This window comes from Myotis yumanensis, unplaced genomic scaffold (assembly GCF_028538775.1).
Source record: "Myotis yumanensis isolate MYYU_CA2020_CCGP unplaced genomic scaffold, mMyoYum1.0.hap1 SCAF_5, whole genome shotgun sequence".
NCBI lineage: Eukaryota > Metazoa > Chordata > Mammalia > Chiroptera > Vespertilionidae > Myotis > Myotis yumanensis.
The window spans coordinates 60,564,795-60,628,762 of NW_027223756.1; the positions used below are offsets into that span (position 1 = coordinate 60,564,795).

The 63,968-nt window shown below is 39.2% G+C and overlaps 2 protein-coding genes and 1 pseudogene across 6 annotated transcripts; 2 read left to right on the forward strand and 1 right to left on the reverse strand.

Moving 5' to 3' along the window:
- Nucleotides 1-1,064: 1,064 nt before the first annotated feature.
- NPY5R (neuropeptide Y receptor Y5) lies at nt 1,065-9,081 on the reverse strand. Its single transcript, XM_070415368.1, has 2 exons — nt 9,014-9,081; nt 1,065-2,675 (listed from the first exon to the last, which is right to left on the reverse strand). The coding sequence occupies exon 2, from the start codon at nt 2,664-2,666 to the stop codon at nt 1,326-1,328; it is 1,341 nt and encodes a 446-aa protein (XP_070271469.1). The 5' UTR covers nt 2,667-2,675; nt 9,014-9,081; the 3' UTR covers nt 1,065-1,325.
- Nucleotides 8,290-38,439, forward strand: NPY1R (neuropeptide Y receptor Y1). Of its 5 annotated transcripts, XM_070415371.1 has the most exons (4): nt 8,337-8,365; nt 27,249-27,333; nt 35,304-36,153; nt 36,267-38,439. In XM_070415371.1, the coding sequence occupies exons 3-4, from the start codon at nt 35,455-35,457 to the stop codon at nt 36,723-36,725; spliced, it is 1,158 nt and encodes a 385-aa protein (XP_070271472.1). In that variant the 5' UTR covers nt 8,337-8,365; nt 27,249-27,333; nt 35,304-35,454; the 3' UTR covers nt 36,726-38,439. The 5 variants fall into 5 exon arrangements, with proteins under 5 accessions (XP_070271471.1, XP_070271472.1, XP_070271474.1 ...); XM_070415370.1 differs by lacking the exon at nt 27,249-27,333 and having other exon boundaries at nt 8,290-8,365; XM_070415373.1 differs by lacking the exons at nt 8,337-8,365; nt 27,249-27,333 and adding an exon at nt 8,699-8,783.
- A 9,394-nt stretch (nt 38,440-47,833) lies between these two features.
- LOC139011383 (GRB2-associated-binding protein 1 pseudogene) lies at nt 47,834-53,117 on the forward strand (annotated as a pseudogene).
- The last annotated feature ends 10,851 nt before the right edge of the window (nt 53,118-63,968 follow it).

Sequence of the window (63,968 nt, forward strand, 5' to 3'; positions counted from 1 at the left end):
CAATTATTTGCAAACTAAGTTTGTTTTGTTTTTTTCCCCTTAAGAACGGGAATCAAAGCAGGGAATGGTTATAGGAACTGAAGACAGCAATCTGAGCCATATGTGCAAATATTCAACTATTTTCAGGGAGTCACTTAAAAAAACACACCCACAAAACAGGCAAAAAAAATTCAATTGAAAAGCTTGACCTCAATTAGTAAGATAGTATATGAGACCACAGTATTGAATCAGCATAAATTATATTAATCAATCTATATCTTGCCCCGCAAAAAAAAATTAACTTTTTTTCCCTGTGGACACTAAGTATTCTTTAAAAGTATTCAATACTTGGAAGTACAGATACCATTTATACTTCACATTTTAGAATATAAAAGATGTATATGAAAACAATCTTCACTTGAAAGTGTTAATGCTGTGTGGTATAAGTCTAGAAAAAATTAAAATCCATTTCCATTTGGTAAATTAATTGTGTATTACTAGGACAATGGAGATAAGTTAACAATTTGAGTAATTATCAATAATAGGAGATAAACACATTCTTATAAGAGTTCTAAAACCGTCCCCAATGTCTGCAGTTGTGATCCTGACTTGGGCATACATCTGTCATTTATTTATGATTTGCTGGGCATACTAAACATTTTCTGTATATTCACAAACCAAACATTAAGAAGCCAATGAAATAGCCCTAGCCGATTTGGCTCAGTGGATAGAGTGTCGGCCTTCGGACTGAAGGGTCCCAGGTTCAATTGTGGTCAAGGCACATGCCAGGGCTGTGGGCTCGATCCTCAGGAGGGGCGGTGCAGGAGTCAGCTGACCAATGATTCTCTCTCATCATTGATGTTTCTCTCTCTTTTCCTCTCTGAAATCAATAAAAATGTTTTTTAAAAAAGAAGCCGATGAAATGGAAATGAAGATCAAGAGATAAAAGATATCCCTCACATTTTTAATTAAATGTTCCTCAGGAAAAATTTTTTTTTATAATTTGAAACAAAAAATACTGAGTTGGTAGATACAATTTTTATTTTAAACAAAAAAATACAATGCACTTGTTTATAAGGCAAAGGGAAAAGAAAGGTAATATAACTACTTTTTAAGATGAAATCACAGATTGGACTGACACTGACATTATACAACTAAATGAATTCATTGTACTGTAACACAAAATTATCTTTCATATATGTACTACGAACTGACATTCAAGTTCAGAACTCATACATAATTTAAATTCATAAATTAATAAAATTTGTTTATTATATACACAAAGTTATCATGAATGTATTTTAGATTATCCTAACATTTGTTCTTTCTTTGGGAAACAATGAGAATTATGACATATGAAGACAGTGTATAAGGGACAGCAACTCAGCTTTGATTCCATTATTAAGAAATCCATATAGAATCGGATTAAGACAACAGGACATCATGCCTAACAAATGACAAATGCAATACACCAACTTGAAATGCCTATTTGAAATAAGGTTATCATTAAAATCAGTTACCACATGGAAAAGGTGTAGTGGCATCCAACTAACAGCAAACACCAATATCAATATGGTCAGTCTGTAGAAAACACTTCGAGATCTCTTTTTTATTCTCATGATAGAACGATTTACTCTCAAGTCATGAGCATCTGAGTTTTCTTCAGGTTTCATCTCAAAGCAGGTGGGGACTCCTGGTATGGACTTATTAGATGAAAAGAGCTGACTTTTCACAGAGCCGAATTTTTCTGGAAGTGTGCTTGAGTGATTGTCTTGAGGAGATCTTGCTGGAACAGGTAACACACATACCTTCTTCTTGCTGTATCTTCTTCTGTGTTTTCTGATGAATGAATAACTCCATTTATGGCTGCTGGAGAGTTTCACCTGGGGTCCACTCTTTTTGGATGGATGAAGAGTTAAGTTGATCATCTCATTTTCTTCTAATTTGTTTTCTTTGTTGGACAATCCACAGCTTATACTCCTGCAGACACTGGTATGACTTATAGTTAGGCAAACTAAGGGCAGAATGTACTGTACTAGTAACAAGGAGATAGTAAAAGCAATTCTGTATGAATCAGATGGCCACGATTCAACACATAAATACTTGCTGCTCAGCAACGCTGAGCCAAAAGTTTCCTGAAGTTCCACAAGACTGTGAAACACTGGAAGGGGAGAACAAATCACAAAACCTAGTGTCCAGACAGTAGCTACCAGGAAGTAGCCATGGTTTGCTGTTAGATTATTAGATATAGGATGCTTTATCATATGATACCTGACAATGGCAATTGATATTAAAATTAAAGTTGAAACCAGAACTGACACACATTGAAGGAAAGGCATAATATGACACATGACTTTGCCAAACATCCACTGATCCAGCAAGACAGAGGTCAGTGTGAAAGGTGAGCAGAACAGCACAATCAAGATATCAGAGAAGGCCAGATTTCCTATGAGGAAGTTTACTGTAGTGTTCTGATTACGCTTTCTCATGAGAGCCATTAAAATAAGCAGATTCCCCATGAAACCAAGAAGACTTACAAGTGTATAGAGTCCAATCAGAAAATACTGAAAGTCATCTACACTGCTTTTATAGTCATCCCAGACGGGAAAATCGGAATTCCGAGGGGCAGCAGTATTGTTCTCTGTGGCAAGTGTCTGGTTATAATAATCCTGGAGCTCTAAATCCATAGTATAGTCCTGCTTGGAATAAAAAGACATTAGTTAGCAACTTGAAAAAAAATTACATGACTACTATAAATTAATCCACTGAGAGGGTAAGTACATTTTACAATTTGCTCCCATTATCTTATGAACCTCTTAAGAATGTTTAGTGAGGTCTTCAATTGGTTCCAAGTGCAGTGCAAATTTCAGCCAATAACAATTACAGTAAGTTTAAGTCTATAGTCACTTCTATGGGATATTAACTTGTGTTAAAATAACAAACTTGGTTTTTAAAATTAATGTAGGAAATAATGTAAGGCAAGGAAAAGGCAAATGTAGATAAGAACTTCAGATACTCAATTTGCAGCTCAGTAATATTCTTCTCCAATCAAGGTACCTAATACCTGGTGTAGTCATAAAATCTACCTTAAACATTCCTTCCTTTCCTACTTGAATCAAGACCAAACTTAAAGAGACCTATCCTAGAGTATTCCTTGGTCTACTCAATTGAATGTGATCTCCTCTTCCCAACCCACATAATGCTCTGTTTACAACTGTCTGATGCTACATGTCACAATCTGGTTTGCATTGCAATTATAATGCAAACCATCTACCTTATTTATTTTTAAGCAACAGAAAAGCAGAAACTGTCCCTTACCTAGGTATCTACCATAATACATGGCACAGTAACTTCACCACTGCAGATGTTAAATAAATATTTATGAGAAAATACAAAATTCAAATAAAAACCTAGCATCCTAAATATGGTCTAGTTCGTAAACTGTTAAAGCTTCTCGAGTGCAGAAACACTCTGTACCTACGTGTATACGGTAGACACTCAATAAATGTTTATCAAGTTGTACTGTTGACTATGTGAGCACAATGCTGGATGGCAAAAACATTCCATGATCAATTCTCAGTCCTTGAGATATGCCAGATTCTCATGAATTAACACAGCCACTGACCAGCAGTGCTGCTGGTGTTTTTAAAAACAAAATTTACCTGTTAGAAATTGAAAATAGATTTTATCTTTTTAAAAATATATATATATATTTTATTGATTTTTTACAGAGAGGCGGGGAGAGGGATAGAGAGTTAGAAACATCGATGAGACCGAAACATCGATCAGCTGCCTCCTGCACACTCTGTGCCCGCAACCAAGGTACATGCCCTTGACCGGAATCAAACCTGGGACCCTTCAGTCCGCAGACCCACGCTCTCTCCACTGAGCAAAACCAGTCAGGGCTAGATTTTATCTTTAAAGAGATTCGATAAGTTCATATTGTTTAAGGAAAATATTATATATTAAAGTCAAATGTAGCAGTTATACTAACATAACACCTCATAAGTTTTTTTATTTGAAAGGAAACTAAGATTATATTATTAATATCACAATGGTATTACTTATTTACTGTTGTATACTAGATTTGACAGTATTTCCTGATGAAGCACAAAACTGTATATAACTTTAAAATTAAAAGGAACACCTCCTCCACTTTAAAAAAGTAAGCACTCTTATTTAATAAAAATTTCCCACCCAAGACAGCAATAGTTCATTCTGAAGAATATACATTGTTATAGAGACCTTGATATATATGTGTCTTAGAAAGAAATATATATTTATCTACTTATTGCCAGATCTAAGTTGAATAATTATACTTAAAATTATAAAGAGACATAGATATTTAAATTAACAGTAAGCACTATTATCTTCAACTTATAGGTCTTGGTCCAATACATTTCCAAACAGGAAATACTATTGTGTACATACATTCATTATAAATAACTTTAACTTTAGTTTTACATACAGCAAGTTTCAAATAGGCACCATTGTGCTATGAGAAAGATTGAAACTAAGTTTTTCACATCTACTACCGATTCTATGTTGACTGGATTACTCTCTGGTAGCTAATTACATCCTTTTAAAGATAAATTAATTCAAAACCCCAGGATCTTACTCATTTATTCTTAGATCCTAGTCAGTAATTTACATTGATATTACCTCAAGTGAGAAAGTATAACTGGTATAAAAGTGGCTTGTAAGGCCTACTGAATCATCTTACTCATCACATTACTAGACTACGGCCTCCCTGCAGCTACCTGGATAGTAATGATGCTTAATAGAGGATGCTAAGTAAATATTTGTTACTAATCATTTCAGAATAGTTTCATTTCCCCAGCTTTAAAATATCAGAAATGAATCATCCTGGCAATATGGGCAAATTCAGGTTAGAGTATGACTCTGTGTGTGTGTGTGTGTGTGAGTGTGTGTGTGTGTGTGTGTGTGCACGTGTGTATGCATGGATATATATATATATATATATATATATGGAAAAGATCAAACTTAAGAGTGATATATATATATATATATATATATATATATATATATCACTGAAATTAGTCAAGTTTTCAGATGATCCCAAAATAAAATGAGAAGATACCTACATGGACAAATGTGATAGTTTAACACTTTAAAATTTTAAATTAGATATCTTGATTGATAAAGGCTATCACATAAGCAACATAAAACAAAATTAGCAAAACATATTTACAACATGTTTTTATTTAAATGAAAAAGAAGTACATCAGATTGTATAGTTTGTCCCTAAACCTTTTCTATTTTAAATATCCTATATAATAAAAGCCCAGCGACCCAACAGTGGAACAACTGGTCGACCAGTTGCTATGACACGCACTGACCACCAGGGGGCAGATGCTCAATGCAGGAGCTTCCCCCTGGTGGTCAGTGCGCCCCCACAGTGGGAGCTCCGCTCAGCTGACCGGGATGAGTGGTGCTCCCACAGCAAGCGATCCCCGCAGGTCACACCCCCCACCAGTGCATGAATCCCACGCACTGGACCTCTAGTATTCACATAAAATATTGAATTCATTAAATTATAAAATTACAGCTTTTTTTTTAGTAAGCAGAAGAAGGAAATGCCATCCTGAGGATTTAATGAACATAGGAAAAACTGAGGATAACAACACTTTTTTCCCTCCCTAAAAGACACTAATCTATATATAATTTAAAGAGGAGATCCCTTTCATTAATGAATAGGTAAGAAAGGTTAGTTGTTCCTTTCTTTAATCATTCAACTAGCATTAATTGAACAACTAATAAAAAAACAACTAATACAAGGTACTATTTGAGGAATATTCGATGAGGGATTAATTAAAGTTTACACAGTGAGTAATTGCAGATTGCAAGTGTCTGAGATATAAAGGGCCCTAAACAGATGATTGGTGAATGAATGAATGAATGAATGAGTGAGTGACACTCTCCTAACTGCCAGTGACCTACTGTTTTCACTACAGCATGGCCACTTGCACTGTTCCCAAATATAATGGATATTTACCTATAGATAGATTAATAAATGATCATTTTTTCTTATGTTTATATCTCTCCCAACATTCATTAACTCACTTTGTTTTGGTGTGATATGTAAACAATCTTCTCCTGCTCTTTCTCTAACCCCACTCCTCCTACACACAAACATACACACATAAAATACCTGATATGCTCTGCACTAAATGAGCATTCTGTGGTTTTTTGCTCCAATGAAGGACTTCTCACAACTAAGTAATGGATATTGCAAATGAGGGGATGCTAAGCAGTTTCTTTAAAAGTGCCTCATTACAGCCAGTGGGTATTTTAAGCATTAGGAAAATTGAAAATCTAAGGTAGAGGAACTGTTGGCAATAAGAATGGCACCAGGTGTAAGACGGGTGGGGTCAGATCTGACCTGGGTTCAGCAATCTGGGTACTTGAGTTCTGGCTAGGAAAGAATTCAGAGCCAAGACTCAAACTATAAGAGAACATTCCTTTAAAAAGTCACAGAGGTAGAAGAAGTGAGCTGTAGAAGAAAAGGACTCAGGAAACAAGTTCCAGAGGCAACAGGGGGCCCCTTGGAGCTTTGGGAGAGAGAAGGGTAAAGGTATAAGGGAAGAGGAGGGGGAAAGGTGAGGGCCTACACCCTGGAGGGGGAGTGATGGGTCCTCTGTCCTAATGGCTTTTAAGGGTGGAGATTTTAGGGGAGGTCCCAGGGGAGGGTCTCAATAGAATATTCATTAGCTTTCTAGGTGTGTCCTTTCAGGATCACTCTCCACTGACCGGCAGGTGCCAGGGCAAGGGGTCATTAATCAATGCACCTGCTTCTGAGGTCAGCCCTTGGGTCACTTGTCTGGTTTTGCTGCTTTTCTGAGCCTGGAGCTGAAACACAACTGAGGCCTAGATGTATTTGATGTGAGTCAGAACCTCATTGTCCTCGGGACTTAGTACTTAAGGGTTATTCTCTGGCCCCCTTGTTCACCCCTACGAGGGGGGGAGGGCGGGGGGTCCTAAACTGAATGACTAGCAACAAGCCAGGAGAGGAGTGGTCTGGAGAGGGACAGATGGACCAGCCATCATCTAGGGGAGGAAAGGTTACCCTGAGGAGGAGGTGCCTGTTTTCCCAGTTGCTATGTACCAGGGGCTTTCCGCCCCGGTGACTTTCTGTACCTGACCTCTGGTCCTTGTCCTCCGCATGTCTGTCTAACTGCCTACCACACAACCACTTTAAAATGAAAGAAGAAAAGCACAAAGAATTTCTTTCCTTAAACTTACCACTTCACTTCCTTTTTCCTGAAAAGTGCAACAAGCAAACTTATAATGGAAATGCCAGTCTGTAGAATAATTCTCCGGTTTCAACAAGTGTTAGAATGAATGTGTTACAGTTTCATACAACATAAATATTTTATGCAAAATAAAAGTAAGATTCCTAGAGAAAATGTGAAATGTAACCAAAGAGAAAATGTTTTCAAAATGAAATGTTATTTGAAAAGAAATCTGATATTGACTGTGGGAAATCACTATGGTGGCTAAATAATGTGTAAATAAAGAGATACTGTTCTTCTCTTTTACATCTAATTTTATCTCCCACCACCTGAATTACCAGGCTGAACATCAAACCTGAATCATATGAGTAAAACGTGAAAAAGATAAATTCTTTATCAAATTGTGGCAATTTTTAAAAAGCAGTGTCTTTGGAAAGACTTATTGTAATTTTTAAATAAAAAATTTGACCTATAGCTGTCAACAAGACAAATGAAATCTTCTGAGTAGACTTTAAGTATGTTAAGTAGATAGTTCTCAGAAAGAATAATAGGAGGAACTGCAGGGAGCTCAAAGGATATTAAGAGGCTTAGCTTGTACATTTAAATAATGCTTATTAGGATCATTTCCTGCCTAATAAAAATGCACATCTTTCTTCTCACAAAGGGTGCCATTCACACAAAAGGATAAAGTAAATGTAAATTTCCCCTCTAACAATGATAAAATATCGGCTCTGGCTTATTTTGCTGTGATCTTGAAACAATGGCGAGATTCCGGGTTCTCAAATCTTCCCACGATTTATTTTTAAAGCCAGAATCTGGCACACACACACACACACAAAAAAAAAACAAAAAAAACAAAAAAAACAAAAAAAACACAACAAAACTTGAATTGGAAGGATAAATTCGGCTCTGCTTGCTGCTCCACTGACAAACAGGCAGGCACGCGCCACCCTCTCCCCTCCATTCCAACAGCAGAGTTTCTCTTCCCTTGAGAAACCTAACATTTAAAATGCACTCGGGCTGCACCATCCTGCCTAAGAGTGCTCCAGGCTATTTCCCTGGTCTCAGGCAAAGTCTCCTGGCTTCGCTCCAACATGATGAATGGGTCCGTTTCTTTCCATGATAAACTAAAGGTCGGTACATTTGGGGATAAAAATGCCCTGTGTCTGTCATTCGAGGTGTATGCATGGATGTTATTGATGGCATTTGTCCTAGGAGGACCCCTTGCAAACCCGAGCGCAAACCTGGGGGCGCAGCTGCCTCCGGGTGGCGGGCCAGCTTCGGGAGGCGCGGCGGCCGGACGCCCCGAGCGGGGCGGGGTGGATGGCACCGCGGGCCTCGCCCGAGCCGGGCTCGGGCTGAACACCGGCCGGGGACACCGTTCCCACCACGGACGCTAGTGGGGCAGCGGCGGCACCCGGCTCGCCGCGCCGAGGGGAGGGCGAGAGCTTTGTCCTCCCCGATGCCCCCGCCCCTACTCCTTCCCGCCCGGCTCCCGCACGGATCCCACGCGCGCTCCTCCCGGGGTTGGCTCGTGCCTTCCCCACGCGGGTGAGTACCTGCCCCGCACGAAAGAATGCTGCCCCGTCCTGCCCCCCCTCCCCTTTCCCGCCCAGCAAGCACCTGCTCCGCCGCCTGGGGCTTCCCCACCCCGCCTTCTAAGGAGCCCAGACGTCGCCCTAGGACCCGGGATCGGGTGCGGCTCCCGGAGCCCCGCGGGACTCGCCCTTCCCCGCAGGCCACCCCCGCGGAAGGGGCAGCGGGAGAGGCTGAAGCCGTACCTCGGGGTGCCCCGGCCGCTGTGGGCGCCTCGCCTCCTGGGAACTCAGCAGACCGCGGTGGCTCCTGAGCGCGGGCGCGGCGGCAGCTGGAGGAGACCTGGAGGTGGCGGTGGGGAGGAAGGAGTGGGGAGCGCGGGGGGGGGGGGGTGGAATTAGAGGTGCCTCGGGAACACGTGACGGTTCCGGCGACCCCCAAGACCCTGCTCCAGGGCGCCTGCTCCACGCCGGCCTCTCCCGAAGCCAGGGCGGGGCATTCCACCCCCTACCTTGCTTGGGCCCACCCCCCCGGGAGAAGCTGCTGGCACCCCGGATGGCACCCCGTTACCCTGGCCTCTGGTTCCCCGCCGAGGACAAGTTAACTTGCTGAACAGGAAGATTTCTGCCCGTTCTGACCCAGGCCGATGAAGTGAACTCGGAAGAGTCTTGAGCTGATCTGGGGGTGCGATGGTGTCTCTAAGAGCTTAGGCTCCCCGAGCAAAAGCTGCAAGGCCCCAGGTTTTCTTTTTGTTTGGAAAAATAAAAAGAAGACCAAAACAGACCGTTGCTCTATCTTGCACCTTTTTGGAATGAGGAAGGGAAAAGTCCAGGTAGGGAGGCTGACCTGAATGAGTATGGCACACAAAGGAGTCAGGGTGCTGCGCCACCCAGAATTGGACAAGGAATAACCCCCAGTCCTCAGGAGTAGCCGTGTGGGTGTGGGCAAGCCTGGAGCTGGTGAGTGAGAGTGACCTGGAACCCACACTTTTCCAGATTGTACTCAGTGATCAAAAGATGACGAAGGGGTAAAAGGTGTTGCCATAAATTTAAAAAGACAAAGAAAAAAATAAAACTTGGCCTCCTGTTTCTCCTTAATGTGATTTCCATCCCCAATGTTTCAAATTTGTATTGTGCAGGTTTGCCTTATTTTTAGTCATGAGGCGTGTGTGTGTGTGTGTGTGTGTGTGTGTGAGAGAGAGAGCTGTCTTTGACTACAGCCTGCCCAAGAAAGGGTGTATTTATTGTATACTTTAAAACAGAAAACAATTAGTGACAGTCACAGCATTGTGTGTCTGCTGATGAGTGCATCCATGTGGATTGACACTGTAAACTGGAGAGGCCTGTATCCTTTGGGAGCAATGAGACTTGTAAACCTAATTTCTGGGGGCAGCAAACTTTGTTACCCAGAAAGCAGGCAAAAATTCTTCTGTTCTTTTTTTGGTGAATTTTAGCATACTCAGGTGATCTGTATAGGTTGTTGTATCAGATATATTTTAAATACTTCAAGTCAACCCAGTTCCATTCTTTTCCTTTTTGTTTCTGGAATACTAGTATATTTCCCCCCAAATGTTAACACAGTAGGCAGCCTGAGCAGGCCCAGGGGATTCTGCAGTGGGGGGGGGGGGGGGGGGGGGGGGGGGGGAGGGATGGAAGTGTTAAGGGTGATCAGTGAGAAAACAAAGCTTGGTTCTTAGACTTTCTTAACTCCAACATCTGAACAGTTAATGTACTACACATTGACACATAACTTTCCATCCTTCCATTCCTTCCTTGCACAGTTATAATACACTAGAGGCCCAGTGCACGAATTCATGCACCGGAGGGGTCTGGCCGGCCCAGCCCCAATCGGGCGGATTGAGGCTGGACCTGTTGGGAGGAGGAGACAGCCGGAGGTTGGCTGGCTGGGCCCCACCCCCGATTGTGGGGGCCATTAAGGGTCAGTGGCTGGGGGAGGGGCCTTGGTAGGTTGGCCAGCCAGCCCCACCCCTGATTGGTGTGTGTGTGTGTGGGGGGGGGCGATTGGGGATAGAGCTGGCTGGGGGGAGGGGCTGTGGGCCGATCAGGGTGGGAGAGGCCAATCAGGGGCAGGTCGGGTGGGGGGAGGGACTGAGGGAGGTTGGCCAGCCGGCCCCAACCCCAGATCGGGCTGGTTGGCTGGCCGCAGTAGGCATCATAGCGACCAGTCATTCCAGTCATTACAGCATTCCAGTTGTTACAGCGTTCTAGTTGATGGCTTTTTATATATATAGATATCCATTTCAAATACACATTGGCTTAAAAACAACTTTCAAAGGAACCCCATTGTGACTACTTTCTAAAAAACTTGTCTATTCTGTAAGCTTTTGTATATTAAAAATAAAGATAACTTTTATTTTTTCTTTTCCACAAATTTTCTTGTACTTTTAATGATATGAACCTTTAGGTTGAAGTAACTGTTTTTGCATGTCATTGAGATGAAGTTTGATTAACCCACCATTTTCCTTCTCATCACATACACATGCAAGTCTCAAAAGAGGAGTCAGAATTTCTTCTTTAACTACATTCGATTTACAAAGAGTAAACAAATTATTATTAAGCATCCTCTTGGGGGAAGAAGAAATTGTCAATTTAAAAATTCCAACAGTATGCTACAAAAAGTGGAAGATATGAAGATATATATTTTTTCATCTTCCAATGTTCCAGGAAGGACTCAAGACTGAGCATCATCATTCTTTGTAGAACATAATCCTTTGCTCCTGTTTTATGGAGTAACATTCAAGCAGAGAGCATGCTACCCGGAAACAGAAATAGTAATGTCCACTTCTCCAGTGTTTTTCCTATTCTCTAATTATAAAATGCTCATTTGGGAAATTAAGTTGGATTTTATGTGTGTTACAAAATTAAAGTGGCTGTTTCCCTGTAGTCATGGTTTTATATCAGTTATGAAAGGCAGCTTATCTATAAAGGTGAAAGTTAAAATCACTGGGGACTCCTAAGACAAATTATTGAATAATAAAACATTCTCCAGACAATGCCTGGATAACATTTCTCTGAGGAACATAACATGTCTGTTGTTTTTGTCAAAGTTATTGCTGCATTTTAATAACAGCTACCATTTGTGGAGGATGGTTACTAAGTGTTTTGTTATAATCTCAAATGATATATGATCTTATTAGTTACAGGATAGTAGGGGTAAATAAAGTAGAGAAAATAGTATGATTATATTTGATGTATTTTTTCCTGTGATAATCTTTTTATATTCATTAAGAGTAACATTTCCTTATCCACTGTTTCTATCATGGTAAAGTTAAATCCTTAATTCTTAAAAGATTTAGAAAGAGCCATTTCTGCATGTCACAAAAATATTTTATGATGCTCATTGCTTCACTGATATCTTTGGATTAGTAATACTTTGTCATATAATCAATATATAAATCTTAAAACAATGAACTAACATATAATTGTGAAGTAAATACAATATTTTTAAGGAACAAAAGCAATTTTTTAAAAAAAGATAAAGCAAACCCAAATTATTTGCATGCATAAAGTCATTTTCCCAGGTAATTCAATGATAGTTTTGAGGTCCTCAGGGAGCACTTTAAACATTTCATTGCTTTCTTCTAACAAGCACTGTGCTGCTTAAGCAAAACTTTATCTTTCCTTTTGATGCACTAATGATTGCATCATTAAATATAAAAGAGTGACTGATTTCCAGAGAGAATGTGCAGTTCTTTTTTTAAAGTAAGTTTTCCATGTCAAAAATATATACACAAATATGTGACACACACACATATTTTATTATATACTAGAGGCTTGGTGCATGAAATTCTTGCACTGGGGTGGGGAGGTTCTCTCAGCCCGGCCTGTGCCCTCTCGCAGTCTGGGACCCTTTGGGGGATGTCTGCCTGCCAGCTTAGGCCCGCTCCCCCTGGCAGTCACACATCCCTCTCGCAGTCCAGGACCCCTCACTCCTTACCGCCCACCTGCTTGCTGCTCCTTACCGCTTGGCTCGCTGCTCCTTAGTGCTGCCACGCAGGCAGGAGAGGCTCCCACCACTGCCACAGTGCTCACCAGCAGTGAGCCTGGCTTCTGGCTGAGCAGCATTCCCACTGTGGGAGCTCACTGACCACCAGGGAGCAGCTCCTGCATTGAGCATCTGCCCCCTGGTAGTCAGTGTGTCATAGCGACCAGTCGTTCCACTGTTAGGTCGATTTGCATATTAACCTTTATTATATAGGATTATATATATGTTATATTATGTTATATATATTTGTGATTATATATATAGTTATACAATCATATACATATTTGTATAAGGGACACTTGTCAGAACATCTGGATTGCAGCCAGGTGTTATTGCAAGTTAATGGTGTGGCTTTAGTCAAGAACCTGATGTTTTTAGATTTCACTTTCTTGGACTAAAAATGAAATGCTTTCACTAGCAGATCTGGAGCCTCCTTTGAGCAATGAATATCCATGACTTTATGCCATTAACAAGCATGCATTATAGGCATATGTGTGGAATATATTTTTCAATCTTCAGAAAAATTTAATAGTCATAGAATTGTTTGTCTCCCCTTCATATTCGGGAAAAGAAGAAGAAAGAAATACTCTTGTTTTCAATTAATACTAGCACATTCTTTTAAATACAGGTGTAACTATATGATATTTGGTTCCTTCCTTTAAAAGTTGTGGATATCTTACAGATCAACAAATCATTCTTTAGCTGGTTATATTATTTTTAAAATTTCAGCACAAAATATATAGAAAAAGAGAACATGGGTTCCTTTGGAAAAATAACATTCTATCATGTAAATCCACATTTAGACTGTATATTTTCTTTTGTGGATCAAAACTCCTAACAAAAAGTAGTATTGTTGGGAAGTATAGCCCCAATATTGTGGGTGTATTTTTTAAATAAAATTTTATATCTTAGCTAATTTTTCATCGTTAATTTTTTAAAAATCTAGTTGTAAATCTAATTATAGCTTTACTTTATTTAAGTGGAAATGAAAGAGAAAGTTTATTTATTTTTGTTTCGGTATGTTGTTTTAAAGTCTTTTTTAAAAATATATTTTATTGATTTTTACAGAGAAGAAGGGAGAGGGATAGAGAGTTAGAAACATCGATGAGAAACATCAGTCAGCTGCCTCGGGCACATCCCCAGTAGGTACATGCCCTTGACTGAAATCGAACCTGGGACCCTTCAGTCTGCAGGCCGACGCTCTATCCACTGAGCCAAACCAGTTAGGGCTTGAATAGTCTTTTTTTTTTTTTTTTTTTTTTTTTTTTTTTTCCAAATGTTTAAAGTTCTCTTTATTAAATTTAAAATAATATTTTTAAAACAGCATTCCCTTTGGGCTTATTGGCATATACAGAGGGATTATGGGAAGCCTTTCGCAATTGCTTTAGATTTCACTGGGATTAACATGCGTCCGGAGATATTGGCTCCTCATATCACTTAAGATATATGAAACCTTGATGATATTTTTAAAAGCTAATTTGTCAAGTCGTGTAAGTAGGTATTTTTCTTTTTTTTTTTTTTTTTTTTTTCCTCTTAAAGTATTACAAAGGGTATTACATAAGTATCCTTTTTCCCCCCCCCCGCCCTTGACAAACCACTACCCTCCCTTACCCCCCAGTGTCTTATGTCCATTAGTTATGCTTATATGCATGCATACAAGTCCTTCGGTTGATCTCTTACTGCCCTCCCTCCTGCCCCCCAACACTCTCTGGCCTTCCCACTGCAGTTTGACAATCAGTTTGAGGCAGCTCTGCCTCTGTATCTATTATTGTTCAAAAGTTTGTAATGGTCTTTATTATCCATGAATGAGTGAGATCATGTGGTATTTTTCCTTCATTGACTGGCTTGTTTCACTTAGCATAATGCCCTCCAGTTCCATCCATGATGTTGCAAATGGTAGGAGTTCCTTCTTTTTAACAGCAGCATAGTATTCCATCGTGTAGATGTACCACAGTTTTCTAATCCATTCATCTACTGATGGGCACTTAGGCTGTTTCCAGATCTTAGCTATGGTGAATTGTGCTGCTATGAACATCTGGGTGCATATATCCTTTCTGATAGGTGTTTCTGGTTTCTTGGGAAATATTCCTAGTAGTGGGATCACAGGGTCAAATGGGAGTTCCATTTCCAATTTTTTGAGGAACCTCCATACTGCCTTCCATAGTGGCTGCACCAGTCTGCATTCCCACCAGCAGTGCACAAGTGTTCCTTTTTCTCCACATCCTCTCCAGCACTTGTCGTTTGTTGATTTGTTGATGATGGCCATTCTGACAGGTGTGAGATGGTACCTCATTGTTGTTTTGATTTGCATCTCTCGGATGATTAGTGACTTTGAGCATGTTTTCATATGTCTCTTGGCTTTCTGAATGTCCTCTTTTGAAAGGTGTCTATTTAGGTCCTTTGCCCATTTTTTGATTGGATTGTTTATCTTCTTTTTGTTAAGTTGTATGAGTTCCCTATAAATTTTGGAGATTAAGCCCTTATCAGATATGACGTTGGCAAATATGTTTTCCCACGAGGTGGGTTTTCTTGTTGTTTTGTTGATGGTTTCTTTTGCTGTGCAGAAGCTTTTTATTTTGATGTAGTCCCATTTGTTCAGTTTCTCTTTAGTTTCAACTGCCCTAGGAGCTGTATCAGTGAAGAAATTGTTTTGGCATATGTCTGAGATTTTGTTGCCTTTGTATTCTTCTAGAATTTTTATGGTTTCCTGTCGTACATTTAAGTCCTTTATCCATTTTGAGTTTATTCTTGTGTATGGTGTAAGTTGGTGGTCTAGTTTCATTTTCTTGCATATGTCTGTCCAATTTTCCCAACACCATTTATTGAAGAGACTATCTTGGCTCCATTGTATGTTCATGCCTCCTTTGTCAAAAATTAATTGAGCATATTGGTTCGGGCTAATTTCTGGACTCTCTATTCTATTCCACTGATCTATATGTCTGTTCTTGTGCCAGTACCAGGCAGTTTTGAGAACAGTGGCTTTGTAATACAGCTTGATATCTGGCATTGAGATCCCACCTACTTTGTTCTTTCTCAGGATCGTTGCAGCTATTCGGGGTCTTTTTTTATTCCAGATGAATTTTTGGAGAGTTCGTTCTAGATCTTTGAAGAAGGCCATTGGTATTTTAATGGGAAGTGCGTTGAATGTATAGATTGCTTTGGGTAGTATGGACATTTTAATGATGTTGATTCTACCAATCCAAGAACATGGTATGTTCTTCCATCTGTTTATGTCTTCCTCTATCTCTTTTTTCAACGTCCTGTAGTTTTCTGAGTAGAGGTCTTTAACCTCTTTAGTTAAGTTTATTCCTAGGTATCTTAATTTTTTTGGTGCGATGGTAAATGGGATTGTTTTTCTGATCTCCCTTTCTGAAAGTTCACTGTTGGTGTATAGAAATGCCTCAGATTTCTTGGGGTTAATTTTGTATCCTGCTACATTGCCAAATTCATGTATTAAGTCTAGTAGCTTTTTGATGGAGTCTCTAGGGTTTTGTATGTATAATATCATGTCATCTGCAAATATGGACAGTTTTACTTCCTCTTTTCCAATTTGGATGCCTTTTATTCCTTCTTCTTGCCTAATTGCAATGGCTAATACTTCCAGTACTATGTTGAACAGGAGTGGTGAGAGTGGGCATCCCTGTCTTGTTCCTGTTCTTAGGGGAAATGGTGTTAGTTTTTGTCCATTGAGTATGATGTTGGCTGTGGGCCTGTCATATATGGCTTTTATTATGTTGAGGTATGATCCTTCTATTCCCACCTTTCTGAGAGTTTTTATCAAAAATGGGTGTTGGATTTTGTCGAATGCTTTTTCTGCATCAATTGATATGACCATGTGGTTTTTTTCTTTCAATTTGTTTATGTGATGTATCACATTTATTGATTTACGGATGTTGTACCATCCTTGCATCTCTGGGATGAATCCTACTTGGTCATGGTGTATGATCCTTCTGATGTACTGCTGGATCCGATTTGCTAAGATTTTGTTGAGGATTTTGGCATCTATGTTCATGAGGGATATTGGCCTGTAATTCTCTTTCATTGTGATGTCTTTACCTGGTTTTGGTATTAGGGTGATGCTGGCTTCATAGAATGAGCTTGGAAGCGTTCCTTCCTCTTGAATTTTTTGTAGTAGTCTGAGGAGGGTAGGTTTTAGTTCTTCCTTGAATGTTTGGTAGAACTCCCCTGTGAAGCCGTCTGGCCCTGGGCTTTTGTTTGCTGGAAGCTTTCTGATGACTGCTTCAATTTCTTCCATAGTTATTGGCCTATTGAGGTTTTTAGATTCTTCCTGATTGAGTTTTGGAATGTTGTATTTTTCTAGGAATTTGTCCATTTCCTCCAGGTTGTCCAGTTTGTTGGAGTAGAGTTGCTCGTAGTATTGTTTAACAATCATTTGTATTTCTGTGGGGTCTGTTGTTATTTCGCCTCTATCATTTCTGATTTGGTTTATTTGGGACCTCTCTCTTTGCTTCTTGGTGAGCCTGGCTAGGGGTTTGTCAATCTTGTTTATCCTTTCAAAGAACCAGCTCTTGGTTTCATTGATTTTCTGTATTGTTTTTTTGGTCTCTATTTCATTGATTTCTGCTCTAATCTTTATTATCTCCTTCCTTCTGCTCACTCTGGGGTTTTCTTGTTGCTCTCTTTCTAATTCTTTGAGTTGTAGAGTTAGATGATTGACTACCATTTTTTCTTGTTTTTTGAGATAGGCCTGTAGAGCTATAAACTTCCCTCTCAGGACTGCTTTCATTGTGTCCCAGAGGTTTTGGATTGTTGTGTTTTCATTGTCATTAGTGTCCAGGATGTTTTTAATTTCTTCTTTGATGTCATCGGTAACCCAATCAATATTTAATAACATGCTATTCAGCTTCCAAGTGTTTGAGTATTTTGGGTTGTTTTTATTGTAGTTTATTTCTAACATTATGCCATCGTGGTCTGCGAAGAAGCTTTTTATGATTTCAATCTTCTTGAATTTGTGGAGACTTTGCTTGTGACCCAATATGTGGTCTATTTTTGAATATGTCCCATGAGCACCTGAGAGGAATGTATATTCCGCAGCTGTGGGGTGAAGTGTTCTGAAGATGTCAATTAAGTCCATCTGATCTAGTGAGTCATTTAGGATTGCTGTTTCTTTGCTGAGTTTTTGTCTAGCGGATTTATCCAGTGATGTCAGTGGTGTATTAAAGTCCCCTACTATGATTGTATTGTTGTCGATCTCTCCCCTGATATCTTCCAGAAGTTTTCTTATGTATGTGGGTGCTCCTGCATTGGGTGCATATATGTTTACCAGGGTTATATCTTCTTGTTGTATTGATCCCTTTAGTATTATGAAGTGGCCTTCCTTATCTCTGGTTATGGCCTTCACTTTGAGATGTACTTTGTCAGATATAAGTATTGCTACCCCAGCTTTCTTTTCCTTTCCATTTGCGTGAAAGATATTTTTCCATCCCTTCACTTTCAGTCTGTGTGAGTCCCTTCTAATGAGGTGGGTCTCTTGTAGACAGCAGATGTATGGGTCATGTTTTTTTATCCATTCAGCCACTCGATGTCTTTTGGTTGGAGCATTTAGTCCATTTACATTTAAAGTTATTATTGAAAGGTATTTGTTTGTAGCCATTTCTTTTTGTGTGTGTGTGTGTGGCTGTTTTCTTTCTGAGCTTGATATTTCTTCTTTTTACACCAGTCCCTTTAGCATTTCTTGCATGGCTGGCTTGGTGGTGATAAACTCCCTTAGCCCTTTTTTGTCTGTGAAGCTTCTTATTTCCCCTTCAATTTTGAATGATAGCCTTGCTGGATAGAGTATTCTTGGATTCAGTCCTTTGCTTTGTATCACTTTGTAGATTTCCGTCCATTCTTTTCTGGCCTGATGTGTTTCTGTTGAGAAATCATTTGATAATCTAATGGGAGATCCCTTGTATGTTACTTTCCGTCTCTCTCTTGCAGCCTGTAAGATTCTCTCTTTATCCTGAACATTTGCCATGGTAATTATGATGTGTCTTGGTGTGTGTCTTTTCGGGTTCACCTTGTTTGGGACTCTCTGGGCTTGTGTGACTTTTTTCTTCCCCACCTCAGGGAAGTTTTCTGATATTATTTCTTCGAATAGGTTTTCTAATCCATGTTCATCTTTCTGTTGTTCTGGCACCCCTATTATTCGTATGTTGTTTTGTTTCATGTTGTCCCAAAGCTCCCTTAGGCTCTCCTCCTGTCTTTTAATTTTTTTCTCCATTTGCCGTACAGTTTGAGTGTGTTTTGCTTCCTTGTCTTCTAATTCACTAATTCGGTCCTCCGCTTCTCCCAGTCTACTGTTGATACTTTCAATGGAGTTTTTAATTGAAGCTATGTCACTCTTCATTTCTTCTTGGGACTTACTTAAGTTGTTGATTTTTTCATCTGTTTCTTCTAGCTTCTTGCATAAGTAGTTGAGTTTTTCATCTGTTTCTTCTTGCTTCTTGAACATGTGGTGCATGTACTCTAGGAACCTTATTCTGAATTCTTTTTCCGTCATGTTGCATATCTCTGTCTCACTTAGCTGCTTTTCTGGCGAGTCCTCCTTTTCTTTCCTTTGGGGGTTTCTTTGCCTACCCATGTTTGATCTCGCTGACATATGTAGATGTTGAGGTGTTCAGTGGCTGCTCCCTGGGTGGCAGGGGCTCCTTGGGTTGTGGTTGCTGCTCAGACGGTTGCGGTAGCAGCTGCTTTCCAGTTGGCAGCAGCTCCTCTGGTGGGTGTTGTTCACAGCTGTGTTGGCTCTTCTGGCTGGTGGGGGGAGGCTTCACGTACAGTTGCTGTTCCACAGACAGAGGGTGTGGTGATCAGGAGGCTGTGGTGATCAGGAGGCTGCGGTGATCAGGGGGCTGCTGTTGCTTGGATCTGCTGCGTTGATTTAAAGGCACAAAATACAACAGAGCAAGGCACAACGTACCAGGCACTGAACACAAGTATATTCACAATATTAATAACTCCAAATAAAGGTGACCACCCGAATTAAGAGAATTAGGGGATAAGGGAGAAAGAAGAGAAGAAGATAAAAGAGAGAACAGAAAAGAAAAATAAGAAAAAAACAAACAAAAAAGGAGTGCAAAAATAGAATTGGGAAAAAAGAGGGGGGAAAAAAAGAGAGCGAAAAAAGAGAATGAAGTAGAAGTGGGGAAGAGACTCCCCGTATGAGGAGCAAACTCCAATAGAACTGCCACTAATCTCAACAAATTCCAGCAACAGATCCCTGGAGATGAATGCAAACTACAAACCACCAATAATATCCAGAGGGGTAAGGGAAAACAGAAGCACAAAAATAACTGGGGTGGGGTGGGGGAGGGAAGGGAAAAACCAGCAGAAAAAAAAAAAGAAAAAGAAAAAGAAAAAGAAAAACAACCTCACAACCAGTCCTAAAAAAGAAGAAAAAACACAAAACAAAACAAACAAACAAATTAAAAAAAAAAAAAAAAAGCCCAATATATTCAACAATCAAGAAAACAATAGAAAGATAAGAGAGAAAAAAAAATGGTTGGAAAGTGAAGAAGGATAAAGAATAGGTGTATAAGGATTTAGAGCAGTAGATTGGAAATAGGATATATAAGTAGGGTGGAATTAGACAGGGGGTAAAAAGAGGGAATTGGGAAAGTCTGGAGCAGGAATAGGGTAAGAGAAACAGGACACCAAAAGGGGAAAAGTAAGGAAGAGGGTTTTAGCAAAGAGGTGGAATTGAGATAGGGTAAATTAATGCTAAAGGAATGATGCAAATAGAATGGAGAACACTAATCCCAAAAGAAAATAAAGAGAAAATAAAATGGCACTTTAAAAAATGGTAAAATGGTAGGAGTAATAATACTGGTTAAAAATAAAAATGTGGTAATTGAAAGGGTAAAATCAGGTGATGGAAAAAGAAGAAAAAGAGAAAAAAAAATTGGTTTCTTAGTAAAAAGGTGAAAAAATTAAAAAGAAAAAGAAAAAGAAAAAATTTGCAGTAGTGATGGTCTTTCGGTTCTTCTACTCTTCAGCCTGGTTCGCCTTAGTCCTGCCAGGTATTTAGGAGAGTGTTGAATTTGCCTGCATTACACTGTTCCTCCGTGTTGTAAATCACAGTCCTGATTTTAAAGCAGGCCGTATTTGTGATCCAGTCTGCCTTAATTTGTATTCCCCTAAGAGTCAGTTTGTGGCTCAGCCTCTGGGTGGCAGTGTTTTTGGGTTGGCCTCTGAGGCTATACAGCTTCTCTATCCTTTTTTAATCCTTACCCTGCTCTGTGTTGTTGGTGGGACTGAAAATCCCTCTATAGGCCAGACCCTGGTAACTCCCAGGGTCTAATCAGCTTGTTTTAGTCCTTTATCTCATACAGGGTGGAATCTGGGTGTGGCTGTGCTCCTTGCCTGGGGGGCTGGGGGGAGGAATTCCACCCTCTGGAGGAATGGCTGCCCCAGTCCTGGGCCCAGGGGGGTCTCAGCACTCAATTCGCTGCCACCTCCTCCGGCTCCCCCTCTTTCCTCAGCCTCTCCCCAGATTCCCCTCGTCTGCACCTTCACCCTCTCTTCAGCACAGGTGAGTGTCTGTATCCGAACTGTCCTATGAGCAGGGTTCAGTGAAAACAAAGAAACAGACAAACGCCGGCCGGCCGCGGAAACGCTCCTCTTACCGGTCTGGGAAACGCTCCTCTTACCAGCACTGCATGGTCTGGGAAACGCTCCTCTCTTATGGGCACTGCATGGTCTGATCAGTTCCTCAGGATGCCCCCTTTAGTCTCAGTTCTCCGCAATCACAAAATCCAAATCTCAAATCTCCTGGTGCCAGCAAACCCGCGGAACTCCTTACCCTGGTCAGGGTCTGTGTCTGTCCCAAGAGACGCGGCTGTCTGCCATGCGGTCTCCCTCCGACCCTCTGGGCTCAGGTCTGGCAAACTTTCCTGCCCAGATCCCTGGTTTTTAACCTTTCCAGGGGAGGTCTGCCCTTCCAGGCTGCACGCCGTCTCACCAGCTGAGTAAATTTGCCAATTCGGGGTGGGTGTTATTAGTTTCAGCTGCTTACTCCGTTTGCTCCGGGACAAGACCTGGGTCGCGTCTCTTGAATAGTCTTTTAAAAGAATATTTAGAGAACTGTTCAAAGCATAAGGCCAGAATCAAAAGTTGAGATGGTTCTCATCGATGTTTCTAACTCTCTATCTCTCTCCCTTCCTCTCTGTAAAAAATCAATAAAATATATTTTAAAAAAAAAGTTGAGATGGTTGAATAATATGCTCTTCAAAAGTGCATCTGTTTCCATGTTCTTACTCTTATTATTCTCACAGGTAATTCAGCTTTAAAAGTATATTATTCAGCAGGTAGAGACATTTTCTTTACTAGATATTTACATTTTCAAAGGCAGTATGATCCATTATTTGAGCTTAAACCTAATGGGGAAAGCAAAATCAACACATAAGAAAATCCAAAAATATAAGAAGAATCATCAAGAAAAATACAGTAGTAAGCTATATGTGTATAAAATGTATACATGTATACCAGTATTATGTGTATATATAAAAATAGCAATAATCCACCACAGCTAAAATGCCAAAGACATTTTTTAAATGTTTGAGATGAACAACTAGTCTTGACTTGTGATGATCATAATTTATGTAATCCTACCTTATTTCTTGTTTTTAAATCCTTCAACAACACTTTTTCAATATCTTATGATATGCCCAACATTATTCTAGGCTTTACATTTTAAAGGGTGAAAATAGGAGTCACTGCCTTCCAGGGACCACAGTGTAGTTGTAGGACCCTGTAAATAAATAATAAATTGCAATATAGTGTGATAGATGATGTGTTAGAAATATTCTTAGAGTGCTGTAGGAATAAAAATAAGACAAACTCGGCTTATGGGGGTTTTGAGGAGATGGCAAGATATAAAAGAGGGTTTCATAGTTAAGAAGACAGTTGAGCTACATTTTGAGGAATTGGTGAGAGTTAAACCAGCAGATGGAGGGGGTGTGCAAGTAAGAAGTGAGAAAACAGCTTGCACACGAGAGAGAGTGTAACATCCAGAGAAGTGCACATAGTTCAGTGTGACTGAAATGTGTGGGAAGTGGCAGAGGATGATACTGAAAATATTGGTGAAAAGGGACATTGAATTGCACTTGAAGGATCTGGAGAGCAACTAGATGATATAAGCTGGGGAAGGATATGACTGGATTGCTGTGAAAGTAGCTAGTGATAGGTCATTTAGTAGAGAAATAAGTAGAGCTTGATGGGTGTGAAAGAGCACAATTGAGAGGTATTTAAGGAGTGAAATGAATGGGAAGCTGCACCCAATTGAATCTGAGAGTGAGAGAGGGAAATGCTGGGGACAATTCTAAGATTGGGGCTTGTGGGATAGATATCGATGCAGTGACTACGATCCAGTCCACTAGCTGAGAAACACGTTTCAAAGGAAACGGGAGGAGATCTGTACTTTAGATTGAGATTTAGGGTTAGGAGCATACCAGCGTGTCATTGATGACAGAGGGTATGATTATAAATTAAGAATGGGGAAAAAAGGAGAAGATTAAGAATGAAATCTCCAGTAAATTTGGGCAATTCAGGTCAATCAAAGAAGGGACAAGTCCACAAAAGGCAATAACACACAGCTTTATTTAGGTGGCCTTGGATGGGGTTGCATGACAGGGAAAGTCTCTCCCGGCAAAAGACCTTCCAGAGACTACAGTGTGGGGCTACCACCCAGAAGGGGGATAGGACAAGGGAACTCATGGAGGAGAAGGGGAAAATAGAGAGGAGGCTTAGGAGTCTGGGTCAGCAAGGTGGGTCGATTTGGCTCAGAGAGCTCAAAGGGCAGCAGTAGGTTGGAATCTTTATGGCTACAGAGTTTGTCTTATCTCTGGGTATGGAAGTAGGCAGGCTAAACATATATATTTGTTTGGACTACGTTTAAAGCAATTAGATGTGTGAGAATTTGAGTTTGGTGCTGTCTGGCTTTGGGCTAATAATCCTAGCCTGCTGGAAGAAGCAAAGAATATGGGGACCATTTTAGGCTACTACACAGGTGCCATCTCTGACCCAATTATATAACAGGATCATAGGGAGAAAAACACCTAAGAGGTTGATGGAGATATCTGATCCTGGGGGAGAAAATTGAGGAACAGCCAGTAAGGAAAGAGAAAAGCCTATAGTGTAGAGTTAGTGATGTCAAAGGAAAAGAAGATTCCAGGAGGATAGGATGGTCAAGAGAGTGAAATGCAGCATAAAGAACAAGTGGAATAAGTCTCAATTGTGTCAATTGGCTTCAGCCATTGATGTCTGAGGCAGACACGGTTTCAGGTGGGCCACATTTGAGGGGCCAATGAGAGGACAATAAACATACCCTATTCTTGGAGAAGCTACCAGGCAAGAGAAGGCAGCCAGAGAAGCGATGACATGAGTAAGGGAATTACAATGGAAAAAAGTGAGCAATTTTGGTTTTGTTTTTATTTTAGTGTTAAGCCAAGAAAATAGAATCCTATATAATAAAAGGCTAATATGCAATTGTCCCCTCAACCAGGAGCTCAACCAAGAGGGAGGGGCTGCCAACCACCTGCAGCCCCTCCCCCCGGCTGGACCGGCCTGATTGGCCCCATCAGGGCTGGCCAGCCGGATCCCACCCATGCATGAATTCGTGCACCAGGCCTGTAGTTATTGAATAAACAGGTGGTGTAGTTATGTTACTGTTGTTCAACAAGCCTCCCCAAATCCCAAAAAACTAGTAGAATTAAAACAACATGGATTTTATGCTCATGGACTGAGAGGGAGAGCCCAGTGATGATGGTTTGTCTCTGTCCTATGATGTTTGGAGTGCCAGCTGGGAAAACTCTGTGGGTTAAAGTGACTCAAAGTCTGGGGCCTGAAACAGCTGTGCTGGAGGATCTGCTGCCCAATTGAGGGATGTAAAAGTTAGGGAGTAAATACCTATGGCTTACTAGTATACTCACTTTGGAAGGAAGGGAGGAGTCCATTGAGACTGAAGGTATGGGGTAGGAGGCTGGAAGAGAGTGGTGACAATTTGAAATATCTTGTAAGGGAGAAATTGGGAGTCACCCAAGCCCAAGAATTTCAAGGTAATATTTGAGGCTCAAGTCAGGGTTTGAAATTATAGTTGTAATAATCTGTGCAACTTCACCTACATGCTATGCTAGCAGCAAGTAGTAGCTAAGTAGTCTCCTGGGTTGAGAAGAGTCAAATTAAGCCAGTGCCCATTCTTGGATATTTATCCTCTTCCTAGATTTATATGTATCTCGGGAAAGAAAAGCAACAGCTAGACCTTAAACAAAGGAATGAAGGGAGGATAACTTACCTAAGCAAAGTGATACCTGGGAACACTTCATACCACCTCTGTGCCTATTAGTGATCTTATTTAGGTGCAAATAAGGAACATTTTTGCTATCTTTGGGAGAAATTGCCCTATCTCAGGAAGTGCTGCGTTGTGAAGGGGTCTGGTACCAATCTCAAGCCTGAGATTTCAGAGGTGGGAGTGGGTTGGGGAGTGGGAGTGAGGCAAGATGAACAGTGAGAGATGCTTGGCACAGATGATGGAAGGTTCGGTGGTAGCATTCATACTTTCCCCTTTTAGCAGCCAATCCTACTGCACATCTCTTTGGAAAGAGATATGAAGGGAATAGTAATAATTATAACTTAAAAACAACAATAGTGAAAAATGCCAAGCGTCTTTTCATTAGGCATGCAACAAATACAAAATGCTACACTTTTGTAAAATAGCATTATACTTTCGTTGAATGTCCAAAGGGTGGATGACAAGATGAGATCTGCAGGGAAATGTTTGGATGTTTACTAAATAATTTTTAAGATCCCAGTCCTCTAGAATCTTTTTCTGACAGTTTTAAAACAAATGCTCTAAATTTGTAGCCTATGTAACCAAATGAGAACTTTTGTTGAAGTGCATTCATATTTACAATCAAGAACAAATCCATAAATAGCAGCTGGTGTCTTCTACACTAGTAAGTTAATTGAATTGTTTGTCTGTGTACTTGTATACTACCATTGTAACTACATTGTTATTTCTTTCTGCTAGTTAATTCTCTCAAAAAGACAATTGAGTAAAGTGATCGTATAGACTATTTGTACGAAGCAATTTGGTTAAACTCTTTACTGACTACATTTCAAAGATTCTAAGATGAGAATTATTTATTTATCTCTTTAGAGATTAATTTAAAATTAAATGTATGTTATTGCTGTACTGGAAGCATTCTTTTTCTTTCTTAGTGGTCCATAAAATAACATTGCAACTTATACTTCATAGGATTAAACTTTCAAAGAAATGCAGTGGGGAAGTCACAGAAAGAAGGGAAAACTGGCACATAATTAATTCATAGAATGTGAACTGACTCACCAATATGCTGCATAGTAAGTTCTATCCCAGTGGAATTTTTCCCTTATCAATATCATCTATATTCTAGTTTCTCAGTTACATATCCAGTTACATGGCTATTGAAATTTTTCTGAATGATAATTTATTATGATTTTCCCATTTCAAGCCCTAATAGCATTTCAGGAATCTTAACCTTCCCAGCAGAACTTACCAGGTGATCAATAGAGCAATTGCAGTGAATAAATTATTATACCAAGTATAGTGACACACCTTTATCTAGACAATTATTGAGTCATGGAATTTAAAAGTTAAGCCCTTTTGTAAAAGATAAAACTAAGATCTACACAGATTCAATGAGTAGATTCTATCCCTCTGTTTAAATGACAGAACAAGATGATTGCCCAAGAGGACATGAGAATAGGTCATTAATTATCCTAGTCATGGTTTATAAGGTCAGGCTGTCATGAAATTTCAGAAGGAAACACACACAAAAAAAGGCAAACAATTCTCTCTCCCTAGCAAAGGTTTTTATTTGGTTTAAATCCTAAATAGAAAGTTATATGACTGACCACTTAAGAGGAGAAAAAGAAATTATCTTTATTTAATACATATCTTCTCTTCAACACATCTGTTGACATGTATCTTCTGAGGAACTCAGACTATTTTATTTCAAACTTTCCAAGATTATATTATAAAAATATCTTACATTATATTTGATGATTTTACTATGCTTTATTTTACTATTTTACACTTTGGAAAGAGTACTTACTAAATGATATATTCCTAGAGAATTAAATGATTTTGCTGTTGCTGAGGAGCATTTCAAAACTTCTGTTTGTACCATTAAATTTGACATAGAAAGAGTCCTTGAGACCAATAATCTTTCAAAGATGGGTATTTGATATGACTATCTCAAGAATGCAGTTTTATAAATTTGCCTTTGGGGGACACTTTATAAAAATTAAGTTTATAAGGTTTCAAAATACATTCTTACAGACATGCTTTTATTAGTATTCTGGGAAAATACAGAAAGGAAAGTAATGTGTCCAAATTAAGGTCTCAAATCCAAAATACTTGCTGATAAAGCAAAAATGTTTAATAAAACGTGTTCTTCATAGAGAATTAAATTATTTCATTTGTAATTCTTGGAATAGGCTAAAAATAGCCAATTTGATGATCAACACCTTGGGATAAACTTGCTTCTAAGAACAGAATGTGACTTAAATGGAGTGAACAGAGGTGAGTGGAAACATAAATGAGTTATTGCTCTTTAAAAGAATTGAAATTCCTAAAGTATGCCTTAATTTTCATTCTTGATAAAAGAAGAAAAAGGAAAATATATATTATACCATATTATTCTTTTTAACCATTAATGGGACATTTCTAAATGTATTCTAATATCTATTATAGTACATTTATTACATAATTACAATATTTTAATTCTTGATCATGTCTCTTCCCAACTATATAAAAATGCCTAATGACAACTGCCAATGAAAACGCTTTCCTGCAACAAAAAGGAGAGATTGTGTACATTATTCTGTATAAATAAATGAGTTATGGCTTATCTTGAGTTGTAAATAGTGTTTATTCAGCCTAACAACCAGGAAAAGAAAACATTTCTTAACAGTGTCTTAGAATTTTGTTTAGTTTTTAGTTTTGAAGACAGAATGCAATCATAGTAGTTATGCAATAAAACCTTTATATAAACTCCTAGGCAGTGTCCCATATCTTTATTCAGAAGACTTTAGTTTTTGACAGTTTTATTTGGAAAAAGTTTTATTCATCTACATCAGTAAATAATTGGGGTGTGTGAATGACACAGCTTTGACTTTTCAAACCAGAACGGCACTGTGTGAAACATCTGAGATCAGCAGACCATTAATTAGCCTGAATCATTGGGTACCATGATGGTTCTGCACCGTCGATACTCTGTGCACATTCAATTCTTTTCTTCCTAATGTTCAGTGCAGTTGTAGAGTAAGCACCGAGGAAATGGCATTAACTCTTTGACCACCCTGGAAATGTTCCGTTCATCCTGCTCCCCTAAAAAAAAAAATTAAAAAATAAAAAATAAATAAAAGGCAGCCAGACTGTGGGAACAAATCGGACTTGATGCATTTTCTCAGTGGAAAGAAGGGTGGAGTAAAAGACCAGATTCTCCATCCGATTCGCTTCTTGTGCTTTTTAAAAGTCTTCTCTTCACTTTTAAAATGAGGGGGGGAAACCTCGGCACTGGCATAAGAAACATTTGAACGTCACAAGAGAAAGCAAGAAACATATAGTGGCATGTGGTGGCTGTGAACTTCATGCTTCCCCTTCCCGTCAATAACAACCCCTTTCATTCTTGAGCGGGGCTTGGGCGCCGGGCTTTCCGAGGGGTATAACTTCGGCCACAAGATGGCACCGACCTGCAAACAAAGGAGCGCAGTGGCACCGACTTGTGAAATGCCCTGCAAATTGCCTGGCCTTCGCGGCGGCCAGGACCCTAGGGGATGAGCGCTTACTTCCTCCACACCCTGAGTCTGTGTCTAACAATGTGCGCCTCTGCCGAACAACGCGAGGATTCAATTGCATTTCTTTCCGGAATGCCTAGGAAACGCACCCCCGAGGTGCACACCCAAGGTTAGGTGTTTGCGGTGGGGGGAGCTCCCGGCGCACTCCGGGGGCGAGTCACGTGACCCGGGGATGAGGTGGAGTTCGGCTTTAAGGGGGCGTCTCTGCTGATCCCCATCAATCTTTAGGATTTGAGCGAGAGAAATACCAGCGGTTCTTTTCGCCCCTCCCCGCTTGCTCCCTTGCATAGCTATCCTTCCCGCTTCGATAAACAGGGGGAAAAAGACTAATCCGACAGAGGGTAAGTTTCAAGTTTACACCTTTTCAGGGACTTGAGAGAAATCGCTCATTGATGGAGTGAAGGATGGGAGAGGAGGAAAAAGCACGCGGGAGCCCGAAATGGGCTCTGGGGTCCGAGGTGGGGCGAGGAGTCTGCCTTTTTGTTCAGGTCCCGGTGCGGGCAGGTGCAAGGTGCTTCCAGAGACCGGGCAATTCCAGGACTCCGGCCGCGGTTAGGGACGTGAGTACCCGGGACTTGGCGCATCCGCAAGCCGGGCTCCTGAGGATTTCTGGACGGGATCCGAATTCCCCTCTCCTCGGGTTCTCCGAGGGGGTGGGCAGGTGCCTAGTGGTCTTCCCCGCACCTTGCTTCTCGGCCGCATTTTTCTGGAGCCTCTGCGGGTGGCTGCCCTGGAGTTTACGCGGAGGAGCCAGCACTTGGATGCTCTGGGGAGGGTGGGTTTGGCGGGCCGTCCTGCTTAGACCCCCTCCCTCGGCACGGGGGTCAGGGGAAGGGGGCTCCAGCTACTCCCTGGGACAGTTGGGGGTCCCTGAGACTGGGCTGGGATGGAGCCCATCCCCCTGCGTTGGGCCCTCCCAAGCTGACCCTGCGCTCCAGCCCTCTCCCCCCATTTCCCAGTTCTCATCGTCTAACTCTTTAGCTGCATTGAGAACAGTGACGGTGGGAGCCTGGCTGGGTTGGAAGATTGGGCTGAATGAAGGTGGAGGTGGCTTAGGAATGAATGGCCCTGTGGTCCCCAGGTAGACTGGAGAGAGGCTATGGTTTTAAGGGCTGATGTTGGGCCGAAGAGAACTGATCCAGTGTGGACTCTGCTCGTTTGTTTTTAGTTAGTTTGGATGTTTTCTGTTTTGCCAGCCTCTCCTCATCATAGGCAGAGTTCTTCCCTAATAGATGTATGGCAAATGTGTGTGTTGGGGGGGTGGGGTGGGAGTTAGAAATGAGGAAAACTGGGGGCAATTAACCTAGTTACACAGTATAAAAACGGTGGGCGCCTAAGAGCAGGGAGCGTTCTTGGACATCCCCCCTCCCCCCCCTTTTTAAGAGCTCTCAGATTTGCCATGCCCACCTGCACCCTAGGGGAAAGGGTAACTGGCTAGGTGGCATACAGGCCTGGGGAAGTGCGGAGCTTGTCTGTCTGTCTGTCTGTCTGTCTGTCTGTCTCTCTGCTTGGATAGAAACCGTAGCTGTCAGTTCCAAGACTCCAGGCTGTCTCCTGATGAAGCAAGAGAGAACAGAAAGCTCTCCAGCTCAGTTCCCCACCCATGACTATCGATCAGAGCCTTTTGGTGGGTGACTGTGGTTTATCAGTCTTCCTTATTGTTTTAAGGCAGCTGTCTGTTGAACAAGCCCTCCTTGGAGAGGAAGGAACAGAGAGTTATGTAACTTATGGAGTTAAACTTGCAGTAACTTTGGGAGGCTGCGTGTGCGCAACTGATATTTCTTTTCCAAAACAGATGAGGTGAACAGCCAGTTCTGAGACCATGAACTACATTTATCTGCCGCAGGCTATGAAATGCAGAAAGCTGTGCTTTCAGGTAGTAGCAGCACTAAGAACAGCAAGGAAGGGGTGAAAGGCCAGTGTTCTGATCAGGAGGGAGAAAGAAATGTCTGTTTGGAAAGGGGCTAATTTGCCAACTGGTGAAGTATGTGGTGTCTCTATTTTGTCTGTAAATGCACATGGCAGCTATGAGATTTAACAATCTTGAATTTTTGCAGTGTCTGTAGTTGCATACCTTATTTTAGAAATATATGTTGGAATAATAAATATTAAAGTATTTTTTGCAAAGATAAAGTATGTAAATCCTTTCTCTCCTAGTATTGTTTTCTGACGATTACTTTTTCTTGAAATTATATTAAGGTAGGCTGAAAATATACATTTTACTCAATGGGGAACTGTTTTATCCAACTGGAATGACTACCCAACAATTCACTTAGCAAAGGAGGCTTGCAAATACTTAAAAAATAGTTTTCATTCTCTTTATAGCTAAGTTAACTTCTTAGTAGGAACAATGCTATCCCCCACAGGAAATGTCCATCAAATATAAATTTAAAGATATTAAAGTGTTTCAGTATATTTACCTAAAATCACTTGTGCCCTAGCCAGTTTGCTCACTGGATAGAGCATCGGCCTGGGGACTGAAGGGTCCCAGGTTCAATTCCGGTCAAGGGCATGTACCTTGGTTGCAGGCACATCCCTAGTAAGGAGTGTGCAGGAGGCAGCTGGTCGATGCTTCTCTCTCATCGATGTTTCTAACTCTCTATCCCTCTCCCTTCCTCTCTGTAAAAAATCAATAAAATATATATTTAAAAAAATAAAATAAAATCACTTGTAAGAAGGCTATCTTTGTAGATCACACATTGTGATAGTTTAATAAATGTTTGCATTTATTCCCATACGTATTGAATTTTGTCAAAGTCAGTGGATGTAAAATGTCCATTTTCCTTCCTTTCCTCTGCCAACACCTTGGTCTGCACCTTCATTATCTCTCACCTGGATTAATGCACTAACTTCTTAATGAATCTCCCTACTTCTCTTCCCTGTTCTTAAGTCTGTTGAAAAAAGCAGCTAGAGTAATAATTGTAAAACAAGTTATGTAACTTCATGCCATTATTGAAGACTCTCCAGTGACTCCTCATCTTTCTCAGAGAAAAAGTCAAAGGCTGTCCCATGGAATAGGTCCCTACACCATCTGTTCCTCCTCTGTTTACCTTTTCCAGTGCTGTTTAGCACACCAGGTGTACAGCCTTAAGGATTTTATATTCTATTCATATGGGATGCAATCCGTGAGATCTCTGTATGGCCTCCTCCCATCTTCTCAGGCAAGTGGAGGCCTTTCCTACCACCCAGGAATAATTGCAATTCCCAACAATTCTAGTTTCTCTTCCTTGCTTTAGTTTTCTCCATAGCACTTATTATCATCTGGCATAGTTTGTTTGTTTGTTTGTTTATTTATTTATTTTTGTCTTTCTCTGCCCACAAGACTAGAAACTTAATGAGAATGTCACAACTGTTTCCACTAAAACCATGTCTGACACAAAATAAGTGTTCAATAAGTATTTATTGGATGAATGAATTTTCTTTTAGAAAGTTTCCTTTTTAACACAAAGTGGAACATTTTTTCCTACATACCTGACTTAACTAAAAAAAAAAAAATCTATTGGCCTTGGCTGGTGTGGCTCAGTTAGTTGGGCATTGTCCCATTCACCAAAAGGTTGCCAGTTTGATTCTTGGTCAAGGCTTGTGGCCAGGTTGTGTAGGAGGCAGCTGATCCATGTTCCTCTATCACATTAATATTTCTCTCACTCTCTCCCTCTCCCTTCCACTCTCTCAAAAAATCAATCAGAGCCCTGGCTGGTTTAGCTCAGTGGTTAGAATATCGGCCTGTGCATGGAAGGGTCCCAGGTTCGATTCCCTGTCAAGGGCATGTACTTCACATGCAGGTGCCCCAACCCCAGTAGGGACATGTGGGAGGGACATGTGGGGGAGGCAACCAATTGATGTGACTCTCTTACATTGATGTTTCTCTCTCTCTCTCTCTCTGTCTCTCTATCTCTCTCACATCCCCCTTCCTCCCTCCCTTCCATGCTCTCTAGAAATCAATAGAAAGAATATCCTCAAGTGAGGAGTAAAAAAAGTAAAATAAAATGGATAAATAAAAATAAAAATCAATAAAGAGAAAAAAATTTATAGTCTATTGAATTAGCATCCATTCTGCTTGTAAAAAGATGGATGGAATTCAGCTACTGGTGTTAAGAATAATTCAGAGAAGAACCTGCTCCAATCATGCATCTGCTGTCAGTCAACTCATAATTATCCTTAATCTAATATTTGCAAGGCACTATGAGGTATGCAAAGTACCTACCAAAAAAAGTTTATATTATAATTGAGAGGAGCCAATTAAGGACTTGAGGGACTAAATGACACTTTGAAAGATGGGTAGACTTGGATTGGTAATGAGACAGAATAACCAGCAAGAGGAATGGCAGAGGCAAAGGTTGTAGATGTTAAAACAAGCAAAGAGCACTAGTGGACTGTGAAGAGACTGGCCTACCTGGAACAGAGCGCTCATAATGGGGTTATTAGAGCAAGGAGTGCAAAGCAGAAGAGAGGGAGAATGTAGAGGTCTTCAGGCTGAGGCATGTACTTAATAGTTCAAATCTCATACCTGGGTACTCATTCACCTGGTGATACTCAGTGAGAGGGAGCCATGCGAAGTCAGAGAAAAAAAGAGGACATACTTTCCTATTCAGCTATTTTTACTTTTAATAATGAGAAAAACTCAATATATTTAACATTAGAAAACCTAATGTTAAATATCTTGGTAACATGAAGCATGATGCAAAGTTTTCTTGAGTTCTTTTTTTAAATTATTGTTTAAAATTGTTATGTTTTTACTTATTTCAGAGAGAGCAAGGGAGACAGAGAGAGATTAAACGTTAATGACGAGAGAGAATCATTGATCGGCTACCTCCTGCATACCCCCTAACTGGGGATCAAGCCCAAAACCTGGGCATGTGCCCTGACCAGAAATCAAATTCTGACCTCCTCGTTCATGGGTTGATGTTCAACCACTGAGCCACACCAGCCGGGCTTCTTGAATTCTTAAGTAAGACATTTCCAAAGAATTTTTAAATTATTACTTGTTTTTTCAAAGTTTGTTTTCAGAAACCTGGAGACAGGTCATTCTCTCTTGCCTTTGGTATTCTTGAGAGCAAAATTGTGATTACCACCTAAGTTTAGGAGTCATTACAGGTTGTTGCATAGAGGAGAGAAGAACTATATTTCTAATAACATTCACAGTTGAAATCATTCCACTACTATTCCTAGTCTTAATACTTTCTCACATAATGTTAGCAACCTTTATTTTTATTACTTTTGTCTTATAAATTCAAGTTGTGGTTGTAAAATAAAAAACACTCCACATCCTAGAAAGCAAAACACTTCAAGTAAAAGTTCATTGGAGACACCACTTAAAAGGCAAACATATTGTTGGTTCATTAAATGTCTTATCTTCTTTTTAATGGAAGTAAATCTGCCTGATTTCCTTCATTGTCTTCACATAAGCGAGAAATAAACAAAATTTCCTTTCTTAATATAGGCACAATGGCCTGTTAGTTAACATGAGAAATCTCATGTCATATATTTACTTAATAATCTAGGGTAAATCAGATTTTTTTTTTTCAAAAGGAGTTTTTAGTCTTTACAAAACTATGGTCTGTCATTTGTTTTGTTGGTAAAAATGCTGTGGAGGATCAAAATTATAACCAAAATTAGATCCTGCATTGTATCTGTATACAATCTAGAGGGAAGGGAGGATATTTATAAAAACAGAACCTTAGACATCCTTTGAAAGCTTCTGACATATTAATAAACTCATACAATCTTACAGTTAAAAAGAACATCAGAGCTATCCTACACAAATGCAAGAACCAGAAAGTCTTACAGGTAGTAGTTATACTGTAAACTTGGGTGTGTAGACACTTGCTACATTTGCAGGCAGTTCATTCCATTTGATTAAACATTTGTTCCTCATAATGATGTGAAATTTGTTTTCTTTTAATATAATATACTTCCTTTGGTTCTACTTCTAACTTGTACATTTAGATATAATTTTCGAAGCTCAGTTTCTTATGCCAGATGCTACTCACTCAAATATGAGAAGACATCTATACCATTCCTGTTAAGTTTTTTCTGGATTACACATCTTCTATTCCTTCAACAGCCCTTCATATGACAAGGTTTCTTGATGTTTCACTGTATTAATCATTTCTTTTTTAATATATTTGTGTTAAGTAATGTCTACCTTAAAGAGGAGTTCAGTGTATGGTAGAGCTATTATTACAACTTGATCTCCACAAGAATTCTTGCATTTCTATCATAAGGGAAAGGATTAGGTAGTTTTGTTTTCGTTGGGGTTTTTTTCTTTGCTTATTTCATGTATTTTTCTTATGTCTTAAGCTGTGCATTAAGTTTGTTGTTAAATATTCATATTCTTAGTGTTTAGGAATGTGCTGATAGTACTGTTTATATTAAGATTTTGAACATGAGATTTACATACACCTTGCTAATATACAGACCTCTCGCTATGTTTTACTGCAACTCAATGTGTAAGCACATCCAATGAAAAATTTTGAGGTTTTTTTTCAAAATGTTTGCACTGTGGTTACTATTTTTATTTTTTAATGTTTTTAAGATACTTCACTGTGGCTACTATTTTTAAAAGATATTTATACAAATTTCATTTTGTTTATTTATTTCAGTGTCTTCACTTTAAACAGTGCTATAACTTAGAATTCATTTTGCCTGCCCTCAATAAAATTAGTAATGCAGTTGGTCATTTTCTCTTTGCAGATTGTTCAGTTCAAGGGGATGAAGAATTCAGAATAATTTTGATAAGTGGATGCCAATATGGGGAATAAGAATAAGCTGAACATTTGATCTACTTTGAAGAAACATACTGTCCATTTGTCTAAAGTGGTTGATAATAACCAAACCAATCAAAATGAATTCAACAATAGTTTCCCAGGTTGAAAATCATTCCATCAACTATAATTTTTCAAAGAATAATTCCCAGTTTTTGGCTTTTGAAATTGATGATTGTCATCTGCCTTTGGCCATGATATTTACATTAGCTCTAGCTTATGGAGCTGTGATTATTCTTGGGGTCACTGGGAACTTGGCCTTGATTGTAATCATCTTGAGACAAAAAGAGATGAGAAATGTTACCAACATCCTGATTGTGAACCTTTCCTTCTCAGACTTGCTTGTTGCCATCATGTGTCTGCCCTTCACATTTGTCTACACAATAATGGACCATTGGGTTTTTGGTGAGGCGATGTGCAAGTTGAATCCTTTTGTGCAATGTGTTTCAATCACTGTGTCCATTTTCTCTCTGGTTCTCATTGCTGTGGAACGACATCAGCTGATAATCAACCCACGAGGGTGGAGACCAAATAATAGGCACGCTTACCTAGCTATTGCTGTCATTTGGCTTCTTGCCGTGGCTTCTTCTTTACCCTTCCTGATCTATCAAGTCATGACAGATGAACCACTCAAGAATTTTACACTTGATGGCTACAAGGACAAATACGTATGCTATGATAAATTCCCATCGGAATTTCATAGGTTGTCTTATACCACTCTCCTCTTGGTGCTGCAGTATTTTGGCCCACTCTGTTTTATATTTATTTGCTACTTCAAGGTAAGAAAATTCCTCCCTCCCTCACCATTTCCATTTTTTATCTTCTTTCGAAAGAATTCTTCATTAAATGAGTGGTTCCGTTTGAACTCACTTTTTCCCCCTTCCCTCTATAGATATATATACGCTTAAAAAGGAGGAACAACATGATGGACAAGATGAGAGACAACAAGTGCAGGTCCAGTGAAACCAAAAGAATCAACATCATGCTGCTGTCCATTGTGGTAGCATTTGCAGTCTGCTGGCTGCCTCTTACCATCTTTAACATTGTGTTTGATTGGAACCATCAGGTTATTGCTGTATGCAACCATAATCTCTTCTTCCTGCTCTGCCACCTCACTGCAATGATATCCACTTGTGTCAACCCCATATTTTATGGATTCCTGAACAAAAATTTTCAGAGGGACTTGCAGTTCTTTTTTAACTTTTGTGATTTCCGGTCTCAGGATGATGACTATGAGACAATAGCCATGTCTACCATGCACACAGATGTTTCCAAGACTTCTTTGAAGCAAGCAAGCCCAGTCGCATTTAAAAAAATCAATAACAATGATAATGATCTGAAACTGCTGTAGCCTATAGGCCCAGCTCACATCTGTTTCGAAACAAGCACAACCGGCAACATATTTTATTGCCTGTTCAACCAAGGAATGGGGTTGAACTCACTGAGGAAAGATGAAGATCTTCCTGTCTTGATTTTCACTGCTTTTCTTGTAGTTGTCACAATTACATTGGGGGGGAAAAAACGTATGGGCTTTGGACTCTTCTGACAAAATTTTTTTGTTTTTTTTAAATATATTTTATTGATTTTTTACAGAGAGGAAGGGAGAGAGATAGAGAGTTAGAAACATCGATGAGAGAGAAACATCGATCAGCTGCCTCCTGCACATCTCCTACTGGGGATGTGCCCGCAACCAAGGTACATGCCCTTGACCGGAATCGAACCTGGGACCTTTCAGTCTGCAGGCCGACGCTCTATCCACTGAGCCAAACCGGTTTCGGCATGACAAAAGTTTTGACCAGACATCCTTGAAATGCTTTTTGTAAATTTATGCATATACTACAAAAACTTTTTATATTGTATTTGTTGGAATGAACTTTCTTTAAAGTATTACTATTAACAACTTTAGAAGCACTACATCTGATATTCTCATTACATTGAGCCTTCTTGATTAGATTGTCACTAGATTGGATGATCCTGATGCAATGATAGGCATCATTTCAGTCTGTTACAGAGGTGACAGCATGCAAATAGCATCCAGGATGTGGAGGTAAAAGAGAGTCTATGTCTTGCATACCTATAGTCTAAAGTCATTCAGGAGTTATTTGTATTTTTTTTTATTTTAAGCAGGATTTGTTTTGCTTCTAATTATCACGTATACAAGTATACTTCTCTGTGAATACAATGGGGGACTGGGTCACCCACAAGAGTTAAGTGGGAAAACAGTTCCCTAACTTTAAAACTGTTTTGGTACCCAACAATCAAAGGATTTCAAAGTAATTAGTTTGAATTATATTTATTTGAATTGATGGTCAAAGGGTTTTCCATTCTTTTTTTTTTTTTTTTAATAATTTTATTGATTTCTTACAGAGAGGAAGGGAGAGGGATAGAGAGTTAGAAACATCGATGAGAGAGAAACATCGATCAGCTGCCTCCTGCACACCCCCTACTGGGGATGTGCCCGCAACCAAGGTACATGCCCTTGACCGGAATCAAACCTGGGACCCTTGAGTCTGCAGGCTGACTCTCTATCCACTGAGCCAAACCGGTTAGGGCGGGTTTTCCATTCTTCACAAATTTTTCAGTATTTTCAAATTGTCAAGCTTTCTAGCATAAATATACCTGCAATTCAAAAAGCATTTACAGCTTACAATGTATAAAAACACTAAGTGTATTTACCATACATCAGTGTCCATATAGTATTTCATTTTTACTTTTCAATGTCCATCTTCAAAAAAAGACACCAAGATACAATGTTAAAAGAATGTTCACCCTGGCTAGCAGGGATAAATACCTGAAAGCTGAAAACACTTCATATAGCCCATGTTGATCTGTATAAACTATGTGGAGTCTTTTAAATAATGCACTATATAGGATCTTGAGTAGTTGTGTCATGTTAATACACTTAATTTCATGTATCCTGTAATCACGATTGAGTCTCAGAATCACTTAGAGAAAAGATATTTTACAGAACAAGACATATCGCTGATGTAGTATACACACAAAGTATTAAATGTATTTATTTTAGAAGGGCAGACATTTTCTTTAATAAAATTGTTTTTGCTTTTTCTGAGTCTCTTTTGTGTTTCTCTGCAGCTTATTTTCTTCTTGTTTTTTTTTGTGGTTTTCTTCTTCCCTCCCATGGTGTTCCCATAGCATCCTATATCTGCTTGAGAATGAAACATTTTCTACACTGTGGTATAACCACTGATGGCCCAGTCTTCCTTTGCTTCTTGAAGACAGAGGACAGTTTTACATGAGTCTATGTTCCCACTGCATTTAGCACAGTGCCAGGTACTTAGAGGTTTTTAAGTATGTATTTCTAAAACTAACACATGAATAAGTAATGACCAAATTCCCTTCCTTCTCATTTATGAGCTTTATTTATATTGACTTTGTATCCTGGCATTTGCTTGGACTCGTCCTCCTAAGTTCATCTTTACCAAGGAGGTGTCTCCTCTTTTATTAGTTATTTTCCCGCCTAAACTAAGCAAAAAGGACGACAGTGTAGATTTTAGAAACTTGCATGATTTGTCTTGTAAGTCAAGCAAATAGCAAACTTTTAATGTTGAATGTAACCTGAATTCAAATTATGCCTAAGAATGACTTTTAGTTAACAAGAAAACAATTCTAAAACAAACTTTAAATATATAATGGAAAATATCATTTTTTTCTTACCAAAACCTGGAATTTTAACTATGTGTTGTTTTTCTGCTTTGAGGGTCTAACAGGAAATATTGTCTTTCTCTACGTAGGTGTTACTTGAGAAAAGCCTTAAGCACATTTGCTAAAATGGCCATTTCTAGGATTTTCATTCAGCTGTGTAGGCTGCTGATTCCTTAGCTTTACACAGTTAATGAACTGAATATCAAATTCTTCTCTTTTATCCAAACCTGTCGATGAACTAATAGTAAAGTCTAGGGTCCATAACAGATCCATTGTAATTCATGAAGAAATAAATGCCCATGTTAAATACAAGCTACAGAACCAATGGATTTTTGTAAATCCAAGAACAAAAGTAAATTATTGACCTAATACAAGAGCATAGTTATAAGGTAACATTAAATAAAATGATCATAGCTAGGATTGTTAAACACTTAGTATGTGCTAAGTACTATGTCAAGTCCTTAAGTACCTCTGAGGATGTGTGACTAATATTTGGCCACTTCACATAAGAGGAAACTGAAGCTCAAATTGAGAAATTTGAGCTACACACTGAGCAACAAGTAGAGCAGAAATCAAATGCACGTCTGTCTAGTGTGAGTAAATGAATCAATGAGCTGAACCTAAGATAGTTTTAGAAAATAATTTACTTTATGTCTTTACAAGTTACATTATTAGAGCATAACAATACCACCCACCTTCTTTCTGATTTTAGCTGCCATAGGAAATGGAGTGAAGTGGAAGAGTTGAGAGAAACTGGCCATTATGATTATTTGTTTTCACAATTCCGTTTTGAATTAGAGGATTCTACTTAAAAACAGAAGTTGACTATTCATATTAGCTTTATTTATTGTTAACTGGATATTCTCATCTCCTTTTTTATTGCACAACCTTCCAAGGAAATATACATAAATGCATATTATACTATAATTTCAAAATTTGACAGCCAAATGCATAGATATTTTCCCAATCAAATTGTTTCTACACACACACAGCAAAAGTGGTAGAAAGTGGTGGATTTAAGCTGGGGTTATAAGGATAACTTGGGCCTTGTTCCTTCACTGCAATTCAGTGAGTTTATGGGCACTGCTAAGTCCTTCATCACAGCCAGGCCTGCTTTTCTCAGCAATTTAGGATTCTGGAGAATGTATTGCTCAGTGAGACACGAATTCTTTCACAGGTTCCATATTTTCTGCATCTACTTATCCCTCTGGTCCATCAAACACCACATTAGACTCAAGAGTCTGAAGCCTTCTAGCTTTCTAGGACAAATTAATAAGATATCCTAAATTTCTTCCATTTAATGATTCCTTTATTACATATTTGTGTGCAACACATTGCATGGGTATGAATACATACATAGAAATGTATAATTTGGCAATGGTTTATTGCTATTCATTTCCTAATTTCTTATAAAAACTATCACCTATATAGCACTACAACAACTGCCCCATAAAGAACTACTATTGTGCTCCTCATTTCACAGAGAAGGAAAATGAGGCACAGAGAGGTCATGTAACTTGTCCAAAGTCACTGAACTCCTACATGACACCCAGGATTTAAATTCAGGCCATTTGGTTTCTGACCGCCTTTAACCTACACTGAAAACCTCCCCTACATGCCACACTGCCTGAATTCCCAACCCCCCACTCCCTCCAATCTTTCCATTATTGGATCTACTCAGAACCTCAATATGCAGTCCAGGCCTGCCCCAATTCTAATCAATCTCAGAAAGGTGAAAAGTAGATATTTTTCAAAGCTGTCCTCTGAGTTCTAACACACATTCCCAATTGTGGTAACTTAGGCACAGCTGTAGTATTGAGACACAGATCACTGCCACCCAAGGATGATCAGTGCACACCTGTATTCCTTTTCTCCAGTTTTCTATCTCCTCTGCCTTCCTGGTTTCTACAATCTCTAGTTTTTCTAGTTTCCCAGCCAATGCCTGAGTCATCTTCTAGGATTATTTTCCCAATAAGTGGGTAGGGTTTGAAAACTAAATGGTTCTTACCAACCTTCCTTTTTTGAGCCATAGTATTACCCTACATGGTCTCTTACTCTAGCCACTGACTGTGGAAAATAGTATTCCTCAAGAAATTAAAAATAGAATTACCATATTGTATGGTAAATGGGAACATGGGCCCCTTCCCATGCTCCAACTCCCCCTCCCACCTTGTGGGAAGTACAGTGAAGGCCATCTGCAATCCGACTGTGAGACCCTGGGAACCTGGCCAGGAGAAAGGCCAAAGAGAAACTGCTTCTAGATGGGAGCATGGATTGTAAACAGCGCATGTTTTGATCTTACACAGGCCTGTCCCCTCCATCTGCATGCTCTGTTTTTCTCTGTTTTCTGTATTCTATAAAACCTGGTGTTGGGAAAGTCTGGGTGGCTGCGAAACAATAGCACCGGCCAGCCGCCCCAGGTGCAGCCCTTCCACAAGCCAGATGGGACTTAGCCGTTCAGCTTCACCAGTGGCAGCCGGTGTGGTGGTAAACTTCACTGGTCGGCCGCCACCTGTGCACTTGTAAGTCCAAATAAATGCATGTCTTTCACAGCCAGTCCTCTGGTTATTTCTTTGGGAATCCGGGAACGAAATGCTGAGGCTTTCTGGGACCGCAGCACTTTGCAGAACACATATGATCCGGTAATCCCACTTCCGGGCACATATCCAAAGGAAATGAAATCAGTATCTCAAAGAGATATCTGCACTCCAATGTTCATTGCAGCACTATTTACAATAATCAAGGTATGGAAACAACCTAAGCATCCATCAATGGATAAATGGATAAAGATGTGATATATAAATGGGATATTATTCTGCCTTAAGTACGAGGAAATCCTATCATTTGTGAAAACATGGTTGAAGATTGAACCTGGAGAAAATTATATACTAAGTGAAATAAGCTAGGCAAATTGTTCATGGTACCACTTATATGTGGAATATTCTTTAAAAATGAACTCATACAAATGGAGAGAAGAAAAGTGATTGCCAGGAGCTGCGGGGTGAGGGAAATTCAGGAAGAAGTTAGCTAAAGAGTATATAAATTTTCAGTTTAAGATGAATTAAGTCTTATTATAACTTGGTGACTATAGCTGAAAACACTGTATTGTACAATTAAAATTTGTCAAGAAGCACTGGCCAGGTAGCTCAGTTGGTTAGAGTGTTGTCCTGATACACCAAGGTTGCAGGTTCAATCCCTGGCACATACAAGAAGCAACCAATGAATACATAAATAAGTGGAACAACAACTCTCTCAAATCAATACATTTAAAAATTATATATAGAAATTTTGCTAAGAAAGGAGATCCTCAATATTCTGACAAAAAAGAAAGGGAAATAAAGTGATAGATATGTTAATTCAATGGGGGGGATCATTTTACAATGTATACATATATTAAATCATCACATTGTACATTTTAAATATCTTACAATTTTATTTATACCTCAATAAAGCTGGAAAAAATAAACCCAAGCACTAGTATCTAGACTTTATTTAGAATACTGTTAAGAAAAAGGAAGAAAACTTAATAGAAAAATGAACCAAATATTTGAACTTCACAAAAAAGGACATACAAATTGTCACTCAACATATGGGTTGTTCAGAGTCATTAGTAATCAGGAAAAGGCAAATTAAAACTATAATGAAATACCATTATATACCTACAAGATTGGCTAAAATGGCAATAGTGTGAGTTGCTGGTAGGACTGTAAATGGGTATAGCCACTTTGGAAAACAGTTTGGAATTAGCTGGTAAGGTTGGAGATGTGCATATCTTATTATCCTACAATTTCAACCCCAGGAACAGAATTGACAAAATCTATTGCCCATTTGGATTAGAATACATTAAGGGTAAAAGAATGTCTATAGCATTATTATTCTCAATTATCCCAAATTAGAAACAATCCAAATACCCACAGATGGTAGGATGGATAAATAATAATAGTATATTCGTAGATTGGAATATTTTATAGCAATAAAGCAAAATAAATTCTAACTCTATTCCAAATCTTCCACAGCTAATATTGAACAAATAAAAATACACAAATGATAATGCATTTTATATGATTCTACTCATATGCTTTCCAAACAAACCACAAAACTAAACTACATTTTTAAAGATGCACACATAATTAGGGAAACTACCAAGAAAGTGATTACTGTAAAAGTCACAGCAACAGTTACCTCAAGATGGAAAGGAGCAGGATCTAGAGGAAACAGTGAGGTAGATGATGTCTTAGACTGTAACATATTTTATTTCTCATACTGGGTGTTCTCTTCATAATTATTCATCATGCTCTTCAATGATACCTTATGCCGTTTTCGATATGGGTATAATGTTTCACAATTTTGAAAAGGCTAAAAAAATAGCTGTGTATGGGGCCAGGTAGGTGCTTAAAGCATTGGAGGGACCACTCTGTAAAGAACATATTTTCTGGCCACTGTGCTTTACATCTAAAACTAATGCAGAATGGTCTTGAATGTAGACTATAATTGAAAAGAAAAAGAATTTTTAAAAGCCAGCTGAGGCAGAAAATCTTGTACAAATACCATTGAACTTGAACAGCATAAGAATTTGGGGAAAATAATTGAAAAGACTAAATCACATAGGTTTGGCTTAGTAATGAAATGATATATATATATATATATATATATATATATATATATATATTAGAAACTACTAATGTGTGATTTTTTTTATTGTCATGAGGCGGGGAGTGGTTGGTGATTTTGAGGCTGCTTTTTCAGTTACAATAAAACATTTCAGACAATAATCACTAGAAATTAGAGAATGACAATACAGCTTTGCTGCTGGTGAAACTAACAATGAAGAGCCTGCAGGCAAGGCATGGTGAGGGAGGTTTTAATTAATCAGCATGCTTATTTTAGAATAAAGGACTCTCCCACCACTTCCTGTGTCCAGAGTCTATTATTGATATCTCTATGGCTGACATATCTTCCAAGACCCCGCTCCTTTCTTTATTCGTTGTCTTGAATATTTAGGAAAGGGTTTGTATTTAGCTCTGGCTGATTCTCACATGAATCTTTCAACAAAGAAGTATCTAATAAAAAAGGATAAATTAATGGATTCCTATTAAAATATAAAAAATAAAATCATGGGCAGCATGGCAACAGATTTGGTCATAAATCCAGGCGCTCACTATGTCAGGGCTAAAACATATTTACACATTAAATGAGAACATTTTGAACAAGTACACAGAAAATAGAGCTATCAACAATAATATAAATGAAAAACAGCTCTTATCTAATTTGACACTTAGAGAATCCTCCACCCTTCATCATCCAGGGAAATAGAAAAAGAACTAAATGACTTATAGAGGTGTTCTTTTCAGCACCTCTAGATGATTTTTCCTTTTAATCTTAATTCTGATTATTGGGTCATAGTTCAAACAAAAGATGACTTTTCTGAAATAAGAGCAGATTTTAGCTCTTCAACCCAGTGCAAAGCCAACACCTATTTATCACTTAATACCTGTCAAGTGCCTTACATATATGATTTCCTTTAATCCTCATAAGATTTCATATCATAGGCAAGATTATGCTCCCCTACCCCCACCCCCCATTCTTTAGAGGAAGAAACTCAGGCTCAGAGAAACTGAGTATTTGCACACAGCAAACCAGAGTCAGAAGGCAGTCCCAGTAACCTGATTCCAGAGGCCACAGTTAAACCGCTACATCATATGAGATGACAACTGCCCTCCCATCATCAGAAAGTCTCAAGAGACCCCACAGAATTTCCTGGCACTTCTGAAAATGCATCGAATGTGCTGCTTTAACAACAATCCGTAGAACAGTGCCTGGGCAGCATCCTTCACATCTGGAAGAAATTATGGCAGATTTTAGAAGCACATGATTCATTCCCAGAAATCTTATCCAGGCAATCTATTACAGCAGATAAAGGGTCAGAAACATTTCTAAAGGTCTGCAGCAATGGCAAGATTTTCAATTATGAAAACATCAGAACGCTTACTGTTGTCTCATCTGCTACTCTGCCTTCATCCCCCGAGGCTATAGTCCCACGTGCCTCATCACTGCACTTTTCACATTAGATGCCATTGTTTAGGTTTCTCTCCTCTCTACTAGATTTTGAAAACCAATAAAGCAAGGAACTTCAAATTCTTATATTTCCAGTACAGAATCTGGAATGTAGCAAACACAATAAGTATTTCTAGAATCCAGGATTAAGCACTAATGTAATGTGTTAGGTGCTATAGGAAATAATTTTTTTTATGTTATCACATTTATTCCTCACAAGAATTTAACAAAGTGAAATACTCATATTAGCCTTATGCTTAAGCATATAATTACAGGCTCATGTTTAACCGCAGATAACTTGCTCAGGGCCATGTAGGCATTAATGGTGAAGTCGGAATTTGAATTCAACACTGTCCTATTCTGGAGATTTCCCTTCTCAAATTCTATACTGCCCTGTTCTCATGCCTTAAAATTAGTAACTTTTATTAGGAAAAGTTGATCATATTTAACTAGTAGACTCTCTTTTTATATAGCTTTATGATCATTTTCACTGTTTTGGCTAGCATGTATTAATATTCCTTTTGAAATAGCTTTAATTTTCTACATGGATAATTCCTTAAGAGTTAGACCTCTTAGCCCCATTGTAACCCTCTTCCGTGTCCGCATATGCAGAGAAATGAAGAATGCTTGTTCTTTCTGGATTGCAAAGACTGAAGAGCTGAGTAGTGAAAGCAAGTTCCTGCTGATTGTGTGTTAGATAGTAATATATAATGGCAGTGGAGTTACAGAAAACACAAATTATTCTTCTGAGTTATAGCCACTTCATTTTTAATAATTCCAATATAATCCCTAGCTATTTAAGGAAACAGAGATTGATTGATGCAAAAGTACACTCCAGTTTGAGGCAAGAAGAAAATGAAAGCTTTTCATCATTTTGGAAGGCTGCAAAGATAGTGACAGACTTTGTAGGTGTGGTTGCATCTAGGATTAGCTGTTTCTATTAAAGTTATTTTTTTCTATACAGTTTGCTTCTGTATTTTGTTTTTAATGAGAAGTTAAAGGAACATTACCAGAGCTGTGGGAACAATTTCACACTTCAAGTAAGGGCTTGGGGAAAACATCCAACTATGTATTTGAAATAAAACACCCTACTCATTCTGGATTTTTTCCAAAACTCAGTCACAATAATGTGAACTTTTGAGAACTATAAAACAGTTCTCTCTAAGGTGATAAAATTAAAAATAAATTCAAAGAAAAATGCTTACCAAGAATTGCTTACCCATAGCAATTCATGGGTTCTGAGGTTAAATTATTTCTGTAAATAAAGCCAATGAAATTATGACACTGTCTAACCATTAGGACAAGATTTAGCCAAGAGCTGTTAATGCGTTCTTTTTTTTTTCTATTATCCCATTTACTTCCTGCTCAAACCATGAAACACGAAAGTATAAGAAAATTAAGTACAGGCCTTAATTAGGAAGGACAGAATTAGGAAGGCAATTAGGGAGGCAGAAAAATTAAACCATTTATTCTGGGAGATAATGAATTACCCATGATTGGGGCTATAAAAGCAGAGAGTCGACAACCTCCATTTAGGATACAGCGGAATACTGAGGACTAAGTCATAATTAAAGTCTTTTTCCAAATCCAAAGATCTGTGATTCTAATGCTCATTTGTGCTCATGGCTTGTACTTCCCTGCTGTGAGGTCATCCTACCCTCTCTTAGTTTAACTTTAAAAATATATATATTGTTGAAAGTATTACATATGTCCCCCATTGACCTCTCCCAGCCTGCCCCTATCTGACCCCACCCCCATCCCAGGCCTTCACCACCCTATTGTCTGTGTCCATGGGTTATGCATCTATGCATACAAGTTCATTGGTTATCTCTTCCCACCCACCCACTCACCCTCCCCTACCTTCCCTCTGAGGTTTGACACTCTGTTGGGTGCTTCTATGCCTCTAGGTCTATTTTTGTTCATCAGTTACATAGTTTCACTTTTTAAGAACAGGATTTACTGTCAGCCTTTGACGCTCGCCTGGCTGGGAACCATACCTCTGGGCCCATGAGCACCTCTGTCCAGATGGCAGTTTAAAATGGGGTGGAGAGTAAAACTTCCTCTGTGCTTGCTCTTAGAATTCTATGCAGAGATTACCTGCCCTGGTCCTCCTTCAGTCCCCATCCACTTATCTATCTATAAACATAACTAGTGAGAGGAGGGTTGGGAATCAAGGTCTGGCTCCAAATCCCATGTTCCTATTGCACCATATAGCACCCATTATCCTAGATGTTTGGCAACTGAGCAGTGGAATTTCAATTTGCTGCTGCTTGTGCTCTGGCTCAGCTCGCAGCCTGGCAAAGTTGCCTCGCCTAGAGTGTGCATAGGTCAGGGTCATGGCCAAGCCAGGTTTTCACAGCTGAAAAGATTCTCTGGCCCATCATCCAGGCTATCACTGATGTCTTCAGGGTATCAACTGTGTCCTTTCAAAGAAGTGGAACTATGTTCCTGCTGATAACATCCCACACGAGGGAACCAAGTGAAATGAAATTATGACACTGTCTAACCATTAGGCCAAGATTTAGCAAGTAAATGTGTGTGCCCCCACTGGACTGGAGAAATCACAGAGCCATTGAATTAAACTCAGAAAGTATCTTGGAAGTTTTTGAGTTTATAACTTACTTTTTAGAGATGGAGAAATAAAGACTCAGCGGAGTCCAAGTAGCACAATCCAGCTGCTCCTGCTGCTGGGACCAGGGCTCCAGTCTGTCCTTCCTACAACATGGTCCTTCCACACTCACCATGGAGGCAACTGCGGGTGAGTTACCCTCTGAGTGTGTCGGAGGGAAAGCAGGCACTGACTTTTCCACCGAAGTCAAAGACCAGCAATAACAATACAATAGGCTATTAATACACTTCTCACAAGATAAGCTGTTCAAAGAAAAGTGCTCAAAACAATGCGAAAGCAGATAAGATCAAAGAGCTGCTAGAGAAAAAGAAAGTTGTAAATTTAAAGGACATTTGACGCTAAAACAGCTTAGGTTTGAACTGTGCAGGTCCACTTATATACAGAAACTTTTCAATATATACGTACAGTACTATAAATGTATTTTCTCTTCCTCATGATTTTCATAGCTCTTTTCTCTGGTTTACTTTATTGTAAGAATACAGTATATAATACAGATGACATACAAAATATGTGCTGATCAACTGTACATGCTATCAGTAAGGCTTCTGGTCAACACCAGGTTATTGGTTGTTAAGTTCTGGGGGAATCAAAAGTTATAAACAGATAACTGTGTTGGGTAGAGATAAGCACCCATAACCCTTGCATTGTTCAAGGGTCACCAGTATATAGAATTTGAAACACCTGATCTGACTTCAGTAGGCACATTCTCAAGTATTAAATTTTTAAAAAATATATTTTTATGGATTTCAGAGAGGAAGGGAAAGGGAGAGAGAGATAGAAACATCAATATGAGAGAGAATCATTGATCAGCTGCCTCCTGCACATCCCCTACTGGGGATCGAACCTGCAACCTGGGCATGTGTCCTTGACAGGAATCAAACCTGGGACCCTTCAGTTTGCAGGTCCGATGCTCTATCTACTGAGCCAAACCAGCCAGAGCTAAAAAATGTTTAAATGAACTTCTCAAATACTTTTCTTCTTTGCAGCAAATTTACCTATAAATATAGGATAAAATCTGGCTGTTGGAAAAATGAGGATATAAGTTAGCTAATGCTAAAAATATTTTAAGCAGTGCTAAATATGGCAACAAGAGCATGACGTGAGTCCATTATTCAAAAAACAGGCTTTATCCTGTGAAAATTTCAGCCCAAAATGAAAATTTCAGCCAATAGTATAGGTGGAAAGGCATCATAACAATGAAAAAATGAAGGCATTTTCCCCCCTGAGGTTTAAAACAAACTCTTATGACATAAAACTCATATGACACATTGTACTAATGTAAAATTTTTACTTTTGATATGATATAATCTATAAATATAAAAGCCTAAGCAACCAGAATGCCAGGACGACCCGTCACTCTGAAGTGCACTGACCACCAGGGGTGAGACACTCAATGCAGGAGGTGCTCCCTGGTGTTCAGTGTGCTCCCACAGCCAATCTCCCCTGGTCCCTCTCGTAATTATATAAGAGGTAACTGTTGAAGAGAACTTGGTGGAAGGCAACTTCCTATGAATCTGTAATTATTTCCAAATAAAAAGTAAAAAAATACTAACTTTTGAGGAAGTTAACTAATAAAAGTAATGCACAGTTATTGCACATCATTTCATGACCTATTGATATTATGATCAATTGTGATTACTTTAGTGGGTAGTTGGTCTCTTGCTTCTGCTGTTACATTATTTTTTTTAGCCCAAGTTGAGCACTATCAGGAATACAAGGCAGACTCATTTCCAATATCAGCATCAAAAGCAACTCACTAAATGTCAAATATATTTTTCCATCAATTCAGGCTGCTATTTATACCATTTAGATATCTGAACCTTCACATTGGTTCATAGTTTACTTTGCCTGATGTTCATTCAGAAAATTAATCTCAAAGCACAGAAGACAGACTTCTGCATTGGTTCATTTAAAGATTACCAATGTTGACAGAATCTTTTTTGATGTTATATATTGTGATATTGTGACTAAATTCTGTTCTTAATTGAAATGGCAAAAGACCTGATTTTAGACATTTTTAATTTTATAAATATAGTCTAAATGAATTATGATTCCTATGTCACATCCATAATGTTCAGTTACTTAGGGACATTAATATGTGCTTCTAATGGAATGTTGGGAGTTGGAAAAGACCAAAAGAGTCATATAACCCACACACCACACTTTATAGATGATAAACCTCAGGCTTAGTAAGATCAGATGACTTACTTGCTAAAGCGACCAGTTATAACTGACAAACCTGGGACATCTTTATCATTATAAACAATTTGTTCGCCTGAGTTTAAAAAAAAATCACCGCCCCCCCCACCTGGCAGCAATGTGACTTGAGGCAAGTGATGTACTTTATCTGTGCCTCAGTTTCTATACCTGTAACATGGGGATACTAATAGTGCAGTTGCTGAAGTTTTTCTGAAGTGGTTTGATACCTTTAATTCTAGATATGCTAGATTTTAGCTGAGGTGATTTTATAGTAATTCTAGATATTCTTTTTTAAATTAAATTTATTGGGGTAGCATTGGTTAATAAGATTATACAGGTTTCGCCTTTCTGGCCCCGAGGAAAAATTCTTTCCTGATCTTAGGTTCAGTGCTCAGTTTAATCTTGAGCATATGAGAATGAGTCACCCTGGGCGTGGAAGAGATGGTTTGTGTTACGCAGTGGCCGTTTGACTGGAGATCCAGACGTCTTGGAATATTATAAAAATGATCATGCCAAGAAGCCTATCTGCATTATTGATTTAAATTTATGTCAGCAAGTTGATGCTGGATTGACATTTAACAAAAAAGAGTTTGAAAACAGCTACATTTTTTATATCAACACCATTGACCGGATTTTCTACTTGGTAGCAGACAGCGAGGAAGAGATGAATAAGTGGGTTCGCTGTATTTGCGACATCTGAGGGTTTAATCCTACAGAAGAAGATCCTGTGAAGCCCCCTGGCAGCTCCTTACAAGTGGATTTACCGTCGGCTGTCATTACAACACCACCGTCTGCCCAGGTGGACTCATCCTCTGGTGCCCAGCCTCCTCCATATCAGCTCATTAACCTGCCACCACATCTGGAGACTCTTGGCATCCAGGAGGATCCTCAAGACTACCTCTTGCTAATCAACTGTCAAAGCAAGAAGCCTGAACCCACCAGAACACATGCTGATTCGGCAAAATCCACCTCTTCTGACACAGACTGCAATGATAATGTCCCTGCTCATAAAAACCCTGCTTCCTCCCAGAGCAAACACGGAGTGAACGGCTTCTTCCAGCAGCAAATCATGTATGACTCCCCGCCGCCTCGCGCCGTGGCTGTTTCTGTAGACTCCAGCCTCTACAACCTGCCCAGGAGTTACTCCCACGACGTTCTACCAAAGGCGTCTCCATCGAGTACCGAGACCGATGGAGAACTCTATGTGTTTAATACCCCCTTCTGGGACTTCGAGTCTAGAGACTCAAATGAGGCATGTGTCTATTAGCTATGACATTCCTCCAACACCTGGTAATACTTACCAGATTCCACGAACATTTCCAGAAGGAACCTTGGGACAGACGTCAAAGCTAGACACTATTCCAGATATCCCTCCCCCCCGGCCACCAAAACCACACCCGGCTCACGACCGATCTCCTGTGGAAACGGGCAGCATCACACGCACGGCCTCGGACACCGACAGCAGCTACTGTGTTCCCACCGCAGGGATGCCGCCGTCGCGCAGTAACACCATCTCCACCGTGGATTTGAACAAACTGCGTAAAGATGCTAGTTCTCAAGACTGCTATGATATTCCATGAACATTTCCAAGTGATAGATCTAGTTCCCTTGAAGGCTTCCATAACCACTTTAAAATCAAAAATGTATCGACAGTGGGCAGTGTATCAAGTGAAGAGCTGGATGAGAATTACGTGCCGATGAATCCCAACTCTCCGCCGAGACAGCATTCCAGCAGTTTTACAGAACCCATTCAGGAAGCAAATTATGTGCCCATGACCCCAGGGACGTTTGATTTCTCTTCATTTGGAATGCAAGTTCCTCCTCCTGCTCATATGGGCTTCAGGTCCAGCCCAAAGACCCCTCCCAGAAGGCCCGTCCCCGTTGCAGACTGTGAACCACCCCCTGTGGATAGGAACCTCAAGCCGGACAGAAACGCCAAGCCAGCACCTTTAGAAATAAAACCTTTGCCAGAATGGGAAGAATTACAAGCCCCAGTTAGGTCTTCCATCACTAGAAGTTTTGCTCGAGATTCCTCTAGGTTTCCCATGTCTCCCCGACCGGGTTCAGTGCATAGCACAACCTCAAGCAGCGACTCACATGACAGTGAAGAGAATTATGTACCCATGAACCCAAACCTATCTGGTGAAGACTCGACTCTTTTTGGCAGTAGCAGTCTTGATGGAGGAAGCAGCCCTATGATCAAGCCCAAAGGAGACAAACAAGTGGAATACCTCGATCTAGATTTAGATTCTGGGAAATCCACACCACCTCGTAAACAAAAGATCAGCGGCTCAGGAAGCAATGTAGCAGATGAGAGAGTGGATTATGTTGTAGTTGACCAACAGAAGACCCTAGCTCTGAAGAGCACCCGAGAAGCCTGGACAGACGGGAGACAGTCCACAGAATCCGACACACCAACCAAGAGTGTGAAATGAATATATTGCTCTGCTGTGTCTGAACAAAAGAGAACGGAATTGTAAAGATAAATCCTGTTTGAAGACAACTTGACACTTAAACTCCAGGTAGAACCAGGAAGAGTTTACTCTAGTTGAAGTCAAAGGACCTTTCAGACATAATCAAGCAATTGACACTGTCACTGGTGCTCTATGGTATCTGAACAGTTCATAACCTGTAAAAAAAAAAAAAAAAAAGTGTAGGGAAATGGTATTGTTTAGCTCCCAGAAAAAAATTGGTTCCATAGTTAAAACACACTTGTAGTATTACTGTATTTTTGCACTTTTTCATTTAAAACATTGGTTGGGGTATTCGCAAATGTACCTTAACATAATTCCCTTTGGGAAGTGTTTGTTTTTCCTCACACTACTCTAGATGGCAATACTAAGTTAACTAAGCTACTTGTAGGTTTGTAAATTTCTCTTTAAACTTCAGTGTAATGTTAAGATGAGAAAGTAGATTCACAATTTGCCTTTCTACCTGAAAACTGCAGGTGGTAGTCATTAAACTACAGAGTACAGTTGGACTCATCATTCATTGCTTTCTCAAATGCTAAGGATAATATGTATACTACTATTAGGACCTGGTTCTCTGGTTCATGTACAGTTAGTTCTCAGTGTAGAACTTTATTATATTTTGTTAATTACAGTGTTCTTAGTTCACTGAGTGAAGATTCTGCCGGGTGGGATCTTGTACCTCGGAAAGACTGAATAATTACACTACCAAGTAAGCCTACAGATGACTGATGGCATAAAAAAAAAATATATATATATAGAAAAAAAAAGATTATACAGGTTTCAAGTGTACATTTCTATAATACATCATCTGGATGTTGTATTGTGTGTTCACCATCCAAAATAAAATCATCTTCTGTCACCAAATATTTGACCCCCTTTACCCTTTACTATCCCCTACCACCTTCCCCTCTGGTAACCACCATACTGTTGTCTGTGTCTTTGTTTGTTTTTTTACTTGTTCATTTGTTGCTTTTAGTTTTATATCCCACATATGACTGAAATAATATGGTTTTTAACTTTTTCTGTCTGATTATTTTGTTTAGCATGGTATTCTCAAGGTCCATCCATGTTGTTGCAAATGCCAGTATTTCATCTTTCCTTATGGCTGAAGAGTATTCCAATGTATACCATATATGCACCATATCCTCTTTATCCAGTCCTCTACTGAAGGACACTTTGGTTGTTTCCATGTCTTGGCCACCATGAATACCGCCACAATGAATATAGGAGTACGTATATCTTTGTGAGTAAATGTTTTCACATTTTTTGGGTAGATACCCAGAGAAGGGATTGCTGGGTGATATGGTAACTGTACTCTTAATATTTTGAAGAACTGCCACACTGTTTTTCACAGTGACTGTACCAGTTTACATTTTCACCAGCAATAAATGGGGGTTCCTTTTTCTCCACAACCTCTCCAACACTTGTTATTACACACCTTGTTGATAATGGCCATTCTAACAGGTGTGAAGTGGTATCTCATTGCAGTTTTAATTTGTATTTCCTTAGTAGCCAGTGAAGTTGAACATCTTTTCATACATCTGTTGGACATTTGTATGACTTCTTGGGAGAAGTGTCTGTTCAGGTATTCTGCCCATTTTCGATTGTTTGTTTGTTTGTTTGGAGAGGAGTTATATGTGCTCTTTATATATTTTGGATAGTAACCCCTTGTTGGAGCTGTTGTTTGCAAATATTTTCTCCTATTTGGTTGGTTGCCTTTTTGTTTTATTGGCAGCTTCTTTCTCTTTCTTTCTATTTATTTCTTTATTGTCTGTGTTTTGTATATTTGTATTTTCTGTGATACCAAAGATCACATATATTTTGCTAAAAACTTTATACTGGGTACCAAGCACATGATTAGTATATAAATAAAATGTAATTAAGTAAATAAATGTGGATAAAAAAGCCCAAGGCATTGACCATCTTACAAGGAGATAATTCATGTATATACATGATTGCAATATAAGTAAATATATACCAAATGCCATATAAAGGACAAACTAATTGTCCTGGGAACATAGAGTGTAGAAAGATGTGAGGGCAACATTAAAGAGTATTTGATGTTTAAATGGAGCCTTAAACTTGATAGGCAGAGATGGAAAAGAAGACATTATACGCAAAAACAACTTTACAAGTAAATGCATGGAAATGGAAAAGTTCTATTAGGTATAACCAAGACATTAAGCAGGTTAGGACAGTAGAATTTATAGAGAGAGATCTGAATAATGGATTGAGGGTTTTGCACTTTGTTCAGTAGTAAAGAAAAAATTATTTCAAATTTTAAGCTGGATAGTGACATATTCTACAGTAAACTCAACAAGAGAGATTGAGAGAGGATAATACAGACCATAAGGGTGATCTCTCTCTGATTACCAATTAAAATCCCCTTAGCAAAAAAAGAGCACTCATTAAACACAATTATAATGTATGTATATCATTTATACTTATTTGTTTCCATCAGAAGAGAGTATTTTTTTCTTCTTTCTATAAATTCTACTGTCCAGAGGTTCCAATCTGGCCTTCTTGAAATGGTAGAGTCCATCGGAATGTCTCCAGGGATACAGAAGTCCTCCTGCATATTTATGTAAATATTTTAGTGTAAGCATATTTTTAAGAGAGAGAGAGTCATAGCTTTTTCAGACATCTCAATCGAGTCTCTAATCTCACAATGTCAAGGAGGCTGGCTTACTTGCATCTAGTTTTCTCTTCTGGGGATACTTGATGCTTATCCATGGTCTTGGTCTTTCCTGCTTTGTCTGAATCATTTTGTAGAGTAAGACACTCTACCTAAATTAATTACAGCAAAAAAAGAGCACTCATTAAACACAATAATAATGTATGTATATCATTTATACTTATTTGTTTCCATCAGAAGAGAGTATTTTTTTCTTCTCACCGATCTTAGCTTTTGAATCCAAGGCTAAGAATTCATATTCAGTGGATTAAATATATCCACCAGCCCTTTTAAAACTAACCTCCTCTTGACCTTATCATGAGATTTATAAATTTCGTTCCCTACGTTTAATACAAATTACCTCTTAAAGGGCATATGCAAATACTCCAGCCATATATCCAGATTAGTTTTTTAATACATAGATTAAAGAATCCTAAAAGCAGGTTTCTAAACAAAGAAGCAAAGTACCTCAGATTTCTATTCTGAAGTCTATTTAACTCTTATAGATTTTCAGGAATTATTTTCTACTAAGGGGATTTTAATTGGTAATGGTTTCTTGCCATGGTTTTCCTAGGTGTGAATATTAGCCATGAAGCCTGTTTTCTCAGTCACTGAAAGCATAATTTAGAAATGTTGGTATTGATCTGTTCTTGCAGTGCAGGCTCTGGCACCCCAGTCAGGCAATCTCTCTTACAGGACTCAAGCATTCATTCCCTTAGCTGTTGGTAGCTGGTTGATTTCAGGTCTTGCCCTTGACAATGAGAACTCCTCCAGCCGTGCTTCACCCACAGTGCAAGAAGTCCACAAGCTAAGGGGACATGCTCACATGGAGTTCATGCCCCTCCTTCTGTACTACTCCATGGCTACTCAGGGCCTTGAAATCCCTGCCCAAACAGACTAAGTCTCACTTCCTTAGTAGAAAGTAGTATAATTATGACAATTATTCCATGTTTCTGTACATTTGATGGAAGAGGTTTTTGTATTTGCTTGTTTGTTTTACTCAGTATAATTTCCCGGAGATTCATCCAGGAAGTTGTAAGTATCAATGGTTCATTATATTTTAGTACAGAGTAGTATTTTCCAGGATGAGGCATTACTAGTACAGTTTGTTTAATCATTTTAGGATATGAGTTGCTTCCTTTTTTGGGTTATTATTAATAAAGTTGCTGTAAACATTTGTGTATGGGCTTTTCATGTGAACATAAATTTCCATTTTTCTGGAGCAAATGCCTAAGAGAGCAAATGGTAGATCACATAATAATTACATGTTTAGTTTTTTAAAATTACATTTTATTTTTATTGTTGACATTATTACAGTGTTCCCCATTTTCATCCCCCTTTACTCCCCTCCACCCAGACCCCACCACCTCCTCCTTCTGGCCCTCACCCCATTGTTGTCTGTGTTATTGGACTATGCATATATGTTATTTGGCTATTCTCTTCACTTTTTGCATCCCATCCGCCCCACCCACATCCCCTCTGACATTTGTCAGTCTGTACACAATGGAATACTATGCAGTTGTAAAATGAAAGGAACTCTTACCTTTTGCAACAGCAGGAATAGACCTGGACATTATAATGCTAAGTGAAATAAGCCAGTCAGTAGAAAGACAAATACCATATGATCTCACATTTGGAATCTAAAGGACAAAATAAATTGGTGTACATGTTTAGTTTCATAAGAAACTGCCAAACTGTCTTCCAGATTGGCTGCACCATATTACATTTACACCAGCATTGTATGAATGATCCAGTTTCACATCCTCACCAACAGTTGGTGTTATCACTATTTTTATTTTAGCCATCTAGATATGAATACAGTAATTTTCTCATCATGGTTTTAATTTGTATTTCCCTAATAGCTAATAAAGTTGGACATCTTTTCAAATGCTTATTTGCCATCTGTATATTTTCTTCAGTAAAATGTCTGTTCATGTTTTTTGCCCATTTCTAATTGGATTATTTATTTTTTCACTGTTGATTGTTTAGAGTTCTTTATATATTACTAGAGGCCTGGTGCATGAAATTTTTGCATAGGGGGGTGTCCCTCAGCCCAGCCTGCACCCTCTCTAATCTTGGGGGATGTCTGACTGCCGGTTTAGGCCAGATCCCACAGGGATTGAGCCTAAACCGGCAGTCGAACATCCCTCTCACAATTGGGGACTGCTGGCTCCTAACTGCTCACCTGCCTGCCTGCCTGATTGCCCCTAACTGCTTCTGCCTGCCAGCCTGATTGCCCCCTAACTGCTCTCCTGCCCGCCTGATTGATGCCTAACTGCTCCCCTGCTTGCCTGATCACCTCCAACTGCCCTCCCCTGCTGGCCCGATCACCCCCAACAGCCCTCCTCTGCTGGCCTGATGGCCCCCAACTGCCCTCCCCAGCTAGCCATCTTGTGGTGGCCACCTTGAGGTAGCCATCTTATGGTGGCCATTTTGTGAATACGTGAGGGCAGCCATCTTGTGATGACGTCGCGCAGAGGCGTCACACCACCTAGGCTTTTATTATATAGGATTCCAGATATTAGTTCTTTGTCAGATATGTGCTCTGAAAATATTTTTCCCAGTCTATAGTTTATCTTTTTCAACTTCTTAGGAAAGTCTTTACTCTCAGTGAGAGAGTAAAATAATTTAATTTTGATGAGGTCCAACATATCAGATTTTCCTTCTATAAATTGTGCTTTTAGTGTCAAGTCTAAGAATTTCTTTGCCTAGAATTTGAAGATTTTCTCTTATGTTTTTTTCTAAATGATTTATAGCTTTATTTATTTATTTATAATATGTTTTATTGATTTTTTACAGAGAGGAAGGGAGAGGGATAGTTAGAAACATCGATCAGCTGCCTCCTGCACACCCCCTACTGGGGATGTGCCTGCAACTGAGGTACATTCCCTTAACCGGAATCGAACTTGGGACCCTTCAGTCTGCAGGACAATGCTCTATCCACTGAGCCAAACCGGTTAGGGCTAGCTTTATGTTTTATATTTAATGTCTATGATCTATTTTGAGTTAGTTTCTGTATAAAGTGTGAGGTTTCAGTTGATGTCCACTGAATTGGCTTTTTCAAAGATAAGTTGTCCATATCTGTGTGGGCCCATTTATGTGTTTTCTATCCTGTTTCATTGATCTAGATGTCTGCCCCTTCACCAATATCATACTGTCTTGATGAATGTATCCATATTGTAAGCCTTAAATATAAGGTAGAGATATGTCTCCAATTTTATTCTTCTTTTTCAAGAATGAATTAGTAGAGGTAGAGGGATGGGTGGAGGTGGAAGAGGGCATAGAGAGGATAAATGGTGATGGAAAAATAAATATAAAAAAGGAATGAATTAGCTACGCTAGGCTTGTACCTTCCAATATAAATTTTAGAATAAGTTTGTCTATATTATTACAGATTTTTGCATGCTGAGAACTTTTATTTAAAGTTAATGGTTAGGCATAAAATGTTCCTTTTTTTATAGTTACTATTACTAAATAGAAGATAATATTGCAGCTAACAATACAGCAAGCACCTTTATTAAAAATAAAATATGTGCTATTATTACTACAAATCTGCCATTAAGAATAGAGCATTTGGCCCTAGCCAGTTGGGCTCAGTGGATGAAGCGTTGGCCTGCGGACTGAAAGGTCTCAGGTTCGATTCCTGTCAAGGGCATGTACCTGCGTTGCGGGCATGTCCCCAGTGGGAGGTGTGCAGGAGGCAGCTGATCGATGTTTCTCTCTCATCAATGTTTCTGACTCTCTATCCCTCTCCCTTCCTCTCTGTAAAAAAATCAATAATAAAAAAAAAGAATAGAGCATTTGGGACCATGTAAAATTTTGGTAGCATCTTATACACAGTGCCAGTTGGTTGAGAAGGATTGGAATTAGAAGAGACCTACCATGGTCTCTTGTAACCACATGTGTATCATGCTTAGAAAAGTAAAGCAAAACTCAGTAGAAGAACATTGTTATTTGAAACTTCCATTTTTCTATTTCATTGGTCTTATGAGGGGAACGATGTCATTTAAGCTATCCTGCCTTTCCTTGACCTTGGATGAAGAATAAGATACCTCTGGGTTTTCTGTTTTGTCGTTGCCACTATATTGTGTCTTCAAGCTTGGAGAGCAATTCAACAATTTTTTTTTAAAATCACATCGCAAGCATAGCTCTCCCAAATAATTTATTCCTCTGATTCTTTTTTCTTTCTTTCTTTTTTTTAAATCCTCACTTGAGGACGTTTTCCATTGATTTTTAGAGAATGGAAGGGAGAGGGAGAGACAGAGAGAAACACCAAAGTGAGAGAGATACATCAACTGGTTGCCTCCGCATGGTCCCTGCAAACGAGGTATGTGCCCTTGACCAGAATCGAACCCGGGATCCTTCCGTCTGCAGGCTGATGCTCTACCCACTGAAGAAAACTGGCTAGGGCTTCCCTGATTCCTTTTAATCCCATTGGTGAACGAACCCCAGTTAGAACCTGTAATAGGTAATTTTGAAGGGTCCCTCTCAGCCCACTGCCACATTTCCTTGAAAGCTGCCACGCTTTTACTATGCAGTCCTATCCTTCCCTCTCCCAACTCTCAGGCTGGCTACAGGTGGATGAACTAGAGATGGATGCTTGACCTTCACTCTTCCTAATCTACTGTATCTCCCAGGAGTTTGGAATCTGAATCAGAACATGCTAGTCATCCTGAGGGCATAGCAAGCTGGCAGCCAGGGCTGCCACCATAGGGAAGTCTTCTTTAGCCAACACTCCTGGAATCCACTTTGCCCATTTTCTGTGAGGTCAAAGATAATAAATACTGAGTTTGTATTTTGCCAATGGAAAAATGCACTGAAACATAGGCTAAGCCAAGGGAATGTCTCATAAGTATAATTTTGCCTCTAAAAATGAGGAGGAAATGAAAAAGGTTTCTTTGAACATGTGAACATGAACAAGGATAAGTTATTTCTGGCAAAAATTCCCTAAGGATATATTTCCAAAGTGAGAAGTGTGGGTGGTTTCTCAGGAGCAAAATGTACTATACGGTGGGTTTTCCTTTGCTTTTGTGCTGTTTTCTCCAAAAGATGTTTCTAGTTGTTGTGCAAAGTTCAGGAAGATAGATAGATAGATAGATAGATAAAGATATTAACATATTTTATTGATATATTAATATATTTTATAGAGAGGAAGGGAGAGGGAGAGAGAGATAGAAACATCAATGATGAGAGAGAATCATTGCTTGGCTGCCTCCTGCATGCCCCCTACTGGGGATTGAGCCCACAACCCAGGCATGTGCCCTAAACAGGAATTGAACTGTGACCTCCTGGTTCATAGGTCAACACTCAACCACTACCACAGCCAGGGAAGCTATATTGAGTAAGCTGGAATATGCTTTCAGAGTCCTCTTCTATTTTTACCCTCCCATATCCTCTACATTGTACCTTTATCTTTCATGTTTTTTAAGTAAGGCTTTCGTCAGGAGAGGATCTACCAAATACATACTATATATGTATATAAGAGAGAGTGATGTGAGAGGCTGCCTTGTGGCCTTTTAATATATACAATATTCAACAGAGCTTATTTTGAGAAAACTATAATATAAGACACAAACAAAGCTTTAAAAACTTGTTGACTATTGAGAGGAAGGCCTACAATTATCTAGAACATTAAGAGAAAGAATTAGTTCATGCTGTAGTCCAGAAGCTAAATTGAGCATCACATAGCAGGGGATGCTGCTGCTCCTAATTCATCTCACAGCTCTTCTTTCTGTCCTTTAACACAAGGAAGATGGATAGGGATTTGGGGTAGGAGGGGAGAGGGGCCCAGGTGATCTTTCTGTGTTTGACACTTGATTGAGTGTCCTTTATTTTTTAATTCGCTCATTTTCTAAAATTTTTGTTCCCTTCCTCCTATGCCACGGGTTTCTGCCCACACCCTCTCCTCTAAGTGAGGAGGGAGCTGAGTCTCTAAGCCAGTGGTTTTCAATCTTGGCTGCACATTAGGATGAGGCCCAGAAATCAGGATTTTAAAAAGATTCCCAGGTGATTCTAATGTGCAGCCAAGGTTGAGAACCACTGCTCTAAGCGCATTTTCTCTGCTTCAGAAGGCATCACAGGGAAGCCCAAGAATAAACATCACCCTCCATTTTTCACAATTAAGGCTTGTTAATTGCATGTGTTTCAGTTTCTAACTTTTATGATCTCTCCCTTTTGTCCTTCACACAGTTGGTTTAGTAAGACTGGGATTGCATCCACATTATTAGGAAAAACTGAACTATTAGCTGGCTGATTACTGCAGGCAATGCCAAACAGTTCAATTTCCCCCCAAATGAATATATACATATTTTAAAATATTGAATCTGCTCTTATTTTTCTTAATGCTGGAAAAGATCTCCATTTCCTTAGAAGAAAAATATATGTATGCACCTTATATTAAACCCCTTTAGAAATAAACACAATTTCTACTTAGGTCATGTACCAGCTTTGGGTTTAATTGATAAAGATGTAAAAAAACCACACACACACACACACACACACAAACAAACAAACCCGGAGACCATTCTTCACCATTATGGGTAAACTTATGTCAGAAGAATAACAAAAACTACTGTTCATTTAAGGTAATAATAAATAATGCTTATTGAACACTTTCTATATGTTGGCTTTCTTTTAAATGCTTAACCTGTAATATCTCATTTGATTTTTACAAAAATCCTGTATGGTATGTTTTCCTCAAGTTATCATTGTCATTTTCCTTGTGGGATCACTGAAGCACAGAAACATAAGAGAGTTGTTTAAGATCACAAAGCCCAGAGGGACAGAAGTGATAGTTAAATTTAGAGTCCATTCCGGAAAATATGCTTTAAGCTCAATTCCACACTTCCTTTCAGTGATTTGAGGAATGCATAAAGAACTTAAAATAACCCCGACTGGTTTGGCTCAGTGGATAGAGCGTCAGTCTGCGGACTGAAGAGTCCCAGGCTCGATTCCAGTCAAGGGCATGTACCTTGGTTGTGGGGTGTACCAGTAGGGGGTGTGCAGGAGGCAGCTGATCGATGTTTCTCTCTCATCGATGTTTCTAACTCTCTATCCCTCTCCCTTCCTCTCTGTAAAAAATCAATAAAATATATTTTTTAAAAAGAATTTAAATTATCTCTTTTAAGCAAGTATGTATTGTGTTTAAGTACAGCTGTTAGAGGATTCATTCTCAGCCACTGCCTTTGCATTTTTGACTTCTAAAAACATCTTTTATTATGGCCCCATTCACTTGGTTCTTACTCATCAAAGCATGATAAATTGCTTCATATTCAATAGTACAGGAGTAAGGAAATGGTACATTTTGATAACAGATGATTGAATATAGTGTGTAAGATTGTCTACATGAGATTCAACTAGATCAATTGTGTCTCTCTCCATCCCAGATTTCTTGTCTTTAAAGCTCCTTTTCTAAAAGCCTCTTTGCCACATCCACATGGATCTCACACAAGCATTGCAAATCCCTTCCGTAACGGCCACCACCAGCCTCCACCTTGCACACAGATCCAAATCTGCTTTTTCTTTTCGTTTTCTTTGTCTCCCTTTGCGGAACCACCCATTACCAGGAAAAGAAAATAGAATTATCTTAATTTCCCTTCTCCTTTTTGCCAAACATTACCTCTAAAATATTGTATTTCCTCTCTCTCTGCCTCTGTACCAAAGCTTTACTTGAAACTCTTCTCATTTCTCGATTAACCTTCTCTGGTTCTAGGTGGTCATTTCCAGTCTACCTTCCAAACAGCTGCCAGATTTTCCTAACATGCAAATCCTATCCTACTACTCAGTTGCTTTATTTCTTAGCAGCTCCTCCTACCTTCAGGATGAAGTTCAAACTCCTGTTACCCTTCCAGACTTACCTCCCCAAATGTACATACACACCTTTCACTTCAATCACACCAATGCACACTCAGTCTCTTATAAGGCCAAATGTTTAATGACTGCTATAATCCCATGGTTCCCAGCCCTACTTAATTGCCTGGTTGACTTCTATTCTTCCCCCGTACAGATCAATCACTACCTCTTTTTAGAAATGTTTTTCTCATCAAAATGCCACAGCCCCCAACTAAATTAAGTATTTTTTCTGCATGCTTCTACTTCCCTCCCACACTCTATTTACTCTGTTATATATGTTGAAACCTCTACTCATCGTTTTGATTTATATATTTTTGGTGCATCTTCCCAGTGTGAGGCTTTCAAAGACAGGGACTATGTTCATCATCTCTGTATCCCAGCACCTTGATTTGTGCCTGACACCTTGTAAGTGCTCAAACACGCGCTTGTTGAATTGAACTGACATTTTAATGCGTGCCCTGAAATTGTGATTAGCAATAAACAGAACTATTGTTGGCTGCCCTGAACAATAAGAACAAATGCAAAATGACAGAAAATTGAATATAACAGAAAATAACTTTCAGGGCTGTTATGGCTCTTTGCACATTATATCTAATTACCTCTATATTCTACTTCTACATCTATGCTAATTTATAATGTAAGCAATGTTCAAAGATTTATGATTATGGGACCTCACGACTTTGAATCACCAAGCTTCAATTATTTCCGATATAGTTTATCTTCTGTCACACACATATTTTGTATGCACGCGCACACAAGCCAGATTACATCAACCTGAAAGTAAAAACTGAATCAAAATTATTATTATAAGTTCAGTTTTTTCCTCTTCTCTACACTGCTATGCAGAAACTTTAGACTCCTCACAAATTCCTCCTGAATAATTCTGGGAGAACTCAAGCAGGTTCCCAAGTGTGCTGAGGAAACTAGTCGTCTTGACTACCTCTAGGACCTGCCATGGTCCTTCTGTCCTGCTCCAGCTTGCCCTGGCTATGCTTTCTGTTGCTGTGGATGCCTTCTGTGTCATAGGCGGTTTTGTGTTCAGCAATATGGTAT

Excerpts from the sequence above, each read along its gene's own strand:
- NPY5R (XM_070415368.1), bottom strand. The coding sequence starts at position 2,666 with ATGGATTTAGAGCTCCAGGATTATTATAACCAGACACTTGCCACAGAG.
- NPY1R (XM_070415370.1), top strand. The coding sequence starts at position 35,455 with ATGAATTCAACAATAGTTTCCCAGGTTGAAAATCATTCCATCAACTAT. Across the intron at positions 36,154-36,266 it reads TATTTATTTGCTACTTCAAG|ATATATATACGCTTAAAAAG; the intron begins GTAAGAAAATTC and ends TTCCCTCTATAG.